A 72089-nucleotide genomic window follows, 5' to 3' on the forward strand; every position below is an offset into this window, starting at 1 on the left:
CTTCAGAAAAATTTGATGATGGGTATACAGTTCTTCTCCCTGGGAAGAACAAACCTTGTATATACCCACAAACAAAGTTTTACATGGAATTTAAGGAGGCTTACTTTAGAACTGGCCACAAATAGTGGGTGTAGATAAGATCCCTTGTTTTAAAAGAAGATCTATTCTAAAAGTTAACTTTGAAAAAGATAATGTTAGCTACCTATCAAAATAGGGTACACTGGCTCTGGCCACCATTTCATCTGGAATAAACTTCAGGAAGAAGTTGGAGCCACCAAGCAATTGCAAGCTGGGTAGACACAGCGATAAGTAGCTCAGGGTTGACATAAGATACAAGAAGATATGGTTTGCTAGACAATTGTCCCTGCTCAGGAAATACAAACCCAGGAGTGCCTGCTTTGGAGAAAATATCCCAATCTGGATCAGGCAGGGAGGACAAAAGAAAAGGCAGAAAGAATACCTAGGAAATTAGCAAAAAGGGAAGAGATAACATGAGACAAGTGGGGCTGGGTAGTCAGTGTCCTAGAAGCCAGATCCAGGTATCAGGGTGGATGAAGAGATATAAGAGGAAAAGGGGTCAAGGAGAGAAAATCCAAAGGGTGGAGACAGAGGGAGTGGGTGCAGCCCTTGGCAACAGCCCTAGGAAACAAATGGAGCCCTAATTGAATGTAGGCATGTAAAATGAGTGGCCCGAACAGAGTCTACCCTCACTAGGTACCAGACTCCGGAAAGGACAACTAATTAAAAACAGCCAAGCCAAACAAAACAAGAATATCAGAAGGAGTGTTTGTTTCTGGCCAAATTTACACATTGATTATTGATTTATATTTTGTATTTTTTTTAGAGATTGGGGAAGAAATACAAGAATAAAGAGACATGAGCAAAGCTTTGTGAATCAGAAAAATAATACCTCAGTTGTGATGCCCACTGAGTCTGACAAAGTTGGAGAAATTAGTTAAATATCGGCACTATTACAAGGATAAATATAAAAGTCTGAATTCCAAGACAAAACTAGAAAATGTGAAATATAGATGAGGAAGTTTCTGGTTTACATCAGGCAGTAGGTACATTACCGAGAAAACAAAAGGGTATTTAGCAAACACCTATCAGGACAAGGGATCTGGGCAAAGGAGTCTTGCTCTTGCCAGAGGTTCCAGAATGCAAGATAAAAGGCAAACAACTTTGCAAACTTCTTTTTCTTTACCCCCTACCCTCAAATCCAGGGACGAAAATGTTAATGTCTCTCTGCTAACCTTATAATTGCACTGTCAGTGAAACTTATAAAGAGGTCCGTTTTTCCTTGAGGTGCATGCTATTCTGTTTTTATTTTGTCTTCCTCTTCACATTATTGTTAAATAGTTGATTCTATGACTTGCCATTAAATTCAACAATTATATACTGTGCAGTCACCATGTACCAGACACTACTAAGTACTTTCAAGGGAGAGCTGGGTAATATATCAATACACTCCATTCACTCATTCACTTAACATGTATATTTTTTTGAGTACTTGCTCTATGTCAGGTACTGTTCTAAATATTAGATATTGGAGTGACAGCAGAGAGTAAAGCAGTCTCTAATCTCATGGACTTTATAGTCTAGGGACATAAGTGTGCAATTGAATGGCCTGATCAGGCAACTATACAAGTAAATATAACACAATGGAGACGATAAGTAGCAAAAAAAGGTACAAGCAGGGGGCTATGCCATTTTGAAAGAAGAGGTAACAATTGGCTGGGAGTGAAGAAAGTTTGGGGAGTGGGATACTGTCCATTGGCTCTGAAAAATTCACAGGAGAAAGAAGTGGGGTAAAGAGTCTGCAGGCATGAATCAAGGACAGGAGTTATGAAAGCATGGGCTACAAATGGGTGACACTGGAGAGGCAGATTTGGTTAGCACCTTGGCACAGGTTGGGAAGAACTACAAGACAGGCTTGCAAAGGGCAGGGGATGGCAAATCATGGAAGCCCTTGAATGACTTTTGAGAAGTGAGGTAGCAAGACTGTAAGAGTTTGTGAGATAGACTGAAAAATAAAAGAGAGAATGTAGGGCAAAAGGGAGATGTTTTGTCAAACTTTGCTTTGGCCAGAGCTCATTCCTTAGTGAGACTCCGTGGTTGGAACATATTGATTATTTCTTTGAGTGAATGGCCATTGGTCTTTGCAGAGCTAAATGCAGTTTTGATATGTGGCTGAATAGCTTATTTAACTTACATATAAGTATTTTAACAAGCATTCAAACACCATTATAGTCATCATTTCTTTTAATAATAGACTCATTTACATGAGTAAGAGAATCTAAACATTTGTTATTACTCACCAGAGACCCCAACGAATTGAAGAGTGTGACCCCAGAACCTAGTCCTACAGGAGAATATTTGAGGGGGAGGAGTTGGATGACTATCCTGCAGACATCCACACCCCATCTAATGCCCGATGCTCATGAGTGGGGAACTCAGAAGTGATCGAGTTTGTCCACCTCATGGCTTTCTGATTTTGGGGGGCCTGATATTTACATCTCTTTCTGACTTCAGTCTCCATTTTGTTTGCATTCCTGTGTAGGTGCTCCTTCTTTTGGGGATAGGTCTATGATTAGAAACACATTGGGATCATCTCTGGCTCTACCTCTATGACAGAGCCACTTTTACTTTTGGTCCCCAGGCTCCACAAACCTGGACTTAGGGACAGGAGGGGTGGGGCTTGGCTGTCTGTGACCTGAATGATTCCTAGCCCCTGTTTGCCCAAGGAGAGACTTCCAGAAAATTAGGTGCTCTGCCTGGTTATCTGAAAAGCAAACAATTATAAAGGGGATATGAAAGGAGATATCTGTTCCTCAGGGCCCTTGCTCCTTTAATCTACAGCTTAAAGTTGATGAGCCCCAAAAGGCATTGTTGGGGAAAATGCGTGTAGGTGGAGCCTTTGAAGTCCACAGATCGGAGTTCAAATTTTAACTCTGCACTGATAGTAGTGGTTACTGCAGAGCCGGGATTTGTCCTTGTTTCCTGAGAGTCATTCTACCAACTGCATGTCCTCATCTGTAAAGTTAGTTAACAATGGCTGCTTCTAACTCACAGGTAGTGACAGGAAGCAAACGAAGTCAGGACAATGAAGGTAATCAAGTGTCTTACTGACACTTTACAGTTACATTTTCCTTTAACATGCTGCAACTCATAATCCTTTGTTTTCTCTCCTGGTAATCTCTGCAACATTTTCATTGGAGAATCCACACTGGATTTTAAGATCCCTTCTGGATGCTAATTTGATTGCTCTGTAAAGCTTCTCACAAACTCCCTGGATCTCAAAACAAAAGGTTTGACTTTTAGTTCTTCCACACTTCCACCACCTCCTTAGAGACAAAGCTTGCCATTTCATTAGTCCCTGAAAGTTATTCTTTCATTTTTAACTTTATTGAGAAATAATTGACAAATATAACTACATGTATTTAAAGTGTAAAATGTGATAATTTGATATACATTTACATGAAATGTATACACATATACATTTGATCTTGGTAGAATGATTACCAAGATCAAAATAATGAACACTCCTATCACCTCACATAGTCAACACAAGTAACTCTTTTTTGTGTGTGTGGTGTGAATATTTATCTATTCTTAGAAAAATTCATATATACAATATTGTATTATTAATTATAGCCATCACACTGTACATTATATCCTTCAAACTTATTCTTACAATTGAAAATTTGTACCCTTTGACCTACGTTACCCCATTTTTCCTTTCTCCAGCTTCTGGAAACCATTATTCTATTCTCTGTTTCTATGAAATTGTCTTTCTTTTCTGTTTTTTGGGTTTTTTTTTATGATTCCAAATTTAAGTGATACTGAACAGCATTTGTCTTTGTCTGGCCTTCCCTTAATATAATGCCCTCCAGATTTATCCATGTTGTTGCAAATGGCAGGATTTTTTCTTCTTTATGGCTGAATAATATTTTTGTGTGTGCATATGTATACATGCATGCACATTTCTTATTGATTTATAAGTCAAATGACACTTTTATAAGTCAAGGTTGTTTCCATATTTTGACTATTGTGAATAATGTTACAAGGAATGTAGGTGTGCAGATATCTCTTCAAGATACTGATTCCAATCACTTGAATATATCCACAGGTGTAGGATTGCTGGATCATGTGGTAGTTCAATTTTTAATTATCTAAGTAATCACCAGGATCAACCAATTTACATTCCCATCAAGAGTGTATAAGTCACAGGTGGCAAACACAAGGCCTGCAGGCCGAATCAGGACCTCCACCTTGTTTTATCCAGCCCAGCACCTTGTTTCTACCCAGAAGCAGCGCTGAGCTCTTGCTTAGCTGTTAAGACGTAGTTACGTTTATACAGTCCTAAAATTACATTTGGCCCTTTCGAGGCAATCTCCAGGCTGATGTGGCCCCTGGTGAAAATGAGTTTGACACCCCCGATAAGTGTTCCCTTTTTTCCACATCATAACCTATTTGTTACCTCTTGTGTTTTTGACAATAGTTATCCTAATAAGTATGAGATGGTATCTTATTATAGTTTTAATTTGCATTTCCCTGATGATTAATGATCTTGAGCACCTTTTCAGACACCTATTGGCCATTTATATGTCTTCTTTGCAAAAAAGTCTATTTGGGCCCTTTGCCCGTTGTTTAATTGGGTTATTCACCTTTTTACTGTTGAGGTGTGTGAGTTCTTTACATATTAGTGAATATTTTCTGCCATTCTGTGAGTCACCTTTTAAATTTATTGTTTCCTTCACTATGCAGAAGCTTTTTAGCTTGATGTAGTCCCACTTGTTTATTTTAGCTTTTTCTGTCTATGTTTTTGGTGCCTCATTCAAGAAATTATTGCCAAGATTAATGTTAAAGATCTCTTCCCCTGTGCTTTCTTCTAGAACTTTTACAGTATCAGGTCTTCATTTTAAGTCTTTAATCTGAATAGCCAAAGCAATCCTGAGAAATAAGAACAAAGCTGGAGGCATTATACAACTTGACTTCAAACTGTATCACCAAAACCATAGTAACCAAACAGCATGGTGCTGGCAAAGAAACAGGCACATAGACATATGAAACAGAACAGAGGGCTCAGACTTAATATATATTCATTCAACTAATTTTTGACAAGGGGTCCAAGAACACACAATGGGAAAAGGATAGTCTCTTCAATTAATGGTGTTGGGAAAATTGCAAAATTCACACGCAAAATATTGAAAGACTTTCTTTTAATGTATTTTCCTCATTCAGTCAATAACTACTGAATACGTGCTCTGTGCATTTCTTTTTCAGAGTACTGACAGTAATGGAGATATTCTCTGAGCCTTGGGTGGCCTGATAGCTCCCAAAGCCCATCTACTTCAGTTTCCCTTTGCCAATTTGCATTGAGCCCTGTAAGGACTGAAATATGTCTTTCCTCTTTCATCGTTTTAGTGCCTAAGCTCATCCATATTTCATCTTCTCTCAGAAAAAAATTACCTGTTTAGTTCTGAACTTTGACCCAGATAGTTGGGAACCTACAAGTCCAGGGTTTGAGAAAAATAATAAGATAATATAGAAAAAGGCCTGAATTAGTGCTTGGCTCATCATAGAAAGGTATTCTCATTGTCTTAGGAGTTTCAGGGCTGGTCAAATGGTCCTTTGTGGAGAAAATCACCCTGAAGTGAAAGTTGACGGAAGAGAACAAACCATAGAGTGAAAGCAAAACATAGAATATCAGAAAAGTCAATCAGAGGTGAGATTTTGAAGAGGTAAAATGAGGCCGGCTTGATGGGTGGCCAAAAGATGGTGAAAGACCAACCACATGATTTTGGGTTTGGATGAAGACCTAACTGGATTGTTTTTCAATCCAATCTTATAATTCTGATCTGTTTTTTTTGGCTTTGTAAACTTTTCCTCAACCCTCCACTGTTAATATAGAACTCCTCTGGAACTGAGAAGTTGAAAGGGTGAACTCATTGATTTTGTACCAGGACCATTTTTCAGGATCCAATGTTTACAATTCTTACCTTAGTAGTTGAGGTCACGGGCATGCCAGCCCACAAAGACCTGTTCATGTGCCATGTTTGCCTTGGAACCAGTAGAAATAACACAGTAAAGGGAAAATATTTAGAAGTAGTTACAGAAAAGTGATAACTTTGATTACATAAACTTGCCTCTCCACCCCCAGTGGTATCTGGATTTTGATTAACTATCCAGAGTCCTTTATTATGGCAATAATTGAAAGATCCAGGAATATATAAACCAGACTTAGAAAATCAGTGGGACATAGCAAATTCTATTATGCATGCAGTCGCATGGGGTCTGAGGGAGAGGCAGTATGAAAAACCTGGTAAGTATACTTTCTGGTTTCAAGTGCAGGTGGTTATGTTTTCAGAGCCAAATTTGTCCGGGAGCAATTCTTTCCCCACTGTGGACTCTTCAAATTAAACCCAAACAGAATTTCCAAATATTAATTTGACACATAACCTCTCTGCTGGCAAGCCTCTGTTTTGGAACATCTACCTGAATGATGGGTACTTCCCCAAAGAACTAACAACTAATTCCTTAAAAAATAATAAATCTTGCTTGGCTGGCATAGCTCAGTGGATTGAGCGTGGGCCTGCGAACCAGAGTATCGAGGTTTGATTCCGAGTCAGGGCACATGCCTGGGTTACAGGCCAGTTCCCAGCAGGGGATGCATGAGAGGCAACCATATATTGATATTTGTCTTCCACTCTTTCTCCTTCCCTTCCCCTCTCTCAAAAAATAAATAAATAAAATATTAAAAAAATAAATCTTTAGGGGTTGAGTAGATATTCATATTTTAGGGTCCTCTCTTCATCGATTTATCTTATTTAAAAATTGTCAGGAAAGGAAAGTTTCAGATGTATTTAATATATGGCCCTAACTCTCAGAATAGTTTAGTAAAATGTTATCTGCATCTCATGCATCTCCTTGCTTAATCTCATTGCATTATGATTATTGTACGTAGGGTAGTTATTTTTCTTTTCCTTTGAAGATGAAGCTAACTTTTATGGTGTCCGGCATGTGGAACATTGCATAGGGTATTGTGGGGACGGGGGAGCAGGAGGTTGCCAGTCAATTTTTGCTTACGTTGTAAATGCACTTGAGCTGAGTGACCCTCAAGTGGGGAAAGGCTCACAGTCACACTTCCATAGCCTAGCCCATTCCTTCCCTGCTAATTCTCTTTCACTTACTACTCTCTGATGCCTGAAATTCTTTCAACCCCTAGGCAAGGCAGGCCACCCCAAGAGAAAATGATTCACTGAAAATGCCTCAAGAACGAGTAACATTTGAGTAAAATCTATTTCAAAATGAAGTGTGAATAAGCGGTGCCAGGTCCTTTATTCTCAGGCAAAGTGGGGAAGAAAAGGAAAGGAAAGCTGGAGGATAGCAGGCACCAGAGGGGGCAGAGAGGGGTCCCCAGTGGTTGGAAGAGAGGAAGGTACAGAAAGGGAAGACTGAGAACTTGAATTATCACTTATTTTACAATTTGGCTTAAGATGGTCCTGCTCTGTGTGTAGGTAAAGTGGTTGGTAAATTGCCTAATATTCAGCCCAGTGATTTTGACAGTAGATACAGAGGGGGAAGAAAGTTCTTGAGTGAACAATAAAGCTTTGCCTTCTGAGTAGCCAGCACACTCCATATCAACCACACCAAAGAGTCCTCCAATGCACAGTGGGGCTCCCGAGGTACAAGAATCTGTGAAGTCATTTTAAGAAGGCTCTACCTCTGGCAGCCCTTGGAGTCCCAGACTCTGGACTCATCTGAGACTAAGGAAGCCAGGGTGCACTGATGTTTGTTTCCATTTCAGACTGTGTCTTCCCTTCTTGTGATCTTCCTAACTCCATCTCTGGCCCTGATGGTGAGTGAGGGTGGAGGGATCCAACCTGTGTGGTCGTTTAGCAGGAATATTTCATAAGTGGCAATCCAGGGTGACTTTTCTCAAGTTCTTGTGAGTGTCCCTTTAAACCTGTAAGATATGGGCAAAGCAGAAACTGGACTTTCAACTCTTCTCCTTGTTGCTTGGTTTTCTCCAGAACACCAGTGACAGCCATCCTTTAGATGGATCTATTGGGACCCAGAGCATCCCTGTCAGTGCCTTCCGAGGTATGGTCAACATCCAGGACAACAATGTTTTGAGTGAATGGGATGGAATCTTCAACTACAAGAATGTAAGCTGTGGAACACATTCATTACAATGCCAAAGGCAGCCTCGTCTGCTCCAAAAGTTAGCCTTATGCTTTGCCAGAGAGAAGAGGACACAGTCTACATCTCCCTTCCCTAGGTTTAGGCTCTTAATGGGAATACCTATTTCTAGGCAAGGGACTAGCTTTCCTGCAGTCGTATTGTTACCGAACCAGAGGTCCAAGGGAGGGGCAATACAATATTTGGCCCACCTAGGGATGCCCAAAACTGCTATACAACAGGGGCCCCTCCCAAAAACAAAATACTAAAATCTACTGGGCCCTTCTGTCTGCCGCCAATTGGAAAGACATCTCTCAATGCCAGAGATTTGTGAAAAGGAAACAAAATGTTTATTTAATGCTATTCAGGCCTAATGCCTCCACTAAAATATCAAAGCCCTTTAGGGTGTACACCTACACCCACACAGCGCTCCCTTCTCCCACTGTCCCAACTCCGGGTACCGTAAATCAGGAAAAGAGCAGACGTCTGTGTTGCAGACCGCTGGCACCGTCAGCTGTGTCACTGTGCAGGATCTCGAATTAATCCAAAGTACTGTGGTACCCTCTCATGGTCCACTGGCAAGAGTCCTTTGTACCCAGTTCCAGTCAAAGTCTCTCTTACTTTCCAGGCCACTCGGCCAAAGAGAGCATCCCAAAGCCGCGTGGGCCTCTTCTACCAAAGCTGCAGGGGTTCTCACTCCACCAAAAGCATGTGGCTTTCTTCTTCACCTGGCTGCAGGGATCTCCATTTTGGCAAGGCTGCATGGTTTTCCCTTTCACCTGGGCAGTTATTCCCTCATGTCCTGGAGCCCATCTTTTCCAAGCTCTCACGCAGGCCCTTCTCACTCACTCCGGAGTGCAGCCCCTCCTTTTTCCCTGGCTCAAAACTTGGCCACAGCTATTTAAAATATCTATGAAAACAGTTAAAGGTTATAGATATGTTAAATAACCATTCTAGAGGTTAGCTGCAAAACTGTTGCTATGCAAAACAGCTCTCAATGGCCCTGCTCCATTCGTTTCTTCCCCCTGGGGGGAGGTGTGAGGACATCTTATATGTCTCTCCAATATTCCTATACACTTTGAATTCTGGACACCATTCCAAATCTTTTTTTGCCCCCCCCCCCTTGGCTGCACCCTGTATCAGTATGACTTTTTTTGAGCCAGCAACTGTAGGAGGAACTTCTGTAGTTAGGGATCCCACATCCATTTGTGTTCCTGGGAGGCACTGACTTCACATGCCTCCTGTAGGTCTCTGAAATAAGGGAGTGATGAAAAGAACCCCATTTCGTATATCTGGTATGTATTATAAATGTTCTTTTGTCTTGAGCTCAAATTTTAACTAGTTTATTTACAAAGAAGAATGATTTACTTTCACTTTTAGAAATCTTGCCTTAACCTGCCTACCTGTGTCTTTAGATAGTTAGACCTAACAGGAAGATGCAGGACTGGGGAGCCATCACCTATGCCCTTGGCTTGGTTCTCTGATAGAAAAGCTCTTTAACCACAGAGGCATTGATACAGGGTGCAGCCAAGGGAGGGGCCCCAGAAAAGAATTTGGGATGAGGTCCAGAGTTCAGGGTGTCCAGGAAATATTAAGATGTCCTCACTGCCCCCTCCCCCCGGGGGAAAAGACAAATAGAGCCAGGGCCATTGAGAGCTGTTTTGCATAGCAACAGTTTTGCAGCTAACCTCTAGAATGGCCATTTAACATATCTATAACCTTTAACTGGTTTCATAGATATGTTAAATGGCTGTGGCCAAGTTTTAGCCAGGGAGAAGGGAGTGGCTTGAACCCAAGATATAACTAGGGGCTGCACCCCTGAGTGAGAGGTGCCAGTACCTGTGTGAGAGCTTGGAAAAGATTGGCCATGAGGGGATAACAGCCCAGGTGAGGAGAGCCATGCGGTGTGGGGCAGAGTGAGGACCCCTGCAGTCATGTAGGGGAGAGCCACGCGGTTTCAGCAGAGTGAGGACCCCTGCAGTCACGTAGGGGAGAGCTATGTGGTTTTCGCAGAGTGCGGACTCCCTCTTTCCCAGGTGAAAGGGAAAACCACGCAGCTTTGCCGGAATAGAGATCCCTGCAGCCAGGTGAAGAAGAAAGCCACATGCTTTTGGTGGAGTGAGAAACCCTGCAGCTTTGGTAGAAGAGGCCCACACAGCTTTAGGGTGCTCCTTTGGCCGCGTAGCCTGGAAAGCAGGAGAGACTTTGACTGGAACTGGGTACAAAGAACTCTTGTCAGTGGACCATGAGAGGGTACCACAGTACTTTGGATTAACTCGAGATCCTGCACAGTGACACAGCTGACCGTGCCAGCGGCCTGAAACACAGACGTGTGCTCTTTTCCTGATTTACGGTACCCAGAGTTGGGACAGTGGGAGAAGGGAGCGCTGTATGGGTGTAGGTGTATACCCTAAAGAACTTTGATATTTTAATGGAGGTGTTAGGCCTGAATAGCATTAAATAAACATTTTGTTTCCTTTTCACAAATCTCTGGCATTGAGAGATGTCTTTCCAACTGGCAGCGGACAGAAGAGCCCAGATATTAGTATTCTGTTCTTGAGAGGGGCCCCTTGGACCTCTTGTTCGGTAACAGCATCACTCAACCTTGCCTTTGCTTTCTCATCTGCAAGAGAGCATCTGAAAGAACTCTAGGATTAAATGAAATAGGAGCCCACTTTGACCCAGAAGACCCTCTGACATCCAGCCACTGATGATTAGAAGCCCCTCCATCTGCCTCCACAATGGGTATCTCGGGACAGACACCTCAAATTCAGGCTTTGCGTCTGCTCCCACTTGCATCTACTATCGAGCTTTCTTCCTCAAACACATCCTCCCTCACTCTGCACCGAACATGCTCCTGACTTCCTCAAGGGGACATTCCTGAATCTTTCTATGTAGCATGCAGTTTAGTGATTTCCAACTCTGTTTTAATCCATAGAAACTTTTTCTCAAATAAGAAATTCCATAGAATTCCATTCTATAGAACAAAAGAAGTCGGAACTGCACTGGTGAGAGGAGGGGATGCAGGTTAGGTGCCCTTGAGCTCAGTCAGACAGAGCTGGAGAACCACTTCTCCCATCCAAAGCTGAAGGAGGCTAAATGACAGTCTCAGGGCCAAGTGGAGGGACAGTTGGTGGCAGACACAGATCTAGAATCTGAGTCTAGAGGGTATGGCCCAAAGACCCCAATCTGTATGGATATTCAGAGAACATTGTTTTTTAAGTATTTTTAATTGATTATGCTATTATAATTTTCCCAGTTTTCCCTTTAATCTACCTGGCACTGCCACCCCCCCATGGTCTCCTATGCCCTGGAGGACATCAGAGAGTAAATGAAAGAGAATTAGCAGGTGTAGGGGCGACTTTCCTCGCAACCCCCCCCCCCCCCCCCCGTGTGCCACGGATGGAGAGTAATCATGACAGAGATATGTGATCTGCTTAGGAAGGAGAAGTGGCCATTTTCCCAGAGGAAAAAGGCTGTGGGCAGTGGCCAGTTTCTCAGGGGAAAAAGGCCTCAACCCCCCACTTCCGGGGCCTTTAATTGGGTTGTAATACACAGGAATACAGGGCGGCAAGGATCAAACAGTAGATAACATTTCAAAGAAATCTGAGGGCTTACTATGAGTCAGAGTCTGTCAGGAACAGACTCTTCCTGCTTGAATCCTTAACATATGAATGAAAACACTCTTAGCAGAGCAGATTCCACAGGTTTATCAGGAAGTCTTTGTGATGCCAGATTTTTCCCCAGGACACGCTCTAGCTGCACCTCTCCCCAGCAGGTATTCAGGTTTAAGAGGATTAGAGCCAGGAAGCACTTCTCCCAGAGAACATGGGGGGCTATGTCAAAGCCGGGATGGGGGGGTGCGGGGGGTGGGGGGTTGTTAGAGTCCCTTGCTCTTTGTTGCAGCCCCCTGAGTCCTTCCAAGAAGGCCTCCCAAGTGACAGAGTCTGGTTTAGGTTGCCCCCCACTGTGAGGGGTCTCACCCATCATTGACTTCTAACCAAGCTTTGGGGGCAGGGAGAAGAAACTGAGGCAGTGTTTGCTACCAGAGACAAGCTTTGTCTCCTTTGGCTCGCATTCCAGAGGTCATCCCTTGCCCTTAGCTACAAGGGGTAGAGATACAATTCCTAGAACCAGGCAGAGCCGTCTGCAACAAGCAGGGAAGGAATTGATACAGGGTGCAGCCAAGGGGGGCGGCCCCCCAAAAAAAGATTTGGAATGGTGTCCAGAATTCAAAGTGTATTAGGAATATTGGAGAGACATATAGGATGTCCTCACTCCCCCGCCCCCAGGGGGAAGGGATGAATAGAGCCAAGGCCATTGAGAGCTATTTTGCATAGCAACAGTTTTGCAGCTAACCTCTGGAATGATTATTTAACATATCTATAACCTTTAACTGGTTTCATAGATATGTTAAATAGCAGTGGCCAAGTTTGGAGCCAGGGAGAAGGGCTTGGACTCAGGAGGGAACGAGGGGCTGCGCTCCGGAGTGAGAGCTTGAAAAAGACTGGCTTTGAGACATGAAGGATCCCGGTTTGACCAGAGGGAGGGGGAGCCACGCGGTTTCAGCAGAGTGAGGACCCCCTCTTGGTGAGGTGAAAAAGGGAGCCACGTGGTTTTGGCAGAGTGCGGACCCCCTCTTTCCCAGGTGAAAGGGAAAAACCACGCAGCTTTGCCAGAATGGAGATCCCTGCAGCCAGATGAAGAAAAAAGACACGTGCTTTTGGTGGCGTGCAAACCCCTGCAGCTTTGGTAGAAGAGGCCCACGCGGCTTTGGGGTGCCCCCTTTGGCTGCGGGGCCTGAAAAGCAAGAGACTTTGACTGGGACTGGGTACAAAGGACTCTTGTCAGTGGACCATGAGAGGGTACCACAGTACTTTGGATTAACTCGAGATCCTGCACAGTGACACAGCTGACGGTGCCAGCGGCCTGAAACACAGACGTGTGCTCTTTTCATGATTTATGGTACCCGGAGTTGGGACAGTGGGAGAAGGGAGCGCTGTGTGGGTGTAGGTGTACAACCTAAAGGACTTTGATATTTTAATGGAGGCATTAGGCCTGAATAGCATTAAATAAACATTTTGTTTCCTTTTCACAAATCTCTGGCATTGAGAGATGTCTTTCCAATTGGCAGTGGACAGAAGAGTCCAGTAGATATTAGTATTTTGTTTTTGGGAGGGGCCCCTGTTGTATAGCAGTTTTGGGCATCCCTAGGTGGGCCAAATATTGTGTTGCCCCTCCCTCGGACCTCTTGTTCGGTAACAGAATGAGCTAGGCTATGGAAGTGTGACTGTGAGCCTTTCCCCACTTGAGGGTCACTCAGCTCAAGTGCATTTACAACGTAAGCAAAAATTGACTGGCAACCTCCTGCTCCCCCATCCCCACAATACCCTATGCAATGTTCCATATGCCAGACACCATTAATTCATTCCACCCACCCTTAGTTCATGTCCATGAGTTGTACATGTAAGTTTTTTGAGTTCTCAGAGAACATTCTGTAACTGGCAGGATTTGTTCACAAGCAGAAGTGTCTAAGCTTATCCTCTCATCATCATGACAACCCTGTGTGGGGGGTGGGGGAGGTCTGTGGTTTCTTCTTTACAGATGGGGCGGTTGAGGGTCATGAAGGCAGCTGAGGACCATGACAGCTGCTAAAGGCTAGAATAGGACTCCAAGGTCAGCTTTGCAGCCGGGCCTGGCTCCAGTGCCACCAGTCCATGAGTGGTGGGTAGAGTGCCCGTTAGGGATTTCTTCCCTAGCTGTCGGCAGCTACTGTGCCATGGGCCCTTGGAAGCAGGAGGATCTCTGTGCATTGCCAGTCCTGCTGCTGCTTGCTCTGATGCCAGGGCACTCTCCTGGGGTGCTCTATGTCACAGTTTAAAGACAGCTATGTGCCAGCATTGATGTCGAGTAGGAGCCACTGACACCAAATGAATGAATGACATGGTTCTGCTGCACTGCTTTAAGGCCCTCTTCGTGGCTAAGCTGTATAGCAAGATGGTTTGTGTCTTGGCCAAGATGGACCAAGCTGCCTTTCTATCTTTGGATGACATTAAGAAGGCCCTGGACCACCAGGTAAGTGAGACCAGCTTACTGTGGTCCCCTCCTAGTCTGCTGTTTTCCGACTCCACATCCTGACCTGCTAGGACAATTGTGAGGGGGACACAATTGTGCACACACAGGGGGACCCTACTTCCTACTTGTGCTTAATGCCCATGAAATCCTACCATCATGCAAAGGACCCCAAGTCCTGTCCATGGCCCATTTAAGTCAAATGATAATTAGGTGAATAACAATTCCATGTGATGACATAATTTTATATATTCCAAAAGGGTGTGAGCTATATATTAGTAAATATGAATTGTTGACTACAGCTATTAGTGTGAACTAATGGAGCGTTCACATTCCCCTGCCTTCGCTCCGCCCCTGCATGCCCCTCCCCCAACCACACACATACACATCGTCTTTAGATGAAAATAAGCCCAGGTATGCTGAAACTCTTTCCTTCAGCCTCTTAAATGACAAGGGTAGTGAAATAAATTTAAAATCAGCATGAAGCTCTTGCCAAGTCATTGAAACATGTTGTGACTTTCTTTAGTAGCCCACCCAGATCAGCGGAGCAACTTTAATGTCCGTGGCAGAAGAGGCACTGAATTTGGGGGGAAATGCACTTTGGGTCACATAAAGAGAGTGGTCAAAAGTATTTCATTCATCTGATTTATAACAAGCAACAAATCATTTTAAAACTATTCTAGATTATCATCACAGATGAGAAAATTATTGGCGATTGGCAAGTTGAAAAATAAGTGTTAAAGGAGCACAAACCCAGTCTCTCTCTCTCTCTCTCTCTCTCTCACACACACACACACACACACACACACACACACACACACACACACACACACACACACAGGCTCCCTCGCAGATTTTTCTGGAGTAATGCTGTCACCTTGTGGCCAGAGAGAATATTGCAACTAGAGACAAAAGGGCAAGTTTGGGTTTACAGCTATTTGTGTAAAATGAATCACGCTTTAGCACGCGTTTACTCGTGTGCTAAGATACGTTTCTTGTCCCTTCTTCCTTGCTGCACCACTTCTATATGCTGTCTCACCACTTCCAAATGCCACCTCTTCCAGGCTTTGAAGCATTACCCGCCTGCTCGCGGCCTCACCTACACTGTCCTCCTTACCCAGCTGGATCAAGAACTTAGCACAGTACAGTATAGCCATCAAGGACATGTGACGAGAGGTCCCTACCTAGTTTGCCCAGCAGCAAAAAGAAGGCGTGTTAATAAGTAGAAACCCAAGACCAAAGGTGCAATACAATTTTTGGGTCATGGCAAATTCTAATGACAATTTTGGGGCCTATTCCTTTTTGTTTTTGCTACTGGGTATAAAAATAATGTGGCCTGGGATATATTTCCCCTTGTGGCAGAGGTGGTCTCCTAGCATTGGGGGTCACTGAGAACAGGGAGCAGAGGTAACCTAGCTTTACCTGACAGCTGAGGACAGCCATGTCAAACGTGTCATTTGACAGCTGGTGGATACTGTCACCAGACCCAAAGCTTCCTCACCTCCTGCCCAAGCAGCACAGTGCCTGGTGTCCCACTATTACAGGTCCATTGCTTTTCTCAGGCTTCCCAGAGGCTGGAAAGCAGGCCCTTAATAGTTATAGACTGCACTGGGGAAGGGACATCTCAGCACTCAGCAAGGGACACCCCTGCAAGGGATATGGTGGGGATCAGTGGTGGCCAGCTTGGAAAGCTACCAGATAAGATTTCCAAACGACCTGCTTTTCTGGATATAGTTAGTAATCTCTTCCCATTAGGCTATTGCCAGTCACTTACATCTTAGGATAAATTAACCCCATGAACAAGACTTCTTAACAGGGGGACCCAGCAGGAAAAGGAGGAGAACTTGAGGGGCTGGGGGTTAAGAAGGATGATTGAAGGTCAGTAAAAGAAGTAGAAAGAGGGATGTGGGGCCAGCTGTTGCAGCACAGGGGAGACCTCCCTTTAATCCCACGGTCTCTTGCTAGCAGAGCTCTTCTGAGCACCACACCTGATGTAGCTGCAAGTTGTAATATGAGGCCTGTCTAGAAAGTGTCCAGCCACGTACTGCGAAAAATAGAGACATTTATTGAAGAAGGTACAAAATACAAGAAAAACTATACGTAGGACATTGATGCCTCAGTCCCCTTTGAAGTAGGCACCTTGGGGCCTCACATAGTTCTCCCAACCACCATCACCTGTCCCATCGTATTTTCCTAAATCTCACTGAAGGTCTGAAATCTCTTCCCTCTCAAAGGTAATTTTAGTTTTGGGAAAAGGCAGGTTCCAGGGTGCCAAATCTGGGCTATAGGGGGCTGAGTCACCTGGGTGATTTGATGTTTGGACAAAAACCTCTGCATAGGACATGATGCATGAGTGGGCACTTATCTGATGAAGCTGCCAATCCCCAGTTGCCCATAGCTGTGGTCTTCTTAATCATCCAAATAGTTTCCGCAAAGGAATGTTCGAGCTTAATGCAAAATCTGATGCAGATCCATTGCTCTACTTGCTCAGTCATTTTGAATGCGACAGCCACACAGTACACACGCTCACTCAATGGTGTCTACTGACCCCCTTGACTAGTACAGTAAAGTCGTCATTGTTCACACATGTGCTTTCCAGTCCACTCTCCTTGGCTGCCAGGTTACATTGATGTCTCACAAACTATTCTTGTTATATTAACAATGGCTGGACTTTTTCTGGACAGACCTAGTATATCCACTCTACTTTGGGGTCATAAAGTGATTAAGTAATTATTTTGTGAAATGCTTCTTTTTCTTCTTAAAGGTACTGCACTGGCAATTGACCCTGATTCGAGTTTTGAAGTCCAGCTTCTGTCCTTTATGGGGCTTCTCCATCTGCAGCGAGATTCCTGGGCTCTGAACTTCCAAGTCAGCCACATAAAGAATGGACCAGCCTAGTGGGGTGACTGGCCTCAAACCAGCATGTAGGGCCTCAGTGCTCCCCCTCTGCCAATAAAAAACTCTTCATTTCCACCTTCTTCCTTTGGTCCCAAGATCCAGCTTTGTAATCTGGAAAATTGGGTACGATTTCTCCTTCTGGGTTAGAACAATGAACTTTCTTGCCTCACTGCTCTAGCAGATGATAGTCTAGCCCTCGCTGCCCTCACTGTCCTCCCCCAAGTGACTGAGTTGCTGGCGTTCCCATCCATGTGCCGTCCACAAAATGCACACCTGCACCGTGGGAAGGAGGGGGTGCTTCTCCTTTACTGTCTCATTTCTAAAAGCCTCTCTCTGGGGTGTCCTTTAAAAATTTTCTTGAGAATTTTGACAATAAATAACAAAAAGACACTAGTCACAGCATAGACAAACTGTCAGGTATGAGGCCACATCTCTGTCTCCTGCAAATCAATGCTGAGATTCCATGAAAGCCTATTCACCATGACCCAGCTTTCAGAGAGAGCAAATCCGAGAGAGATTTAACGCTCTCTCAGACCTCCCTTTAGAATTGATCTACCACCCCCCCAGTGGTAATTTATAGGCATTTCTCTGTTTTAAATAAATAAGGAATCCCGGTGTCTTAGCATTGGTTCTTTAACTGGCCACTACTGTAGCTGGGAGGGACAGAGACAGCTCTACCCACACCACACAGAACATCCTGGCTCCCCTTCCCTTAGAAATGGGAATAAACAGAGGAAGGAATGGAGATACAGATGTAGATGTCCACAGAGGTTATGTTGGAGTTCGGAGCACTTTAAATTGGGTGGAACTGGGATGGGGTTGGGAGCAGGGAGTGCTGTTGAGTGCGTTTGCGTGGAGTGGGAGAATTATGGGCCATCTCAGCACCAGTCCACAGGAGGTGGAGCTGAGCACCAGCTCTGTGAAGTCATGATGTGCTGTGGCTACCTACAGCCATTAATGGAAAGGCAATTGCAGGGGAAGGCCCAAGATAAACCTCTGGGCTCAGCTAGTGTATGGTTGGGTAGGCCAGAGGCTTGGAACCCACGGATTTGGTCCCATGTGGCTTGTGGAGGTTAAGGAAAGTGGGGATATAGGACAGGCCAAGCCTTAGTCCACCCGAGTCCCTGAGAGGACCACAGAGCAGTGTCTAGCCTAAAGGCCTGGTCCTGTGAGTACCCAGAGTTAAGTCACCATAGCTGTCTGTTCACCCGAACCTATATATACCTTGATCCTGATGGCCAGCCTCTACCTTCATTCCAGCTCCAGAAACCTGTCCCTGTCTTATCCCATGTGCCTGAGTCCCTGTTACAGTTCCCCAGGCCCCTGCTCCCGAGCCCTCTGTGATGGTGTGAGGACTGGCCTACTGATTGCTCTTATGCCAATTCCCCCATCCCCTCCCCAGACATCTGAGCTTAAGCTCCTCCCCAAATTCCCGACACCTTCAGGCCCCTCCTGACTATTGTACATACCTGTTACCTCTGGAAGGTTTCAGGGAGAAACCCTGAATGTACCCATCACGTCTGTCTCCATATGGTACCATCCTGGCAGAGACCCAGCTAGCTAGACTGGACCTCTCTCAGAAACTGAGGGTTCAAGGCCTGCTGTGCTGTGCAGCATCACTCTTGGCTCTCATTAACTGGGCTATAATAGCTCTGTCCTGGCAGTCTTCTAGACCTTATAGGCAGATTTTGTTCCTTCAGGTTACAAGTTCAGTTGTTATTTTATAAAGAATCTTCTACCCTGGCAAGTGTAGCTCAGTGAACTGAATGCAGCCTCTAAACCAAAGGGTTACCAGTTTAATTCCCAGTCAGAGCACATGCCTGGATTGCAGGCCAGGTTTCTAGTAGGGGGCACGCAAGAGGCAACTACACACTGATGTTTCTCTCCCTCTCTTTCTCCCTCCCTTCCCCTCTCTCTAAAAGTAAATAAAATCTTTTAAAAAGTCTTCTGTGCATATACTGGGACTTAGGTCTTTTAGGAGTCAGAATTAGGAGGGCAAATTTCAAAAATTCCGTGGATTGGTTGGCTTATAAACAACAAACACTTATTTCTCATAGTTCTGGAGGCTAGAAAGTCCGGATGAAGGTACCAGCAGGTTCTGTGTCTGGTGAGAGCTCTCTGTCTGGTTCATAGATGGCCACCTTCTCGCTGTGTCCCTGCTCATGGTGGAAGTTACAGGGAACTTTCTAGGGACTTGGAAGGGAGATGCAAACACTGGGTCTATAGAACTACCCACTGATGACCATTGTTAATGTCTAATCCAGCATTCAGTAAGATTTACATATTTGAATATCAGTTCAGTGCCATAATCTTGACCCAAACATAGCCCAGGTCTCTCAGGGCTACCAGCCTTCTGTTTACAATATGGTCACCCTAATATTAATAACAGACGATGCCCTTCACCTGTGATTGAAGAGCCCAACCTCTTGCTAAGCCCATTGGACTAATTTTTAAGTTTCCCCCAGAGTGCCTAAGAGGTGGCTAAGAATTTGACCTTCGATATTCCAAAAAGGACCTTTTCTCTCTTCTTTTTTCCTCTTCTGGGCAGCTGCTGTCATTGAACCCCTGCCAAAACAGCCAGCGCTGCCTCTTCCAATGGGAAGAAGGGGACTGGGCGCCCACAGCTGAGCTGTCTTCACCACCACCAGCTTCCCCTCAGACGCCGCCATCATGGCCACTGACTGCGGAGCTTCCAGGGCTCATAGGAGCACAGATGTCTGGACTCAGTGCAGAAATGGGGAGTGTGTCACTCCCACGCTTTGGTGTCAATCATTCACACTGTGGCCACGCATGCCCTGTTTTCTTAGAGAAACTGTGGTGACACAAAGGCTTTTGTCTTTTGTACCTTCTGCTGTTTCTATTCACAGTCCCCATCCCCACCCTGAGGCCTCAATCGTGAGCCCACTGGGACCTGACCTGGGCGGTGCTCTTCCCAGCCAGGATTTGGTGCTGGGTTAAGACAGTGCATCAGATTTCCTGAGCTTTGCCCTTATCTTCCTGCAAACACATACTCTGAGGGATCACCAGAAGGCCTTTGTCATATCTAAATCCCAGCAGGGAACCACACAAAACCTCACCTCCAAGAAACGGCTGAGATTCCTGCAAAACTTCCACTCTAGCTCAGGAGGTCCTTCTCAGAGAGAGGATATCCAACACAGAGGTCAAGTTCCCTGGTCTCCTAGCTCAGAGAATAACTTTCCACTGTCAGGCTTCCCTTTGGGAGGAAAATCATGATCCCTTCCCTAGTCCCTTCCACCCCAGCTGTTAGTGCTCCTAACTGTCCCCACCTCTCCTGCTGCTCTGCACAGCCTCAGGGAAGAGCTCGCTGGCCCTGAGCCCCAGGTCTGTGGGTGTCCCCAGCTGAATCACAGCCCAGGGCAGTACTCCAGCTCATTGTCTGTTCTCTAGCTCCCTGCAAACCTCTGTCCTACATTTCTCAAAGATCAGGAGCTCAGCCCTTTATCCTGCCTGGAATGAACTGCTGTCTGCCTAGGGTGGAAAATTAAACCCACAGTTGACCTGTATCTCGGCAATTCTTTCTACAGAACCTTTTTATCGGCCTGTGTCAGTTGTGGTGATACTTGTACCCAAGCTGTCCCCGATAGCCCTCTCCCTCACCCAGGCTGTCCCCCCAGGCCTGCTCCTTGAACAGAATTGTCACTGTCCATGAGCCTACATCCCCACAGCACTGGGCCCTCTGGCCTGTCCCCAAACCCTGTGCAAGTGGAACGTGAGCCTCTCAGGGCTGCTGTAGACTCCTACAGCAATGGCCAACTAGTGGTGTTTCCTGAGACTACCACTCGGACCTGCTCCTCCGCCTGCTGCTCAGGGTGACACTGGTGCTGAGCAGGGTTAACTGACTTAAAGGAGAGAGTAAAACTTAAAGTTTCATTTTAACAATGGGACTATCATTGTAAAAATTAATGAGGATAACACATCTCTGAGCAGTAGATTGAAAAGGGGGGTGCCAATCATAACACCCCTTCTTCCCACCTCCAGCCCCACCGCCACCAGTCCTGGCCACAGGAATAAGACTATGCCTCCAAATGATTCGATTAGGGTCCTTTCCCAGAAGTTTTTAAATTTGAAATTCAAACAAGAGCAGTCTCTTTCTTCCCAAGGATGACCATGGAGTAATGGGGACCTCAGTGCTGACAGTGGTATTGGATTCTGCCCTCATGGAGAAAGCCAGTGTAAGATGCTGAGGCTGACAAGGAGAAAGAAAAGTTGAGACAGAGGGAAAAAGAGTCTGGCCACCTTAAAATACCTAGTTCCAGCCACCCAAGATAAGAATATTCCTCCGTCTATGGTAAGCTAAGACAATAAATTCTACCCCTGTTAGACTAGGGTTTCATCACTAGCAAATACGCAGTTCCCAGCTAATACGTGCTACCATTCATTTGGCAGTTTATTATACTCTGTTTTACTATTATTATAAATGTTTTTAAGCAAATGTCTCCCTTCCCCAACAAGAAAATCACTTTCTTGACTATGGCAGTTTTGCCTTGGACCCCTTCCTCTGGTGAACCCATCCTGTGCCTGAACTGTATTCAGTAACAGTTATAAAGCAGTACACGGTTAGGAATAGGAACAGTTAATGACAGGTAGAAGTTCTTGTTAAAGTACTTCTTTTTTTTTTCCTGAACTTGCACCCAGATGACCAGTCAACAGGAGAACTACCTATATAATCAGGAAATTCTCTCATATTATGCATTTTCTCTGAAATAGTGAAATTGCTTCCCTTCTATTTATGGGCTTAGAATTTCCAATTAGGTTCTCACTTCTGCTAAGATTTTCAATAAGGTTCATCTTTTTCTGGGTGATGGGTGTTCTAACAACCTCCTCTCCTCGCTCTGGGACAAAGTACATCATGAGAGTGTTTATTAAGGTCGAGTCTGCTGCTCTGATGAGCTAAAAGTCATGTAAGTGGTCCTCAAAACTGGATGCTTTGTTGGAGGGGATAGTTTCTTTCACCTCAGCAGCCAAGCCCCTGCACCGCCCTGGTTGCCCCGGTGTGTTGGCAGACAAATGGGCCTCTTGTCAGTGAGCAGCAGCAAAGATGGAGACTCCTATCCACAGACTAGCCTGCATGTGACCCAACTGTATTATCTGGAAATTTTCACACTGTAGGTACTCCACTTGAAATCCCAACAATTTCTTTCCTTCTACGTATTAACATAAACAATGCTTGATACCCCTTTGCTGTTTACAAAAAAGCAAACACTCATATATCTGTGAATGTAGTATTTATGTTTTACTACTGATTCTCAAAATTAGTTGGGACATTGGGAAAGAATTTAATTTGGCTGCTGAGTAGAAACCAAAGGACGTGTTTCTTTGAAAAGATGCAATCAGTGGGCTGATGCTTAAACACGAATATCCGCACAGATGGAAATCCCAAAGATGCCCAGAATCCCAGCCTTTGCACAGCCTTGAGCACCAATGTCATCTGAAAAGGGGACATTTTTGAAGAAAGAGCATTAAGAAATACATTATTAGAATGCAGCAAACTAATGCCTCTTGTCAATGTCTTGACTAGAGGCTGTACATGTAATTTCATGTCACCCAAGATTTTAGCTATACTTGTGTAGCAAAGGAAAATAATATACTAACTTAAATAGAGTAACAACTCCAAGAAGTGATGTCTGGCTCAATTCAATTGATGTTATGCATTAATGCCACACCTATGTGTCTTTACTCATAAATACTAACGACCTTACAAAAAGAAAAATGTCTTAACTAGAAGTTTTTCTGAGAAGTGCAAATATATTGAAGCTAATTTTTTACTTTATCCACCTTCCACTACTCTGGGGAATTTTTGTTGCTGTTGTTGTATTCAGCATCTGTGGCCCAGCCTTTCTTTCCCTCTGGCCTTTCTTCTGTATTTAGAGACTTTGTGTAAAAATACCAGTAGTGACTGCAGTGACATGTGTTACCTGAACAACTCAGGGCTTTTATTCCCTGCCAGGGCCCTTTGCCTGCTTTTTCTTGGACCAACTTGATCCAGAATTCTGAGAATATTACTTTTCTGAGAGATAATTGACAAATATATCTGTATATATTTTAAGTACACACCATGATGATTTGATATTCATACACAAGGTAGAAAGATCACAAGATCAAGACGACACAGCCATCACGTCACATAGTTAACACAGGTAACTCTGCTTTCATGTGTGGTGAGAATGCTTATGATTCTTCTCAGCAACTGGCAAGCATACAATATCATGTTATTAACTGCAGTCACTGTGCACACCATGTACAGTACATTAGAGAATCCAATAGCCTTTCCTTCACACCCAGGAATCTACTTTTATTCCATCCTCTGTGTTAACAGGTCAGCTTTTCCACCAGACTATGTGTTCCTTGTGGGCTGGGCTTTCTCCACTTCTGTATCTCTCCTAACATTTAGCACAATGTCCATACATGGTTGGGATTTAATTCCTAAATTAAGTGAAACTGAGTCATGTTTTTTAAATTTATTTGTGTTTCACATAACACCTGGAAGAGTGTCAGGCACATTAGAGCTTTCAGAAAATATGTAATGAAGGAATGATTAATTAATACTCACGTGTCTTTTCAATCACTTCTCCCTTATACAAGGGGACATTTCTGCAGAGCTGCTCGATGGGTGACCCAAACACAAGCCATTTCAAATCTGTGATCAGAGACTGCAGTGGGTTGTACTTGACCCAGGTATATTTGTTGGATAACATGGTGTTCAGAGTCTAGATCAGTATAATAGAGATTAGGTAGAGATAAATTGACATAATCTGGTGTACCTCATTCTAAATGGCGACTTTTTCAGATTATTAAATAGAAGGTCAGGGGTCTCTAGGTATCACCTCTTTCTGACCACTTGGTCTTCAGAGAAGCCTTGCTATTACTAACATTATTTTGCTGGTGGTAACAGTGAAACTGAAGAGAGTGATTGCTGTGCCCAAGGTGGCACAAATGGAAAGCTATGGAGGGAGAAACACACCCCAGATTTCTAGCTTCATGCAGCATTTGTTTATTTTGGTTGTACTATATTGTTTCTTTGCACCTTGCATCATTGGATATTATAACTCCACTTCTTTTTTTGCCGTCTGCTATTTCTTAGAGCCTTGCTCTGAGGAAAGAAGTTGGGTAGCCCTTTCCACAGAAACACTGAAATTTATGAAAAGTTCTTGTATTTGAGGTTGTATGGTAGAAATCAAGCTAAGAGATGTACTCCAGCAACAAAAACAATAAATGTGAAAATACTAGTAAGTGGAGAGTAGTAAGGTATAGTATGATCCCTTTATCCTCTTCATTTTTCCATAGTCACCCATAATCCCTGGCTCAAGAATGGGAAGTATCTACCTGCATCTCATAGATGTATCGTCTGAGTTGGTCCAGGGCAGGGATAGATTTGTGGTCCATCTTCAGGATGTAGCACGCCCTTCGGGAGAACATCCTGGATGCGATGTAGTCCTGAGACAGCAAGAGCACAGTTATTGCCCCTCCCAACTCCCTGGGTTCTGAACTTGGTGAGAGTGACATATGAACCATGAGAAAGCCTTGAGCATGCACAGTGAGTACATGTGACTCCTCTTCAATCTGCAGTCAGTCCTGTCCACTTGACTTCTTTGACATAGTATTTTCACTTTTTTGCTTGTCATCTCTGTCTCTGAAATTGTGAGAACCCAAGATTTGTGCCCCACTTTTCATGTCTTGCAAGGGTCTGTAGTTTGTGATCTGAAGGACTGAGAAGCAGAGCTCTCTGGCTCTTTCTATTTATTTTGTCCAGCCTCTTCCTGGATTTGGAGAACATACAGTATTCTTTAGAACTATGCTTCCCAATATATTAGTTATTAGTCACATATAGCTCTTTAAATTTAAAATCAAAATCAATATAATTTAAAATGTACTTTCTCTGTCACATTTTTTAAGGACTCAATAGCCACAAGTGGCTAGCTGCTTCCCTATTGGAAAAATGCAGATGTTGAACATTTCCATCACCACAGAAAGTTCCACTGGATACTGTTGCTTTGGAAACTGTCCTTATCATACCTGCACCTACCTTCACCCCCCACACATACATGCTTCATATGTTCTTCCCTCCTCTGCCACCTTTTCTCTACCTCTGAAATAAGCTGTCTGGTTAGAGATGGGTTGGAAAAGTTGGAATTGGAAGAGCAGTTTGGGATGAGTACCATGGAGTCAGAAGGAACCTGAGGCCATCTAATCCTCAGCTAGGGCGGAACTCTTCAGAGTTTCAAATAATGATACACTCTGTAAGACATAAACCCTTCTACTTCCTATTTTTTCACTTCTCACAAATTGCCAGTTCCTAAAATTCAAAAATAGACAGGCCAAGTGTGACGATAGTGGAAGAGGCTTAAACCAAATCCTCACCACTCCATTTTTTAAGATACTTTTAGGATTTCTTTGGCAACTGCCTAGAAACAATTTCAGTACAATTTCCTATTAAACTGTATTTTCTCAAAGACCCCACACTCTCAAATGTGGAACTCCCTATACCAGTGGGGAGGAAGCACGTGAGGACATTTCCACAAGAAAAGGAGGAAAGCATATTCAGATGCCCAGGGAAGTGAATGATAACCCTCCCATATCCACTGGGCACAGCTAAAAGCAAACTCATAATGTTAGTGGAATAAACAGAAAACAAACAGAGGAAGACATGGATAAAGGACAGAATAAGTTTTCTGAGTAGGTTTCTGAGACTGTTAATAACAGCAACTAAAACTTGGAAATAGTTTGGTGTTTTTAATTAACATACTCGCCTTCTTACAGAAGAAGCATGATTTATTGTGTAGCCTATGTACCTACTTAAATGTGTATAGTTGTTCTGGATTTCTGGCAATTTGGAACTTTCTCATAATTGGTCTTTTTTGTATAATATTTTGTTTTAGAAGCCCTAATTCATTTTTACTTATCTGACAAATATTTTTGAGAATCTGTGTTCCAGGCATTGCTTTGGGCTTTGCTCATTCTTTCTGAGGCTGTAGTGAGACAATAGCATCACACTTCCAATTTCCACCTGAAAAGGTCAAGTAAACATGTGTTCCTGTCATGTTTTTTTCTTAGAAATGATTTTTGCTTGTTTGTTAATCAATAGGTTGATTATTTAAAAGGAAAAGCAGAAGTAAGGACATTCTGATGGAATTGCAGGACACATTTTTAAATCAAATGTGTCCAAAATGTCTGCCCCTCTGCCCTTCAGAAACCCAGTCTTGAAGAATACAAAAATTCCCTTGTTGCTTACATGTTTATAGTCAAAAACCGTGGTAGAGGAGCACCGTCCTGCATGGATGTTAACGATGGCGACATTTTTTTCACTGTCAATTGTCACTGTCTCTTGAATATTCCCACCATTGTTGTTTGGGCTGATGATGTTATATACCTAGATTGACAACAAAGACAATGGTTTTTCCACAAATCCCATGCATTTGAAAGGATCCGTCCCAGCAAAATAAAGCCTTCCACCTTCTACGAACAAGAAATTAAAGCCTAAAACATCTCTTCTGAGTTCCCAGACCAAAAACACATGTTAAAATAAGAATGTAAAACTCTTCCTCATAGCTGACTATATATTATATAGGAGAAGCAATGACATCACAGGAGAAATGAGATTGGCCATATTTTAAAGCAACTGTTTACATTTTTTAAGGTATTATAGTTGGAAAGAAATAATCGATCTTGTTGTTTCCATTATTTGTTATTTCTCGGATTCTATCCCAAATAATATGGACTTTCTACTGTCCTTCAATTATCTTGTTTCTTCCTTTTCCTTTCCCAACATCTCCAAGCTATAAAGTTCATAATGAATCAACTCACCTCAAATCCATAAGATTGTGTTCCAAAGGTGGCTAGCACCACCAGAAATAACACCTGAAAAACAGATCAGTCACTTTCATCCCTTATAATGTAATCATTGAAGATAGAGGAATGAGGGAACACTGAGCAGAACAAGCATAAACATCTCAGAAAACACACACCCAGAGACACTGGTGTGTGGTTATGGACCATCAACAGTCCATTTCCAAAGTATAAAGTACACACACATTCACTCATTTAACAGGTATTTTTTGAGTTCATGATTTGCCAGACACAAGGTTCTACCTCTGTCACCCAATCCCCAGCCCTTTCCAACATCAAAAACTTTTATGTATCATGTGTGTTCTCCTGCCAGGAAGAAGTTGGGGCAGATGAGCAGTGAGAAGTGACTGATTTGACTGTGGGAATACCCTGGTGTGATTCATTCTGGTTTCGAACTGCAAGAGGTTGATTTGTGTCTTCTGGTAAAAAGAGTGGGGGAGGGTGGTGGTAAAACAGTAAATCCACTAAAAGTGGATTTATGGGCAATAGAATGGATTTCTAAGGGAAACTATGAAAATAAGATGCTTTGGACATGATTAACTTTTGAGGTTGACATCAAGGGAAATCTCCTTGTTCTCCTACAACCCATGCCTTAATCAGACAAATGTTAGGCGCCTCAGCAGGCCATGGAACTGATACTGAGGCAGTTCTGACATTTTACTGTACTCGTGTGTAAAAGTGAAGTGCAATATTCTTATCCTGGCTTTATACAGTCTCTTCTGACATCACAGTGACCTGTACCATTATTGAAAACTGCAGCTGGAGGGGGTCTTCTGGAAGGCAGGTATTTTTGAGAACAGTCAGTGGGACTTTTCTATAGCACTTTTTATATTGCCAAAAACACTGCTCTCCTGATGACTGGGGGCAGTGTCTAGCAAAGACCTGTGTGCAGATATCCCACCTGCTCACTTGCATAGGGTCACGTCTTCTTTGACTTTAGGTGGCTCCGGTAGCCTCTGACACTTCCATGCTATTCTTTTTTTTTTTTTTAAACTTTTTTATATTGTTGTTCAAATACAGTTGTCTCCATTTCCCCACTACCACTCCCTCCCACCCTCATGCTATTCTGTTAGTGGATTTAATACAGGGGTGTGAACAGGTAGATGGAGGACTGACTACCTTAGTGATATTATTAGAGAGAGCTAAGGAAGTAGCCCCAAATAACCACCCATCCAACACTGAGATTAATATTACACAGTCATAGGTTTGTGACTCAGGTTAGGTCTCCTCTTGGAAAATCAAGAGACTCCTGGAAGAAGAAACTCTTTAAACTTACAGTCTTTAGCACCTTATGGGGAGGTACTTATCATTCTGCTTTCTCACTCAGCTTCTATAAGGAATAGAGACTGGGGGAAGGAGTTCTGATATAGATCAGAACATAGTCCAATTGCCCGTGGAGCACTGCGGTGAGGAGCTTTGGGAAAGAGTGGGATCGGGGCTGCGGTCAGCTGGAGGAGTAGGAGTGGTCATGACAGAGATGCTTTGTCATGATTTCTCCTGTAAGTGGGGCCTATGCTGGGTAAATTTCAAGGTTAAATTCCAAATTCACTGGCTTGGGAAAATCACATTCTTCTATGCCTCAGTCTTCTCATCTGTAAAATTGGGTAGTACTACTTAGCTCTTAGAGTTGTTGAAGTGAATCGATGAAATTATTCATGTGAAATGTTTAGCATAAGGCCTAGTATACATTTAGGAAATGATTGCTGCTATTATTACTATTCTTAATATTACTGATATTATTATTTTTAAATTACTACTTCTCTTTTAGACAGTAAATGCAGTTATTCTAAAATAATTACTTTCCCTCTAAAACTCATAATAAAAATTATTATTAAATATCTTCCAAATTAAAATTCTCTGGATATTTCCAAAAAAATTTTTTTAGTAAACACCTCAATAAGTAGACAATAGACAAATAAATATTCAACTTAATATGCAACACTATTCCTGACAAAGATATCATTAATTCAATCACAGAAGCTCAGAAGCATGTACAGTGTTTGTCTAAGAACCCTGAAATCCAGGACATATTGGGTATGAACATTCTTTGCAGGTAGCCACCATAAGAGCATAAAGAAACATAAGCAAATACTCACAAGGATTTTCATTTTGTCTGAAGGGAAATGGTGCTGGAGCAAGTAAGGCTGCCTGGAGCAGCTTCTACCCTTTATATTGGCTTTAAAGTGTGGAAATCTCTTTCCAACCTGATCATTTTGGAGAAACCTGTGTCATATCTGACACACCCCAGCAAACTCCTTTATCAGGATTGCGACCCAACCACATAACTTAATATCAATGACGTCCATTAGTCAGTAATGAAATTCACCGCTTGGTTACTCTGTAAACGTTCCCTGCTTATCTGCTCTCTGTTGCACTTGAGAGTTCAATTTCCACCCTTTAAAAACATTGCAAGATGTTTGTTTTCCACAAACTTGTCACAGACATATAAGGGCATATTCTTAATATTGCCCTCTGATGGTAAAGTCCTCTCCTCAGACCTGAGGTGGGCCCCACTCAGTGTCTTTTTGTCCCTGCTTGCTGGATTCCTCCATCTAAGGAATAGACATGAGACTGGAGGCAAGGACAGTGGTTGAGGGGAGCCTGTTTCGAGAACAAACAACCTTTTACTTTATTTCTCCTCCCTTTTAGAGTTTGTTCCAATTTCCAGAAATTCATGAGAAACAGGGCTCAGAGATTTCTCTACCCAATTTCCAGGGTTAACCAAATTTTTACATTAAGCATTGCCCAAAACACAGTGAAAACTGTGATTTATAGATCTCTTAGTTATCTTGAGGTGTATTGAAAAATTCTCAGATTCAAAAAATAAAGAGAATAAAGTTTAATTTGTTTCATTTTTATAATGCTACAGTCAAAAAAATCTAGCTAGTGGAAGGTGGGATAATGAACTCAGAAGGTGGAGAAATACAAAAACAAACAAGAAATTACAAAGGTGTTACATACTGTGAAGCACTACAGTAGGTGAAGAAGTAGCATGTGTGACATCCTTAATCTACAACTACACTGACTTTGGGGCAATTTGGGGATTTCCTGGTTCACTGGGATTCTGCTCTGCAGGCTGTTTAGCTGGGGTAGATGTAAAATGTGATTTTTTTTCTTAAGCTTTCTGAGATAGCAGCAGCAAGAAGGATTACAGTTTTGTGGTGTGTCTGTCACTTTGCTCCCGTATCTGGCTCCAAAATGCCCCCAAAGCAAGCTGGTTCCCACTCCTGTAGACATGAGGGCAGACAGAGGTACTACCTCTTACCCTCTACTTAGTCTCCTGCCTGTCCACAGGGGTTCTGAGTTCATAGGCTTCCTAATGATAATAGTTAGCATTTATGAAGTACTTGATATGTTCTAGCACTTATGAAAATCCAAAGTAAAAATTGTATTGGCCATATCAATTGATGACAAGCAAAAACATATTTACATTCTTCATTGTTTCTTTTGTTATATAAATAACCACTCCTTTAGTGACCCTAAATTCACATCCTAAGGCCATAACATAACCTATCCTCTGCTCTCTCACTCTCCCAAATTTCCTCTTTGATATGGTGCAGTCAATCTATAAATTCATTACCATGTTGTCTTTTCTTTTTCTTCCTTCCTTCCTTCCTTCCTTCCTTCCTTCCTTCCTTCCTTCCTTCCTTCCTTCCTTCCTTCCTTCCTTCCTTCCTTCCTTTCTTTCTTTCTTTCTTTCTTTCTTTCTTTCTTTCTTTCTTTCTTTCTTTCTTTCTTTCTTTCTTTCTTTCTTTCTTTCTTCTTTCTTTTTTTTGCCATACCCAAGAAAAGGCTCAAAACTGCTGTTAGGGAAGAAAAAAGATTCATCTAAATAGTCCTGGAATGACGGTATACTTATTTGGGCAAGCTAATGTAGATCTTATCATAAAAAAATAATTCCCAATTTAAAAAAAAAAACATGTAAGCAATGTGTTGGGGGAATAAATGGTGATGGAAACAAATAAAATGAAATAAAAAATTTAAAAAGGAAGCAAATAAGAAAAACACTGCAAGAAAATACAAGTAAACTTTGATCTAATTTTGGCAACACAAGAGATTTTTTTCCAAGCCTAAAAGTATTAGAATAAATAATAAAAATAAAGATATATAAGCCTAATTGCATAAAATATAAGAAGATAATTGGTCTTTAAAAGCAAAAATTAAAGGCAAATTTAAAACTCAAGAAAATACTTTTAACATGTGAGAAACAAAGGTAATATTCTGTTTCCTTAAAAATAAATGGCATTCTTTGGTTTTGTTTTTTAAAAGATTTTATTTATTTATTTTTAGAGAGAGGGGAAGGGAGAGAGAAATAAAGGGGGAGAAACATTAATGTATGAGAGATACATGAATTGGTTGCCTCTTACAGAACCCCAGCTGGGGACCTGGCCTATAACCTAGGCATGTGCCCTGACTAGGAATTGAACCTGGGACCTTGCAGGTTGCAGGCTGGTGCTCAGTCCACAAGTCACACCAGTGAGGGCAGCATTCTTTATTTTTATTATTAATAAACTGTCAAGGGCTTATTAGAAATCTTCAAAGAATAATATTTTCAATTTACAAAATGTTTTTATGAAATCACAGGAAAATAATGAAGAAATACAATTTTTTTTTAACGGCCAAAGAATCTAATTAGAGGAAGAGGAAGCACTAACAAGAGTTGGTGAAGAGCTGAAGCTCCAGAAACATCCCCTTTGAATTTCAACTTCTCTAATTTCTTATGTGGAAAGAAAGGATAGCAAAGTGCCTGCTCAAAACATCTTTGTGGATTGGGAAGATGGGGACAGAGTAGGATGGAGCAGATTGCACTTCCCCCTACACGTGGGAGAAAAACCTGGCCGATCTATGGAGGAACAGAGCAAACAGCCAACAGTACCCCAGCATACATGAAAATAAGAGATCAGAAATTGTAGCAGACACTGAAAAACCAGACAGTAAGGAGACAGCTGCAGAACAATAAGGTCCCATGGACCACTGCAGAGACAGGGGCAGTGACAGCCTCGGTCCTGCACCCACCACCTGGCACTGGGTCTACCACAGACTCCTTGGAAGCAGCGGGCCTGCCACAGAGTCCTTGGGAGAGAGCCAGGTCAACTGTTCCCTCCCTCCCCAGCCAAGCAGGGTTTGAGCAGCACCAGGAGAGACCGGGTTGCTTAAAGTTGCAGAGAGGAGAATAAGGACAAAGAGGCAAACACACAATGGCTATGATCATCCGTAGAGTCTGTGGTCACTGACTTGGGAGAGTTGAGAGTCTCTGACCCCAATAGTCACTGGTCTGGCTGGAGAATTGAGCTATACTGAGTGGCAGGCTTGAGTAGGAGGAATTTCTCAAAAAGTAAAACTGTTTGGGGGATTCTCCTACTATAGCAGCACACCACCTAGTCAGGTGAAAGGCCCTGCCTTCCCCCTTAGCACTGGGAAGGGTTCCTGCCCAAGCCCTCAAAACCCAGGGGGCCTGGCAGGGCACACATGCCTGCACCCCACCCCATGGTGATGACCCCTGAGGAAAGAGTGCTCTAAAGAAGACCTGGATCCCCCATGCGGGGCACTGGGGAGACATGCCAGACTAGCTCTTGGGAGAGTGCACGCAAGACTGGCTGAGTACACACTGGGGAGGGAGAAAAGCCACACCAATCACCCCTCAACTTGCTGCAGACGGCAAGACCAGAAAAACTGGTTTTGCCAGTTTGAAACCAACGAGAGGTGTTTCTTCTTTTTTAAGTAATCTTTTATTTTTTAAACTTTACTACTGTTTTATCTTTCAATACCTTTTTCCTCTCTTCCCTTCTTTTTTGTTTTATTCCTTCTTCCTTATTTCCAAACTTATCTCTTCTTCCTCCCTTCTCCTGCCTTTTTTTTTTTTACCCACAAGGGAGACAAAAAACTTGGAACTGTGAAAGGACCAGAGTTGAACCCAAAGAGGGGGCATCCCAACAGTAGAGACAGAGAGACAAATTTTACTTTGCTATAGAAGAGAAACTACAAGTTACTGCATATTTGTATTATTATTTTTTCCATTATTCTTACATCTTTTATTTTAATAGTATCTTTGTATCCCTCTTCTTTCTGTAAAATCTTCTTTGCCTTGGCTGCTTATATTGTATCATTTGACAGGTTTCCCCCGTTCTCTCTTCCACAGTGCATTGCTAATTTACTATCCTTCATGTCACTTGTGTTCATTTGGGACATTACTCAAAGTTCTGTACCCCCTATTCATGTTATCTAGATCATATAGATTCCGTCACATGATTGTTGATCTAATATTATTGTAAATAATAGCAGTTCCATACAATTGTAAATACTTCACAACACCCCTCCCGGATCTTAGCCCACTGCACAGTTTCCTGAACTTTATTACTGTAGTGGTTAACTCTATTCTCTCTCACACTACACCTATTTACTATCCTTAACTCTCACCTTACCTCATAATATAACCTCCCACAACCTCAATGCTTTCTAGATCCAACTCACAAGCCTTCCCTCCCCAACGAGAGTCTTATCTTTTTTCCACCCTTTCTTAAAAGTGGCTAGTTGGGTTGAAGATTATGGTTAACACTATACACAGCCAAAGGATCTCCTATCTCTTCTCTACTGGTGTTACTGTAAATATCATAGAATACTCTCCTGCTGTCATAAACCATTTTGCCTTCTCCTCCAACTGATCACACAAAAAAGAGTAGGTGGAAGAGGTGAACACCAGGATACTCACTGGAAGAGGAAACCCAACAACAAAGGAACCACCAACAGACAACAACAGAAGAAGGTGAAGGAAGGAGGGGAAACCACACAAACCTCAATCCAAGACCTATCTGGAAATACAATTAAATAGTGGAGAAACTAACCAGTACAAACAACTAAACAAGAGCAAAAGAGAATCCTCAAAACCTTGTACACACAGAAGAACTAGCTTCAACACAACCTGCCCTCACCAGCACAACAAATTACAACAGGTGGTGAACAGAGGGACCATTAATTAACCAGCTAGTGGGAAGGACCCACAAAAGAAAGACCTCCCAAACAACCAAAACCCAAAGACAAACAAAGAGCCAACTTAAAGGACAGCCCAAGACCAGTGAGCTTGGGAGATCAAGAAGACTACATCACTGAATCTCACAGGTATTCTACCACAGAAGTTCACACCATAAACCCAGGAAGCCAGAACAAATGAATTTAAGAAGCTGAAGCTAACAAGAAGAGTCTCACAAACAATGGGAAGACAAAGAAACAATCAATCCCCAAATGAAAGGAAAGGAGGAAGCCTCAGAAAGAATGCTAGATGAAATAGAGGCAAGTCAGCTATCAGATACTAAACTCAAAGCTTATCAGGTTATGAGGAAGTTCAAAGAGCTAACAATGAGCTACCAGAAACTACAGGGGAACTACAATGAACTCACTGAAAACTATATCAACATGAAAAAAGAAATAGAAACTATCAGCAAGGGCCAAGAGGAAATGAAGAATACAATTTCTGAACTGGAGAACGCAATGGAGGGAATCAAAAGCAGGATCAATGAAACAGAAGATTGGATCAGCGAGTTGGAGGACAAAGTAGAAAAAAAAACAGAAAGAGCAAGAAAGGGAAAAGAGGCTCAGAAAGGATGAAGAGGGATTAAGGGAAATGCAACCCAATATGAGATGGAATAATATCTGAATAATAGGGATACCAGAAGGAGAAGAAGAAGAGCAAGGGATAGAAAACCTATTTGAAAAAGTAATGATGGAGAACTTCCCTAATCTGATGAGAGAAAAAGTCACACAAATCTAGGAAACACAGAGAGTCACAATCAAGAGGAACCCAAAGAGGCCCACTTCAAGACACATAAAAATTCCAAGACAAAGAGAGAATCTTAAAGGCAGCAAGGGAGAAACAAAGTAACACACAAGAGAGCCCCAATAAGGTTAGTAGCTGCTGACTTCTCAATGCAAATGATCCAAGCAAGAAGAGGATGGCAAGAAATATTCCAAGTAATGAGAACCAGAGGCCTGCAACCAAGGCTACTTTACCCAGCAAGGCTCTCAATCAAGATAGAAGGCCAAATAAAGAGCTTCCAAGGCAAAAGAAGTCTAAAAGAATACACCTGCACCAAAACAGCTCTGCAAGAGATGCTAAAGGGACTGCTCTAAGGAAAGGAAGGAAAAAAGAGAGACAGAGAGGAACACAGGTACAAAAATGGCAATGGATAAGTACCTATCATTAATAACCTTAAATGTAAATGGATTAAATGCTCCAACCAAAAGACATAGAATACCTGAATGGATAAGAAAGCATGACCCACACATATGCTGCCTACAAGAGACCCACCTCAGGACAGAAGACCTACACAGACTAAAAGTGAAGGGCTGGAAACAAATTTTCCAAGCTAACAGAAAAAAAAAAAGCCAGGGTAGCAATACTCATATCAGACAAAATAGATTTTAAAAAAAGGGCCATAAAGAGAGACCCAGAAGGTCACTTTGTAATACTCAAGGGAAGAATCTACCAAAAAGACATAAACATTGTAAACATATATGCACCCAATATAGGAGTACCCAAATATATAAAGAAAATTTTAGAGGACTTCAAGAAAGATATTGACAGCAACACAATTATAGTAGGGGATTTTAACACCCCACTGTCAAATATGGTCAGATCTTCCAAACAAAATATCAACAAAGATATTGTGGCATTAAACAATGCCCTAGATAAAATGGACTTAACTGATATATATAAAGCCCTTCATCCCAAAGAAGCTAAATACACATTCTTTTCAAATGCACATGGAACATTTTCAAAGATAGACCGCATGATAGGACACAAAACAAGCCTCAACAAATTTAAGAAAATTGAAATCATACCAAGCATTTTTTCTGACCACAAGGGACTAAAACTGGAAACCAACCTCAAAGGAAAAAACCCCAAACACTCAAAATCATGGAGATTGAATAGCGTGCTATTAAACAATGAATGGGTCAAGAATAAAATTAGGGAAGAAATAAAAACTTTCTGGAAACAAATGAAAATGAACTCATGACAAAACAAAACTTATGGGACACAGTGAAGGCAGTCCTGAAAGGGAAGTTCATAGCAATACAGGACTACCTAAGAAAGATAGAAACATTTCAAACAAACAACCTAACTCTATGCCTATAAGAACTCAAGGAACAACAAACATTTCAAACAAACAACCTAACTCTATGCCTATAAGAACTCAAGGAACAACAACAAAGACAGCTCAGAGCAAGTAGAAGGAAGGAAATAACCAAGATCAGAGCAGAATTAAATGACATAGAGACTAAAAGCACAATTCTAAAAATCAATGAATCCAGGAGCTGGTTTTTTGAAAAGATAAACAAAATCAATAAGTTTTTAAGCAGGCTCATCAAGAAAAGAAGAGAGAGACCTAAATAACACAATCAGATATTAAAGAGGAGAGATTACAACTGACACCACTGAAATACAAAGCATTGTAAGAAATTACTATAAAAACTGTAGGCCAAGAAATTTGAAAACCTAGGTGAAATGGACAAATTTCTAGAAAAATACAATCTTCCAATACTCAATGAAAAAGAAGCAGAAAGCCTGAACAGACCAACAATAACAGCAGATGAAATTGAAGCAGTAATCAAAAAACTCCTGGCACACAAAAGCCCTGGACCAGATGGTTTCACCGGAGAAGTCTACAAAGCATTTAAGGAAGAGCTAACCCCTGTCCTTCACAGACTATTCCAAAAAATCCAAAATGATGAAAGACTCCCAAACTCTCTTTATGAAGCCAGCATCATTCTAATCCCAAAACCAGATAAAGACACAACAAAGAAAGAAAACTTCAGGCCAATATCACTGATGAACATACATGCTAAAATCCTCAACTAAATATTGGCAAACTGCACCCAATAATACATTTAAAACATCATACACCGTGACCAAGTGGGATTCATCCCAGTGATGCCAGGATGGTTCAATATTCACAAATCAGTAAGTGTAATACATCACATAAACAAAAGCAAAGACAAAAATTACATGATCATATCAATAGATGCGGAAAAAGGTTTTGATAAGGTACAGCACCCATTTATGATAAAAACACTCAGCAAAGTGAGAATAGAGGAAGCATTCCTCAATATAATAAAGGCCATATATGAGAGACATACAGCCAACATCATACTAAATGGGCAAAAACTAAAATCTTTCCCACTAAGATCAGGAACAAAACGAGGTTGTCCACTTTCACCACTTCTATTCCATATAGTATTGTAACTTTTAGCTACAGTGATCAAACAAGAAAAGGAAATAAAATCCATCCATATTGAAAAGGAGGAAACAAAACTGTCACTGTTTGCAGATGACATGATAGTGTACATGGAAAATCCTATAGACTCTACCCCAAAACTGCTCAACCTAATAAATGAATTTGGCAAAACAGCGAGATACAAAGTCAATATCCAGAAATAAAAGGCATTTTTGTATACCGACAAAGAAACAGCAAAAGCAGAAATCAAGACAAAAATCCTATTCGATATAGCAAAAAGAAAACTAAAATACCTAGGAATAAACCTAACCAAGGAGGTAAAAGACCTGTATGCAGAAAACTACACAGCACTGAAGAAAGAAATCAAAGAAGACACACAAAAAAAATGGAAACATATACCATGTTCATGGTTTGGAAGAACATCATCAACATGTCCATACTACCCAAATCAATTTACAGATTCAGTGCAATACCTATTAAAGTACCAATGGCATATTTCACAAACATAGAACAAACACTTCAAAAATTTATATGCTGCAGCAATTTTGAGAAAGAAGAACAAAGTAGGAGGGATCATGACACCTGATACCAAACTGTATTACAAGGCCACTGTAATCAAAACAGCCTGGTACTGGCATAAAAACAGACACATAGACCAATGGAACAGAACAGAGAGCCCAGAAATGAACCCAAGTCTCTATGGTCAATTAATATTTGATAAAGAGGGAAGCGACATAAAACAAAGTAAAAATAGCCTCTTCAACAAATGGTGTTGGGAGAACTGGACAGCTACGTGCAAAAAAATGAAACTTGAGCACCGACTTACACCATACACCACAATAAATTAAAGGATAAGAGACTTAAATATAAGCTATGACACCATTAAAGTCATAGAAGAGAACATTGACAGAAAAATCTTAGATATTTCACACAGCAACATTTTTACTGATAACATCCCCTAGAGCAAGGGACATAAAGGAAAGAATAAACAAATGGGATCTCATCAAAATAAAAAGCTTCTGCATGGCTGAAGAAAACAGTATTAAAATAAAAAGAGAACCAACTGTATGGGAAAATATATTTGCCAATGATGCCTCAGACAAGGGTTTAATCTCCAAAATATACAAAGAACTTACACAACTTCACTCTAAGAAGACAAGCAACCCAATTAAAAAGTGGGCAAAGAACTTGAACAGATATTTCTCCAAGAAGGACATACAGAAGATCTAGAGACACATGAAAAGATGCTTAATATTGCTAGCTACCAGAGAGATGCAATTTAAAACCCAATGAGATGCCACTTTACACTAGTCAGAATGGCCATCATAAACAAAGCAATAAACAACAAGTGTTGGAGAGGTTGTGGGAAAAGGGGACCCTAGTGCACTGTTGGTGGGATTGCAGACTGGTAGAAACACTGTGGAAAACAGTATGGAACATTCTCAGAAAACTAAAAATGGATCTGCCTTTTGACCCAGCAATTCCACTGCTAGGATTATATCCTAAGAACCCTGAAACACCAATCCAAAAGAACCTATGCACCCCAATGTTCATAGCAGCACAATTTATAATAGCCAAGTGTTGAAAGCAACCTAGATGGCCCAACAGTAAATGAAGGGATTCAAAAACTATGGTACATTTACACAATGGAATTCTGTGCAGGAGAAAGAAAGAATGAGTTCCTACCCTTTGTGACAGCATGGATGGAACTGGAAAGCATTATGCTGAGTGAAATAAGCCAGGTGGTGAAAGACAAATACCATATGATCTCATATGCAAATTAAAAGCACTACACACATATTAGAATGGCTAAAGATAACAAACAATCAAACAAAACTGAAAATGCCAAGAGCTGTGAAAGATCTGAATCAACTGGAACAATCTGACTTTGCTGGTAGGGATTCAAGGAGCTACAACTAGTTTGTAAAACAGTTTGGCAATTTTTAATAAAGTTACTATCTGACCCAAAAACCTACTCCTAGGGAAATAAAATATATGCATACATTACAACCTGTATACAAACATTTATAGTGGCTTTATTTGAAGTCACGAAAAACAGAAAACAAAGCCAAAATGCCTTTGAACTGGTGAAAGACCAGATAAACTGTGGTACATTTATATAATGAAATACTACTTAACAAGAAGAAACTACCAGCCTCCTGATGCACAGCACAAATGAATCTCAGATGCATTACAGTAAGTGAAAGCAGCCAGAATCAAAAGACTGCCTGCTATATGATTCCATTTACATGGCACTTGGAAGTATAAAACTAAAAGGACAGGAAATACATGAGTGATTGGGGGGGTTGGAATGAGGGGTAGGGATTCCTGTAAAAGGGCATGAGAGACCTTTTAGAGGATGATGACAGTGTTCTGCATTGAGTTTGCTGGTGGTTGTAAGACTGCATGTGTTTTCAAAACTCAAAGAACTGTAGAGTGATAAGGATAAACTTTAGTGTTTCTAAATTATATTACAATAAATCTGATTAGGAAAACAATGATTATTAAATGTAAAAATAGGTAAAATTTAAAAACAAATTGAAAATTGATGGAAATATTATATAAGACACCTACTTTAAATACAAAGACAGAGAGGTTAAAAGTAAAGGTGTGTAGATAAAAAAGCAGTGATACATTTACATAATGGAATTCTACATGGCTGTAAAAAAAAGAAGGAACTCTTACCCTTTGTGACAGCATGGGTAGACCTGGAGATTATTATCCTAAGTGAAATAAGCCAATCAGAGAAAGACAAGTACCATATGATTTCACTCATGTGAGAAATCTAATGAACAAAATAAATGGGCAAACAAAATAAAACCAGAGGCATGGATACATGGAACAGACTGACAGATCTCAGAGGGGACAGGTTTGGGGGAAACTGAAAGAGGTTAGCCAAAGAACATATATGCACATATGCATAGCCCACAGAATATAGACAACAATGTGGTGAAGGCTAATGCGGGATAGGGGCTGGGCAAAAGGGGAAAATGAAGGACATCTGTAATAGTGTCAACATTAAAATTTTTTTCATGAAAAAAGTAAAAGTGTGAAGAAATATGTCATCTAACAGTAAATTATTTTTTTAAAAGCTGGAGTACCTATATTAATTTCAATCAAAGCAGATTTTAAAACAAGAAAAATTACAAGGATAAAGAGAGGCATCACATCATAATAAAGGGGTCAGTTCTCCAGGAAATATAACGATCCCTCACATACATGCACCTAACAACAGAGTGTCATAAAATATGCAGCAAAAAATAATAGAACCACAATGAGAAATAGAAAGACCTCCTATTCTAGCTGGAGATTTCAATACCTCTGTTCAGTAGTTGATAGATCAAGTAGACATAAAATCTGTAAGAATATAGTTGAACTAAATCAATTTGATCTGACACATAGAATACTTCATGCAGCAACAGCAGAATATGGAACAACCTCATATGGAGGAAGAAAACTGGGACTTAAATCAATGGAGAGGACCAGAAGGAAGAAAGAAACATTCAATTAGAACAGAATGAAGAAACAAGAATTTAAAAAAAAAATGAGGAGGGGCTTAGGAACCTCCAGGACATCTTTAAACATTTCAACATCGGAATTATAGGGGTACCAGAAGGTGAAGAGGAAGAGCAACAAGTGGAAAAGTTATTTAAACAAATAATGAAGGAGAACTTCCTCAATCTGGCAAAGGCAAAAGTCTTCCAGGAAGTCCAGGAAGCTCAGAGAGTCCCAAAGAAGTTGGACCCAAGGAGGAACACACCAAGGCACATCATCATTACATTAGCCAAGATTAAAATGAAGGAGAGAATCCTAGAAGCAGCAAGAGATAAGGGGACAGTCACCTACAAAGGAGTTCCCATCAGACTGTCAGTTGATTTCTGAAAAGAGACCTTACAGGCAAGAAGGGGCTGGAAAGAAGTATTCCCAGTCATGAAAGGCAAGGACCTACATCCAAGATTGCTCTATCCAGCAAAGCTTTCATTTAGAATGGAAGGGCAGATAAAATGCTTCTCAGATAAGGTCAGGTTCAAGGAGTTCATCATCACCAAGCCCTTATTACATGAAATGTTAAAGAGACTTATTTAAGAAAAAGAAGATTAAAAAACATGTATAGTAAAATGATAGCAAACTCACAATTACCAACGACCACACCTAAAATGAAAACAAAGGAAACAAATAGAACAGGAACAGAACCACAGAAATGGAGATCACATGGAGGGTTAGCAACAGGAGAGTGAGAGGGGAAGAGAGGGGGAAAAGGTACAGAGTATGAGTAGCACAGATGGTAGGTAGAAAATAGGGGGAGGGCAAGAATAGTATGGGAAATGTAAAAACTAAAGAACTTATGACACATGGACATGAACTAAAGGGGGGAATGTAAGTGGGAGAGTGTGTGCAGGGTGGAGGGGAATGAAGTGAGGGAAATGAAACAACTGTAATAGCATAAGCAATAAAATATATTTTAAAAATAAATTAAAAAAAGAAAAAATATTTCTAACATATGCATTTGCAAAGCAATGTCTGTTTTTCCATCACGTAGGGCAGCTCAAGTATTTAGAGCAGAGAAGGTCTCCCAGAAATAATGGGCAGGGTGATGAAAGAAGACAATCAAGGATAGATTCCAACACCAACACAGAGGGGACAGATGGAAGAAGAGAGCCAAGCATTGTCTGGCTGGTAGAAAAAGCAGAGGATGTAAAAATGTGTGTTACAGAAGTTAAGCAAGGAGTGAATTTGAAAAAGATGAGACTATCAGAGTCAAAAAGTAGAGTCAGTTCATATACTGAAAAGATACCAGCATATCAGATGTTGCAGGGTTAGGTTCTTTGCCTCTGAGTCCCAGCACCACCCTTTATCCTTGGACATGAAGCCAAACTGCAGTGGGTTGACCTACGACTGGGAGGTGAAGAAGTGGAATCAGAAAATCTACATAATTCTTTAAGAGATGTAGAGGGAAGGGGAGATATAGGCTCTCTGTGTGAAGAAAATAGAGTTAAGGGAAGGTTTTTACGTTTGTGTTTTGTTTTTGTTTTAGCTTGGAGAAGATTTTCCCATACAAACCAAAAAGAAGTAGCAAACCAACAGGAAGATATGGAAGTCTGAGGAAAGGACAGCCATCTGATGGAGGAAGGTGAGCCTTAGGGGTGGAGATGCTAGGCTTGGACTCGGTTAAGAGCACATTCTTCCAAGATGAGAGATGAGGAAGAACAGGTGAAGAGAGAGATTGGGAGATGAAGGATGACACCTCTAGAAGCCTGAATGATGCCTTCTGTTTTCCCAGTGTAGCAGCAATTAGGTTAAGGTAGGGCTGACATTAAGGACTTGGCTAGACTGGCAAACATTTTGAACAGTGGCCAAAAGGAAGAGGGGAAAACCTTGCTACAGATGAGGAAAACTGAATTCCATTGATACTATTAATGGTCCAAGAAAGATTACTATTTAGTTTAAATTCTTTTATTTTTTACTTTCCATTCAAAAATAGAGAGGAAATTGTATAGCCTCATCTAGATTTTAGGAAAGTGAACAAAATCAATAGCATCTATTTTGTACCTGAATTTCAGTTGAGACCATCCTTGACTGAGCACCAATCATGTGGCAGTAACTACAGTAGACTAGAAGCAAGGAATATGAGCTCTGTCGCAAAAGACTCATAGCCTAATAGATATACAAGATGCCCATCACACATCGTCTGTATAATTTCAACCTATTTTAAGGTGAGTCATGAAATTTTACACGGTAAATGCTATCTACATTTCTTAAATATACATACTTGTTTAATGTCTCCTTTAATGCATGCCTTATATTTCTTTGTGAAGAAACCAAATCAAATTTAAAAGTGTGTTCATTAGAAAAAAAATCAAATGATTGCTTTTTTAGAGAAACTCCCACAGCCACCAACTAAAATATTAATTTACTGGGAGGAGCTCAAGGGTATTGGAACACACCACACAGGTGTGAGAAAGAGCAAAGGGCCTCAGACATGCAAGGACATACCTGAGCACAAAGGCCAGGGAGAAAGGAAAGTTTCAAATGGCCATTGCTGAGGATTAAATCCATATAACATCTCAAGCTCAATGTGCAGCAAACTGCAGGTTCCTGATAAGTGAAATAATTTTAACTCAATTTGTCTCTATCTAATTGTGATTAAAAGAGTTATTTTGGAACATAAAGGTGAATCTGAGGATGTTAAGAATGTTATAAGCTGGTCTCCTCACAGCCACTGAACCCCAGTTCACATCACAACCCTGGATCTCCTGGGTTGGAGTGGCCTAATCCTTCACCCCTATACATGTATGTCCAGGTTGTCCCATAGGGTTCAACCAAATGTCTATTTTCTGCATGAAGCCTTCATAACTATTCCAACTTGAAGAGCTCAAACTCCTCTGAATATTTTGTCTCTATTATTCATTTGGAGAAGCTGCAAGGCATAAGCGAAGGAACACAGGCTTCAGATTACATAAGAACATTCCATTCTCACCTGCTGTGTGACCTTGGACAGCAAAGCCTCTCAGAACTTTGCCTTTTTCTTACCTTGCTTTGGTATATCCATAATATGTGTGTGTCTTGCAAAGCCCAGTGCGAAATTAAAATAGAAGACCCCTTGTTCAAAAAGCAGAAAAAAAGCTTGTTCCTTTCTTCCAGAGTTTCTCTCTTTCTCTCAGCTTATGATGGCATGTTTGATTTGCTGTTTAATATCATACTCCCTTGGGCATGAGGATATTGGTAAGGTAAATACAGATCTTCAAAGGCACCTCACTCTGTGACGCAGCGTGTAGGTGTATGTGTTAAGGTTTGACCCTTCCTGCACCTGCACCCAGGCCCCACCAGCGGAGGCAGAGGGTCTATCTAGGGAGGTGGGGGAGAGGCAGGGGGTGGGATCACATGTGAGCCACTGCTCCAAGTCCTCAGTGCATGCTCTATTGTCTCATCAGACTTCAGTTACAAGACAAATATTCAAAAATAAAATTGTTAAGAATTTCAAAATGGCACCTGTAAAGCATTAAACTCAAGTACAAGGCTGTCTTCTGAGCATAAGCCCTATGTAGCTATACTGGTCATGTGTCCATGAAGCCAGCCCTGTCTCTCATATAGATTTCAGGATCTTGGAGTATGAGCACTGGTTGTTTTACATTGTTGAATTTTCTGCAGCACTTGTGCTTAACTGGGGCATTGCATTTGCTGGAGCATGCTGACTTGCTCTTAATTGTAAAACAAACCTGGGAGCTCAAAATTCCCTAAGGACTCTCTGAGAATCCAATATCCTCCTCTGAGAATTCTGTCCTTTCCAGGCCCGATTGCCATGGGTGAAGAAGCATACCTTAAGTATGAGTGCTTTTACACCACTTTCTCTAACTTGTTTAACAATGAACACTGCACGAGGAATAAGTGATCTTATTTCTGAATTAGCTATGAGATAATTATAAAGTTACTTTGTGATTTGTTACTTATATGGACACATTTTCTCCAAATCCTTTTCAGAATGAGAGTCCTGACCTAGGTTCGATTGTTCAACATTCTGTTTATCTCTACTTTCACATATTTTATATAAATGAAGTCATTACTCAAGAGACCTTCTTTTAACAAGATTTTTCCAGTTTAGTTGCCTCTAGGAGGATCCAAAAGGTTTGGCAAATGCAATTGGACAAACATACAAGCAGCAACAGAAAGGCCTTGTGTACATTTTGGAAGGCGATGGTCCTGGAGGAGACAAAGGGAGAGGGCTCTGTCATGCCACAGGAAAGAGCGTCCTCCACTTGGCTGTTATTTGAGAAGAACTGCTCTCCTATACAAAAACAATTATGTAATAAGCATGGATTTTTCTGGGATTAGGGACTTTTTAGCAGTAGTTATTAAAATGTTAATTTACATGTTCCATTGCTCTGTTTCTGCATGTGTCATTCCTGGCCACAGATGTATATGGAAGATTTGACAGAAGCACACCCCTGCCACAGGCCGGGGGAGCTGTAGCACCAGGATCCATAACTGGAGTCTTAGCTGCAGGCTGGTAAACAAGACCTTATGGGGACAAAATTTCCCCTGAGGTGACAGTGTGTTCACACCTCACAGTGAACCACCTGACTTGAGACCATCCCAAGGACCTTCAGACTGCTGGCTAGGGTGCTCTGGGAAACAAGAATCAAGGCAAAGGGACTGAGGCAGAATCTCCGCTTGAAGGGGCTTCTATGTTCAAGCAAGTAGAGTATGAGGTCAAGTGGGCTAGAGGCCAGCTGAGTCCTGAATGTCAGAAATAAGGCAAGAATTAAAGGAAGGACAAAATTACTAAGGGCTTCATAGGTGACTGCAAAGTCAGCCCACAAACATGTCTATGCAGGAGAGGGAATCTTGAATAAAGGTATTTAAAGATGCTAGCATACCCTGCAAATGCACATTCCCTTCCACTCAGAAGAAAGTCTGATTTCTGTGGAAAGCACTAGGGGTCCTCCATCTCTAAGTGTGAGCACATTATATGTGAACTGTACCCCTGTTTGTTCCACATAAAGGGAGTTCCTGCCCAATTCAACATGACAGGGTGTGGGCTACAGTGAAGTGTGAGGTGTGTGCACTGTAAGATAGATAAAATGATGATAAAGGCTTGGTTCTTGCCATTGCCCCACATCAAGTTCTATGGGAAAGGCAGGCCTTATTTACTCTTGAGCTGGTTTGCCCCACACTAACCATTGGGCCCTGGGGCCACACCATCTTCGGGGACTCCCTTGGTGAGTCCTTATAGCCAGTGTAGGCCAGTACCTCTCCCATGGCTCCAAAACTCAGAAATAAATAAAGAAAATGCATTTGTTATTCTCTAGCTTAAGCATCTCATTTATGCAATTACTATACTAAAAACAGGCTTACCTGTTTGACCATCCACCTTACCCCCACCCCCTCCACACACACACTCACAAACACACATTCATACATATACCACACAAAGTACAGAGGGGCCACTGGAATGACAGTATTGTATACAGAAGGAACTTTTTTCCTCTTTGATCCATAAGAAACCTAAAGCCTAGAGGATAAAAAGAGCTCACTGAAAGAAGAAAGCAGAACAGAATCTGAGTCTCCTGGCTTCTAGCTCCAATCAGGAGCTCCCCAAATGGGTTTTCAAATTCAGGGTGCATCCTCAGAGGTAGCACGTGTCCCCCAGGGATGTTAATATGTGTTAGAAAAAAATTAACATAAGAAAAAGGAAAAACAACTGAGATCTATGGTCACTTAAGTTTGGGAGGATCTGAATGAAGCAACTGATGTAGATTGCTCCCCTAAGGATTTCTTAGCGCATTTAACACGTGAATGTGAATTGTCAATCTGTAAGAGAGGGATTGTTAGATCCTGCAGTCTGTCTCTCTTTCCATTTGTTTGTCATGGAACATTTCACAGGCCCACTGTAGAAAATGTCAACTTCAAGTCCTTGGTAAGGTGTGATATGCATGAAGTGCACTAGGCACTGGGCACATGTGCTAAAATGACTACCAGTGGCTGAAGGAAAGTCACCATGCTGTCTACTCTTTGACTTTGCAGTGAAGTGAAAGTTCCTAAAGCAGATAAGGCCTCTTCCCATATGTCTGCCTTCTGCCCCGGGCTTATCACTCTTTCGCAATTAACAAGTGCACTGGAAAGAAATTTGTGGACACATTAAACACATAAAACCTTACCGCCCATACCAACATTTTGAAAGAGGTGTTGGCAGTGAATCAAGCTTTACAACTCTGTAATCGTGTGCTGTGATTAGAATTCATGAATAAAAAGATAATCAAGGGCTCAAGAAGGTTTCCAAAGGGGAAATTTATAGTGGTTAATGAAATAAAGTTTCCCTTTTCAGTAATTTGCTTTACTAGTTTAAACTTGCAGGAAAGATAGGGGTGAAAAAAAACCTTAAACTCACCGCCTGAGCATTTATGTGTTCACCTGTGACAGTTGCTACTCTCTGCTTCTGATGAAAACTTTTTTTATTATTTTAATATAATAAAATGTTATGTTATATTTTTCAGAAATGTTAATGTTATTTCTGAAAAGTAAATTATCTAGAAGTAAATAAAGGGACATAGATTTCTTGCATAGCTCCAGGGGGAAAAAGTTTCCCTAGGATATAGAGAAGACTGGTAGAAAGCAGTGGTATTGAACTGGCCTTGAAAAATGAATAGCAGTTTACCAATTGAAGAAAAGTAAGGCTTTGGTGCTCCCAGGTGAGAGAATGGCACATGTGAAGGCACAGGGCCATGAACATCCCGAATACTCCCCGAATGATAGGAACTCTGACAGTTTGGATGTAGGTACATGGCAGAGGATGACAGATACAGCTTGGGAGGCTTTGGGAACTTTATTATAAAGGACTCTAATGACATTCCAATGAGTTTGAAATGTATCTCATGGGCTGCCAATGAAAGATGCTAAGCATGGTAGACTTGCGTGTTAAAATATAAAAGATGGTGACCAGAGTGATTAATTACCTAACTGTTGTAAAAGTCTAGGAGAGTGGAGCTTTGGGCAAAGACAGACTTGAAAGGCATTTCTTTCTCTTTCTTTCCATCTTTCTATGTCTGATCTTACTTGTTTGTTACTCTCAGAAAAATCTCATTTCTGACCGGACTCAGACTTAGAGGTAGGAGCTCTCAGTAAGGACAGCCTTTGTTTCTTGGCAATCAGTTCCTGACTTTTTCTTTGGCCTCCTTTGTTCTCTTGGCCAGGAGTTTAAGATATTCTGTGGCCTCTTTCTTATTTATTTTTTAGCATGCTGTTTCTTCTGAAAATACACTGACATTTGTGTTGCAGAACACGTGGAGTAACAAGACACTGAATCTTGGGTGCTTGGTCCTAGGTTTCTCACCTTCTTGGTTTTGGGGCTCTCTCACCACATGCTGGTGGACACCATCTTCTTTAGAGAGGCTGAAAAGCTTGCAGATTCTCTAGCTCTTTTGGGCCCCAGGGGACGAGGCACAGTAGTATCAGTGAGACCAGGAATATCTTTCTTCCTTTTTTTTACAATGACCAATTTGAGAACACTGAGATTGGCATCCACAATGCAACCTCAAACAGATTTGTGCTTTTTCTCACCACTCCTCCCCAGTTTCTAACAGTAATGCCCCTTCCTCAACAGCAGGCAGACACAGCTATGGGTCATGACATACTGCTTTCCTGGGAAAACCTTGTTTGTTTTTCCCATCACTGATCCAAACCATATAACTCTTCCATTCTTTACCCAGATCATCAGCAGCAACTTCTTGTCCTTATGCTTCTCATAAAAGGTACAAAGTTTGTATTCATTGTCTATTCCAATGAGCTCCAGGCAGCCAGTGGCTGGGAAACCGATGTTCAACTTCATGCTGAAGCAGCCTACCACCTCTGAGGTACCACAAAAAAAAAAGCAAGAGATATTCTTAAGACGAAATGACAAGGCTGAGTAACTAACTGGATGCGGTGGCCAGAAGAATGGGCTGAAGACAGCCCCCAGGATGTCTAACCAGATGTATGGTACTATCATTGAGAGAGCTCAGGACTGCAGAAAAGGGCATAGGCTGGTGGAGGCAGCTAATAGAACATGGTTAGCCTAAGCAACACCATTACTATGAGCTCAGGTAAAGGTAAGAAGGTGAAGTCATTGCCACATTCTTACAGGAGCTGCTACCTGGAAGGCCCAGTGTGGCCAATTTCTCGTTTGTGGTCTTGTTTGATTTTAGGGATTATTTCTTCTCTGAACCTGAGTAATATCAATATATAAAATATCCACACCCACACTTCAGTTGGACCAAAAGTTATCATAAGTCATATTGAGCTTATTGTGATATCTTCAACTTCAACAAATGATGAGTCAGGTTAATTCCATGTCCAACTGCCTAACTAACCAGGCAGATAGTCCAAGGCTTCTTGGTATAATGGATTGTGATATAGATGTGGGAAATGAAGGAAGATAAGTCTTTGACTCCACCTGGTCACACCTGGTTTGAGTAAAACCAGTCGAGTACAAATATGAGAAGGCTTCTTGTCTGAGTCCATGCCTGCCTACCCTCTTCACTCCTTTGCTTTGGTGAAGCCAAGATGAGGTTCACAGTGAGTAGAATTTTCCTTTTGAATTTACTACATTATAACAAGAGACTGTCAACATGTTGAGCTAAGGGCATCTGCTTCTTATGGAAATATCACCATAATGGAAAATTTTGGTTTAAAAAAGTCTCTTTTTATTTTCATGGAATTGTGACCTTTACAAACATCTCTGTAGAAAAGGATAGTTATACTGGGATCAGACAGCTGTCTGAGCACTTTATACCATGCTATCTTTAATAAAATTACTTTCCAGATCTCCTGATTTAAGTCTGCGCAGAGAGCACTGTCCCTAATCCCTAGAAAGTGTCTGATTCTCCCCCACATCATAAAATTTTCTTTTTACCAAAACTTCTGAGTATGTTCAGGCAAGATAAAAACGCTATGATTAAAACAAATGAGTGAGAGACTTATAGTCACATTCTCTTCTGTCAAATGCATCTCCAAGTAAGAACAGTTTGCCTTGGACCCTGTCCATAGTGATTTATTCATGAAAACACCTGAAGCATAAAGCTGGTGCAGCATCTCACCTGTGGTTCCAGATAAAAGGCTAAGGAAGTAGCAGGTAGATCACAAAATTCTGCCAAAGTAACTGGTATCTTGTGTCTCTTATAACATCATGTATAGGGCTACAATCAGATGAGTATTTTCATGTTTGAACATAAAGTACTAAATATGAAATTTTAAAAATACTAAATTTTATTACTACTAAATACTAAACACTAAATTTTATTACTAAATACTAAAATTTATTACTGCAGACTCTGCTTCATAATTGAGTATAAAATTGTTATGTAGAAGCAAGTTCCAAAAACAACAAAGTTAAAAATAAGGTCAGGTCTGGATCTCCCCTAGTTCTACCATTAACAAAAGTTATGCCTCAGCCAATACGAACTTGGTCAAGTCACTTAAGAAGTGACTTTTGAAGCTCAATTTCCTCATTTGTGAAAGGACATCATTGTACTAGTCATCTCTAAAATTTCTTTCACCACTTGACTTATTTTTTTTTAGACTAATTTTTACTTCCTTCTTAGGCTATCAGGAAAAAAATTAAGCAAAAAAAAAAACCTACCTTGAATTACCAGTGCATTTCTCAAAACATTTTGTCCCAGGTGAGGGAAAGGAGAGCAGGTACTCAGCACCAGACACCCTGCACAAAGCTCTGTGTTCTGATGAGTAACATAGTGCACCCAGTGACGAATGACTGAACCAGATACCCTGGGACAGTTATCGACTTCCCCCCTGCTATCCACACTTGACAGACAGCCAGGCACTCAATCCTTTGCTTCTCAGCACCAGTATTTGACCTGCTTCCTAATCTATTGCTTCTAAAAATAAAAATTAAAAAGACCTCTTCTGCTGTTAGGAAGTCTATGAAAAGAGTAAAGCATTCATATCAAAAAGGAAAATTAACTTAAATCATTTTTAGATGTGATTCTCAGAACTTATAACCATTTTCACATCATGTATGTTATTCCCTTTCAAATTTATTTCTCAATATATTAACACTTTATTATATTTTTCACAAGGCCTACGTTAAACATTCTAAAACTATATATCATAACATAATTACTGTTAACGTACAGTTCTACATTATCATTAAAACTTTCTATGATTAAAACTATACAAGGTCAAAGAACAGAGAGACCGCTGTGCAGAATGGTAAAATTAGTAAAGATTTTCCGCAAGCGTGGATAGAGAAAGAAGGAAGAGGACATTGTTTTGCCATGTGACTGGAAACCAATGTTACAATATTTGTGATTTCAGATCGTCTTTGCTGGACTTCTTGGTGTCCTCCTGGCTCCCGCCTTTGCTGACTATGTAAGTCTCACATTTTAAAGTGTGCTACCAAAATGTATTTGCAAAGAAATGTGGTATTAAACTTTTATCAAATTCTTATGCATTTCAGAATATCAACGTCAGCGATAACAACAACAGTGGTGGAAGTGGGCAGCAGTCAGTGAGTGTCAACAATGAGCATAACGTGGCCAATGTTGACAACAACAATGGATGGGACTCCTGGCATATGCTCTGGGATTACAAAGCTGTAGGTAGCTAACATGCAATTTCCACTATTTACAAATATAGGACTTCTTTTTTAACTAAAAATGTCTATTAATCATAAACATTAAAAATAAACTCTAGCCCTGGCTGGAGTGGCTCAGTGGATTGAGTGCCAGCCTGTGAACCAAAGAGTCGCTGGTTCGATTCCCAGTCTAGGGCACCTGCCTGGGTTGTGGGCCAGGTCACCAGTAGAGGGTGCACAAGAGGCAACCACGCACTGGTGTTTCCCTCCCTCTCTTTCTCCTTCTCTTCCTTTCTCCCAAATAAATAAATAAATAAATAAATTAAATCATTAAAAAATAAAAATAAACTCTAACTGTACATAAGCATAGTTATAAGTAAAAGTGCTCATTTTATTCACCCAGTTTCACCACCCAGATATAGCTGCTGTTAGTAAGCTTTTCCACAATCAGTTAAAATTCAAACCAATGAGTAGTAATGAGGACCCACTAGGTTCAAGGGATTTCTGGTGCTATATGACAAGTATGAACATTCTTTTGCTTTGCCTGCAAGATACTTTCTGTAATGCTGAAAGACTATCGCAACAATAATACTGCTGCCCAAACATAGCCTTTCTCATTCTATCTTCAATTTCCTTTTAAAAAGAAGGAAACTGACATTTCACCTACAATTCAAAGGGACCAAAGGAAATGCAAATGTGATTGGTAAGGGGAGCAAGAAACACTTGGCTCTGGTTAAAAGACCCAAGTGTGCAATTATCAGCTCTGCAGTTAACAAACTCCATACTTTAAAAAGCCAACTCTTTATTGTTTTAGTTTTATCACCTGATCAATTAGAAAATGAATTCCTATCTCATCTGGCTCCCTGAAATGTAAAAATCAAAGGAGATTAAAATGTGGTAGTATTTTAGTTTATTTCAGTAAAACAGACATATGTAAGTGACTTGTACCATGCCAGAACCTGAAGATAAAGCAGCAAATTTTAGACACTCAGTTTTTGCCCTGAAAGAGTTTGCAGTTTATCCCTAGAAACATTAGTGATGAATATAATTGCAAAACAGGGCCAGATCCTCCACTCTTATCCCACCACGATCTCAGAGTTCCATTTCTTCTGCTGGTGAAACTGATTTCTGATGAGAAAAGCTCCTTGAAGAACCTGCTCCTCACTGTCTACCACCTTCCTAACAGGGCTTTGCTGCAATCAGAGTCTTTCGCAAGAAGGCATGCATTGTGCACAGAATGAACAAGGATGCCTTGCCCTCTCTTCAAGCCCTTGATGCCATGGTCAAGGAAAAGAAGGTAAAAATAAGTCTTTTATTTTTGTTCAGAGCAGATCTTATGACTTTCAGTAAATAATGAGGTCACAATCATTCCCTCTTGACCACAGTAGTATGCAACACAAGAGGAAGTGGAGTGGGTAGTGTCTGAGGAGAAGCAGCTGGCACCCCACTCAAATGCTGTGGTTCACACCTGCCCCTCACTGATAAATGGCTACCTTTCATTGACCAGGCAGAGAAAATAAGTTAACTGCGTTCTCAGAAGCTGGTTATCATATACCTCAATCCAAGAAATATAAGAGGACCAAGCAAGACCCAAACTTCAGAATAAATTTAGCCTCAGATTTGTGCTTTTATGAGAAGGTGAGGTTTCAAACCAGCTAAATCGCTTGGGACACTTAGAAATTCTGAGTTATATATGGTTGCAATTGATTTTTATTCATTTTAATGTGGAAAAATTATAGCCAAGCAATTCTGCCCGCGTGTCTTGCATACAACCCTCAATTCAACAAACCACTGGACTTAGCATTCATTCTCCCTCTTTCTTTTTTCCCTGTCTCCTCCATACTCAGCTTCAGGGTGAAGGACCAAGGGGACCACCTCCCGAAGGCCTGATGTACTCCATCAACCCCAATAAAGTCAACAACCTGGAACAGTTTGGAAAATCCATTGTTGGCATGTGCAAAGGGGTTCCAACATACATGGCAGAAGAAATTCGAGGTCAGTAGCCTTCCCACTGTGCACTTCAAACGGGTACCAGTGGAATCATTGGATTACTCTCAGATGTGTCCACAGAGAACACCAACTACTCAGAGATGATAATCAAGGCCAGTACTTACATAGCACTTAAACTCTGCCATGCACTGTTCTACATGATTTAAGTGTGCTAATTCATTTGCTCCTGGAAGAGGAAATTGAGTTACAGATAGAGGACACAAAACTCTTGCCCGGGTCAGTCCTAACCATTTTGGCTCTAGATTCTGTGCTCTTAAGCCTTCTGAAATACACTTTTCAAGGCAAAACTAGAGAATATTTAAGATATATTCAAAGAAATACATTAGTGACTAAATGAAAGGCCAATACCAATAGAATCTATTGATTTTTTTTATTGCTCAAATAATCCCTTAGTTTCTGGACATCCAAAGAATAACTCACAAAATCAAAGTATCCACCTAGGAATGAAACCTAACAGCAACTTTCCAGATCTTTGAAATCAACTGATTTAATTTTGATAGCTAGCTAGCTAGATCTTGAAATTGTCACAGAGCTAGTTTAAAAACTGTGTGACATCCCCTTCTCCCCACCCCCTACCCACAGCCTCATATTCCCCCAAATGTCCTTGAAAAGACATTAATATTGTTTTTTCTCTTTCTTTTTATCAGGGGCAAGCCTATTTTTTTACTCAAGCAAGTGTTTCAACGTTAATGTGCTCTGGATTGTGAACATTTCCTTATGTGGAAGTACAGAGGAAAACTGAAAAAGAAGTTGCCATGAATTTAGTCATAAAATATTCTATGATGAAAAATGTGGGTTCTAATGTTTTCTATCATCTCATTCTGAAATATTTTCTTTTAGTTATGTCTGGTTTCTTGAAGTTTCAATAAAGCTATTTAGCACTGGATTTAATTTAACCTAAAATTTCTTGTAATTTCCATTTGATCAAAAGTGCAACGTGGTGGTAGCAAGTTGTCGAAGTGTATTGGACCCAGTATTCAGGAACTGACCCTTATAAAGAACTCCTTTAGATGCTTCAGATACTACTAACCACAGCTCTGGGAATGGTTCCAACACCATCTGACTGCTCTGGAGACTGTTCTATAGTTAATGTGCACAGTAGTGTTTCAGATCAGTAAGGGTAGAAATTTACTCCCAGTAGCTTAAGCCAGAAAGGGGGGTTTATGGAAAAGATATTGAAGCTTCTAAAATAATCTGAGAGTAAGAAAAGCAGCTGGTATCAAGGAGATGGGAGCAAGGAACCGCATTGACACCAAGACCCAAGTCTCCTCTCTCCCTGAAGCCATATGTTAGCTCTGCTCTGCTCCCTTCTAAATTCTGCCTTCCCCTTCTTTCCCCTGCTTGTACTCATGGCAGAAGATGGCTGAACAAAAATGTTAGCCTCATCTTGCATGTTGACATATCTTTCCAGTACAAGAAATAATGTCTAATACTTTTGAATCTCAATTCCAATTTTCTTTGACCCTGTTTGGTTCAAGAATTCATGACCTTCACACTTTTGTGGCCAGGGAAGTGAAATCAAACAAACAGTCCCCATACAGCAATGGTCTTTCCAGTGAAAGAGAAAGATTTCAGAGAAAATACAGACTCCAAATGTTATATATGACAATAAGAAACTACAGGTAATTTTTAAAAATTGCTCCCATACATTTTCTTTCCTGGATGTCATAAAGGATATCTAATCCATTCCTACACCTTCAGATGGGATATTCCTATATATCCCTATCAAACAAAGACACTGATTTCCACCATTTGAAATGTTAATATTAACCATCCTAATTGGGAGGAAATTATAATAATTTTCTTTAGCCTGAGGCAATTTCATTGCTGTTCACTTGAAATGTACTACCAGTGTAGAACTTCCAAATATCCTGAAGCTATGAGATGTGGAGACCTGTCAAAACCCCTCAAAGATCAAAATCTTAGATAGTACCCTGCTGTGAGTAAAAAAGAACTAGAACTGTGACCCACAAACTGGATATAGTGTAATGTGGCTGATTTTGGAAACTGGTGAATCCCATGTTTCGTATAAGAAATATCTAATCAAAATTTCAGGATAAGAAATTAAATTCACCAGGAAGATACAAAAATTCTATATTATACATATCTATCAAAATATGTGAAGAAAAACTTGTAAGAATTTCAAGAGAATTAACAATCTCACTAGACTAAGGATTCTTAACATGCATCTTTCAACAAGTTGTAGACAAAACAGTTCAGAATATAAAAATTTTTAAACACAATTAACAAGGTTATTTTAATGGGTATATATAGAGAAAACAATGGAGAATACATATTCTTCTTAAGCATATATGGGATATTTATGAATATCATCACATGTTGAGGGATAAATAAGATCTCAAAAAATTTCAAATGATTGGTATCATAAAGAATAGATTTTTCTGATTTCAATTAAAGACAATAAATATTCTCCCCCAAATAAATCAAAATACTTCCATTCGTTTTGAAGTTGGACATCATATTTTAAATAACATGGGTCAAAGAAAAATTCATGATGAAAAGTAGAATATTTTTTCAACACAGCATTAATGAAAACACTTCATATCAAAATTTGTGAGTAGCAGTTATAGCAATTCATAGTCTTAAATGTCCATTTTATAAAAGGAGAAAGTGTACAAACTGAGTCAAGCATTGAATTCTAAAAGTAAGGAAGGAAGCATAAAATGTTCAAAATAAAGAGGAAGAAAGAAATAATATGGACCATATCAGAAGTTAATAATAGCCCTGGCTGGTGTAGCTCAGTGGATTGAGCGCAGGCCTGCGAACCACCGATCGCAGTTCGATTCCCAGTCAGGGCACATGCCTGGGTTGCAGGCCGGTTCCCTGCAGGCCACTTCCCAGCAGGGGACACACAAAAGGCAACCAAACATTGATCTTTCTCTCCCTCTCTCCTTTCCCCCTTCCCCTCTAAAGATAAATAAATAAAATCTTAAAATAAATAAATAAATAAATACCTGTAACATTATAAAAAAAAGAAGTTAATAATATAGAAAACAAATACACAATAGCAATGCTCAACAAGTTCAAAAATTGGTTCTTTGGAAAAGCAAAAAATTGACAAATTTTAGGTTAAATTGACAATAAATAAAAAGAGATAAATCAAAAGCAATCCTAGGAATAAAAAAAGAGTAGTAAAATATAGATGATATATTAAAGTGTCAATAAAATGGTTTTACAAACAGCTTTATGTCAATAAATTTGAAAGCTTAGGTAAATTGAATTCCTAAAAAGTAACTTACTAGATTGTACTCCAAAAGAAATACAAAGATTTAATAATTCTATAACCAGTAAAATAATTAGTTCAGAAGTTAAACAATTTCATGCAAGAAAATTGTACACCAAGACAATTTTTACACTGAGATTCAAAAAATACTGAATTTCTACATTATTCTAATCTCATAAAGCTATCAAGTGTATAGGAGAGAAAAAAGGAGTTCCCTCTAAGTCATTTCATAAGAATATTATTAACCTGATTCCAAAGCTTGGCAGGGATTGTATGACAAAGGAAAAGTACAAGGCAATCTCTGTCATGAATGTGGATACAGGGAGATCCAAGATGGCAGCAGAGTAGGTGTGAGCTACACGAACCACCTCCTAGGACCAAACTGGAATTACAACTAAAGAAAATTCACACTGAATAACCAATTTAATATTATCTGGAGAAAAGCCTTAAAACCAAGAACTTGTGGGGAGAAACCATACCACCTCAATGAGACAGGTAGGAAGTGCAAAGGTGCAAGAGGGCTGGCTGGGCTCACACAAGCAGCAGCTGAAGTTCTGGAGGAATATTTCAGTAGCCAGGGGAGAGTTGTCCCTAAGAAGTGTGAGGTCAAAACCCCAAGTTGGGTCCCCAGCTTACAGCACCACAACCAGGAAAGCAACCCAAATAACATCTGGCTGTGAAAAGCAATATAGTTTTTGTCACCAGGGTAGATGGCTAGAGATGCAAAGAGCCTCTTGAAGGGCCAACACACAAAATTTCATTTGTAGCCAAAATTTGTAAAATTTCTTACCCTGAGGTTTACCAGAGAGAGGGCAAAGTAGACTAGAACCACGTGAAAAGTCTGGAGTTGGTGGCTCTGGGAAAAAGCTGAGGGGTCAGCTGCTAGGATGCTGTGCTGAGTCAGTCCCCATTCTTGCAGAAGCCATCTTTCTCAGGCAGATCACTCCCATCCATGCAGCATCGACCTGGGGGAAAGCAATAGCCCCACTCACAAGAATCCCCCTCACGTCACCCTGTGGAACTGAAGCCCGGCTGCTAAGGAGTACACCTGGAGGCACTGTCAGTGATTAAGACTAACAGAAAGCCTGCAGGCAGAAGCACATCTCTGGGAGCCTTGAGAATTTAGCTGACCATTCCCTAGGCCCTGTTCTGATAAAAGCTGGCCTTGGTGAGAAGCTTGGCTCATTCTCCATACACCAAGGCCCAGCAGAGAGAGCCACAAGATGTGACTTGTTGACACCTCCACAGAGGTTGCCCATGGCTAGGCACAGACAGTGTCTGACATAGTACTATACCAGAGTTTTTGCAGATCTACCTAAATTATGGAAACAATCAAAAAGAGGCATATTAACTGAGAAGACAAAGAAATAGACCCTAATGAAAGAACAAAAGAATTCTCCAGAAGAAGAGCTAAGTGAAATGGAGGCAAGGAATCTAACAGATATAAAGTAATAATTACAAGGATGACTAACAGTATGAAAAAAGACAGAGATACCATAAAAATAACCAGTCACAAATTAAGAATACAATATCTGAAATAAATAATACCCTGTAAGGAATAAATAGTAGCTTTGATGAAGCAGAGAATCACATCAGTGATTTGGAAGACAAGCTAGAAAAAAATAAAAAAGAACCAAGCAGAGCAGAAAAAAATTAAAAATAAGGAGAGTTTAAGAAACATTTGGGACAATATGTGCATAACATCATCCACATCATGGAAATACCAATAGAAGAGTATGAATAAAGGATCAAGAAACTATTTGAAGAAATAATGACCAAAACTTTCTAATCTGGTGAAATTAAAACACATAAGCCAGAAAGCAAAGAGAGTCCCAAATAAGATGGACCCAAAGAGGCCCACACCAAGATACATCATAATTCAAATGGTAAAGTTTAAAGACAAAAAAAAATTAAAAGCCACAAGAGAAAAGCAGTTACTTATCTACAAGGGAGCTCGCATTAGACTTTCATCTGATTTCTCAACAGAAACATTTTTGGCCAGAAGAGATAAGCATGAAATATTCAAGGTGATGAAAAGCAAGGACCTACAATCAAGGCTACATCACCCAGCAAGAGTATCGTTTAAAATCGAAGAATAAATAAAGAGCTTCCAAGATAAGAAAAAGCTAAAAGGGACTTGTTACCACCAAGCCAATATTACTACAAATGTTGAAGGGCTTCCTAGAAAAAGAAAGAAGAAGAAGAACAATAACAACAATAATGATAATGACAATAATAGCAACAACAGAGAAAATTAGTAAAAAAATAAAATGGCAATAAATATGTATCTATCAATAAATACTTTAAATGTAAATGGTTTAAATGTTCCAATCAAAAGACATAGGGTAGCTGAATTGGTAAGAAAACCAGACCCATATATAAGCTGTCTCCAAAAGACCCATCTCAGAAAGAAATATATACACAGAATAAAAGGAAAGGACTGGAAAAAGATATTTCATGCAAATGGAAAGGAAAAAAACTGGGGTAGCAATACTTATATCTAACAAAATTGACTTTAAAACTAAAGCTATAGAAAGAGACAAGAAGGGCACTACATCACGATAAAGGGAGCAATCCAGCAAGAGGATATAACCCTAGTAAATATTTATGCACCCAACATAGGAGCACCTAAATATGTAAAGCAAATCTTGATGAACATAAAGGGAGAAACTGACAGAAATATAATCATAGTAAGGGCTTTTTAACTCCCCATTGATTTCAATGGATAACTCTTCCAGACAGAAAATTGGCAAGGAGACAGCAGCCTTAAATGACACACTAGATCAAATGTATTTAATTGATATTTTCAGAATATTTCATCCCAGAGCAGCAGAATATACATTTTTTTCATGTACACATGAAACATTGTCTAGAATAGACCACATATTAGGGCACTAAACAAGTTTCAATAAATTTAAGAAGATTTAAATCAAATCAAGCATCTTCTGTGACTAAAATACTATGAAACTGGAAATCAATTACAAGAAGAAAATCACACAGAAGAAAATACACAAAGACATGGAAGCCAAAAAACATGTTATTAAACAATTAATAGGTCAACAATAAGATCAAGGATGAAATCAAAAGATACCTTGAAACAAATAAAAATGAGAACGCAACAATCCAAAATTTGTGGAACACAGGAAAAGCAGTTCTAAGAGGGAAATTTATAGCATCGCAAGCCTATTTAAAAAACAAGAAAAAGCTCTAATAAACAATCTAACTTTACACTTAAAGAGATTTGAAAAAGAAGAACAAAGCCCAAGAGGAGTAGAGGGGAGGGAATAATAAAGATCAGAGCAGAAATAAATGAAATATAGTCTGAAAAAAAATACAAAAGATCAATGAATTCAAGAGCTGGTTCTCTGAAAAGATAAACAAGTATGAAAAACCTTTAACAAGACTCATTAATTTAAAAAAAGGGAGAAGACCAAGATAAATAAAATCAGAAGTAAAAGAAAAGAAATAACAGTGACACCAAAAAAAACACAAACAAGTGTAAGAAAATCACATGAAAAGCTATACGCCAACAAACTGGACAACCTGGATAAAATGGATAAATTCCTAGAAACATACAATCTTCCAAAACTAAATGCAGAAAAATCAGAGAATCGAATACACAGATTATACCTAGTGAAATTGAAGCGGTAATCAAAAAACTTCCAAGAAACAAAAAAGCCTTGACTGGATGCCTTCAGAGGTGAATTTTACCAAACATTCTTAAAAGGACTAACTCTCTCCTTCTCAAACTATTCCAAAAAATTCAAAACTAGGGAAGGCTCCCAAGCATATTATATGAGGCCAACATTATCCTATTTCCAAAACCATATAAAGACACTACAAATAAAGAAAATCGTATCCGATATCCCCGATGGACAAAGATGCTAAAAAACCTCAATAAAATATTAGCAAACTGAATACAGCAATACATCAAAAAGATCATACAACATGATCAAGCAGGATTTATTCTAGGGATACAAAGTTGATACAAAATTCACAAATCAGTAAATGTGATACACCACATAAACAAAATGAAGGATAAAACCACATAATAATATCAATAAATGCAAAAAAGCACTTGATAAAATCCAGCGCCCATTTATGATTAAAACTCTCAAAAAAGTGGGAATAGAGGGAACATACTTAAACATAAATAAAGCCATATATGACAAACTCCTAGCATCACACCCAATGGGCGAAAACTATAGTCATTAATAAATCAATAGACAAGTGCTGGTGAGGATGTGGAGAAAGAGGAACACTTTTGTACTGTTGGTGGGAATCAGATTGGTGTGGCCACTGTGGAAAATAGTATGGGGTTACTGCGAGAAAATCAAACATGGAACTGCCTATGTCCCAGCAATTCCATTTCTGAGAATTTATGTTGAAGAAACCCAAAACGCTAATTTGAAAGAATATAAACACGCTTATGTTCATTGCAGTGTTGTTTACAACCGCCAAGATTTGGAAGTAGCCCAAGTGTCCACCGGTAGATGAATGGATAAAACAACTATAATGCATTTATACGATGAAATACTGTATATATTTTTTAAAAGCTGTGAAAAAGAAGAAAAATTTACCTTCTGTGACAGTATAGATGGACCTGGAGAACATTAGGCTAAGTGAAATAAGCCAGTCAGAGAAAGACAAATACCATGTGATTTCACTCACGTGTGGAATCTAATGAACAAACTGAACTAACAAGAAAAATAGAGACAGACTCATAGATAGAGAGCAGCTGACAGCTCTGGGGTACAGGTGGGGAGTATTGGGGAATAAAGCAAAAAGAAAAAGAATTCATAGACCTGGACAAGTGTGATGTTTAAAGGGGACTGGGGGTGGGTGGAGGTGGAAGAGGGTATAAGAGTAATAAATAGCAATGGAAAAAATACAATAAAAAGAAAAAATAGATACACAATGTTTTTAAAGATTTTATTTATTTATTTTTCAGCAAGAGGGGAAGGGAAGGTGAAAGAGAGGGAGAGAAACATCAATGAGTGGTTGCTTCTTGCAAGCCCCCAACTGGGGATTCTACCCACAGCCCAGGCATGTGCCCTGACTGGGAATTGAACTGGTGACACTTTGGTTCCTAGGCCAGCGCTCAATCCACTGAGCCACACCAGCCAGGACCAAAATGTTTAATAAAATGACAGTAAATCAACTGAGCAAAGTCTAGAAAAGACAATATAGCATGACTGTGTTGGATTTTTCCTAGCAAGTTTCCTAGCCAGTTTGTTTGACATGAGGAAATTAAATATGTATTTGCCACATTAAAAGATCCAAAGACAGCAATCCTATGATGTATCTTAATAGTAGCAAAATTATATAATATAATGGAATATTAATTCATAGTAAACAAGTAATTGTTAGAAAATTTGGAATTAAAAGAAACTTTATTAAACTAAGATTTTTTTAAAGTCTATTGTAAACATTATGTAAAACAATGAAAGTATCTTGTTAAAACAAGAAACAAGACAAAATACCTGCATCCTAACATCTAGAAACATCACACTGAAAGTTAGTAAGCAAGAAAAATAAGTATTAAATACAAAGACAAGAAAGAAAGAAAGAAACTATTATTATGCCCAGATAACATGGCATTCTGTCTACAAAAACACACACATTTGTAGATAAGTTGTGGAAGTCAGAGCATTACAAAAGGTTCATGCATAGAAAAATAACTATCAAATATTGAGATGTGAATTGCATTTCAACAGCAAACATACAGAAGCTTTAAATTTTTATTTTGTCTTCCTTTTTAAAAATTTTTATTGCTTTTATTGTGGTGACATTGGTTAATAAAATTGTATAGGTTTTAAATGTACAATTCTATAATACATCATACGTATATTGTATTGTGTTCACTACCTAAAGTCAAGTCTCCTGTCATCATCATTTATCCCCTCTTATCCTCTTTTACCTCCCCACACCCGTCTTTCCCTCTGCTAATCACCATATTGTTGTCTGTATCTGTGAGGGTTTTTTTCTTAATTCCCTCACCTTTTTTAATTACCCTCTCTCCCCACTTCCCTCTGACAGCTGTCAGTCTGCTCTCTGTATCTGAGTCCATTTCTATTTTTTTTGCTAGTTTATTTAGTTAATTAGATTCTACGGATAAGTGAAATCATATGGTATTTTTTTCTCTGACAGCATATTTATGGGTCTTCTTATCCATTGAGCTACCCTATGTCTTTTGATGGGAGCATTTAAGACATTTACATTTAAAGTGATTGTTGATAGGTAGGTATTTATTGCCATTTTATTCTTTCTAACTTCTTCAGGAAGGGGCTAGCTGATCTTCCATGATGGAGAAGTGCTGGTCAGGTTCATGGGAAAATGGGGGTAATGACCCCCACCCAAAGCCACACAACTCAGTCACTGATACCCACTAACTCTGCCTTTACCTCTATACCCTAGCCCAGGCAGCTGACTCCTCAGCAGGGCATGAGCTCTACAGGGTGTGGTGACAGGGAGTCCAGAAGATATGGCTATTGTATTTCCCCAGGCTGATGTCATAAGGAGGGGAAAAAGATGGCTTTGGCAGTATGGGAGAGGAACTCAGCACAGAGATCCTGGCAGCTGTCTCTTCAGCTCTCTCCCCAGAGCCACAAACCCCAGAGTGTCTTCACCCAACTCTATTCTGCTTCATCCTCTTTCCACTAGAGACAAGGGTAAGTGGCTGCAAATGAGATTTTATGAATTTGCCCTTTAAGAGGGTGCCTGTCTATAGCAGACTCCTGTCTCTTCCTGGCAGACAGAGTCCCCACTGATATTCACAGCCAGATATTATGTGGACGCCTCTTTCTGGATCTGGTGCTCTGACCTGGAGACTTCCACATGGTGTTGATACTCCACGCTCCTCAGGGGGAACCTTTGCCGCTGGGATATCCCTCCAGTATCTCAGCAATAGCCCTTGGAAACAGGGCCAGGCCTTTTTTCATCTCTAGCCTTCCTACCAGTCTTGATGTGGCTTCTTCTGTACATTCTTGGTTATAAGACTTACGTTCAGATAATCTTCAGCTGGTTATTCAGGTTGACTGTTCTATATTTTAGTAATAATTCCAGTTTGGTCCTGGGGGAAGGTGAGTGCATGTCCTACCTACTCTGCCACCATCTTGGATTCTAATTTTTAAAATAGTATTTATAATAGCAGCAAAATATATCATACACTTAGAAAAAAATATTTAACTTATTTAACAATATTTCTTAAGCATCTGCTACATGTATAGCACTATTCCCCCACTTGAAATTCATCAGCAACTAAAAACGCAAAGCTCTTTAGCTCATGTAGCTAGCATTTTAGTTAGAGAAGGGAGAAATAAATGATAACTATAGTCAACACAAAAATAAACAAACATAAATAGCAGGATATTTGGTAAGATAGTTGTATAATGTACTATTAAAGAGTGGGATAGAAAGTGATAAATCCTAAGGGAAAAATGCAGAGCACAGTAAGGGGAATCAAGAAATCCAGGGGTGAGAGGCAGTTTGTAATTTTTAACAGGTATTTAAGATAGCCATCATTGGAAAGGTGACATTTGAACTAAGATTGAAGGAGATAAAGTAGTTAACCACGCCAACATTTCTGGGAGGACAACATTATGGAAAAAAGAAATTGCTGGTGCTATCACCTAAGACAGAAGTATGTGGGGCATATTAAAAATACAGCAAGGAGGTCAATGTTGCAGAAACAGAGTATCAAAATGTAGAGTAGAAGAAGTTGAGAAAAAAGAGTTTAAAGGGAAGCAGATCATGAAGAGCCTTGCAGGCCATGGTTATAACACTGGGTATGATATGATTATGAATAGACTAAGGAGACATTGCAGGAGTTTGAGCCAAGATAGGATATGGTCTTACTAAATAATAAATTAAACAAGACTTTGCTGGGCTTCTATGGAAGTTTTATTGAGAGGTATTCAAGTAGACTAAATAAATACAGATAAACTGTGGCCATGAAGTAGAAGATTCAGTATTAAAGAATTTCAGGTCTCTCTCAATCTTTAGATTAAGTGTAATTCAAAACAAATTTTCCACAGGTCGCGTGTGTATGTATGTGTGTGGGCTACATGACAAGCTAAATTTAAAATATACATGGAAGATCAAGGGGCTAGTTGGGAGACAATTCTCCATAGGTTCTTGATATTTCTTCTCAAATATTTTTGCAGAGATGTTTTTATAACAAGCAGCCTTGGAAGATAGAGATATTGCTCCTCTCTGATAAAAAAGCAGACACATTCATCATCTATTATAAAAGATTTTAATTCTCTAAGCTCAGGGTCCTTTTTGTAATGCAACCCTGTGTGTGTGCAAGCAACCAGCTGGGTCCATACGCAATACCCTTGGGACTTGTGGGCAGGGGACAATAACACAAATGCATGCTCACACTACTTACTGTGCCATGAGTAATGAAGTCTTTTGTCACTTTCCCAGGAGTCCCATGTCTTCTGTCATCATCTGTGAAACTATGACAGGCTAACTTTTTATATTTCAAGTAAGGTGAAATCTCAAACCATTCTTGAAAGAGCCAATAATAGCCAAGTTACTGATGTAGAACAACAAGATGAGTGAATCTGACCCATCAAATTATTAAGAAGACAGGTAATGAAAACAATATAACATGAGTACTGGGATACACAAATACATCAATGGAACAAAACAGAAACCTATGAATAGATCCACATGTATATAGACAACTGAAGTAGAATGTAGGTTGCATTTCAGGTCTATGGGAAAAAGATTAGTTTTTTCAAACATGGTATTGAAACAATTAGGTAGCCATATGCAATAAAAATAAATAAGAAAATAAAGCCAGAACCCTGCTTTACACCATGTTAAAAAATAAATCTCAAGACTATTAAAAACTTAAAAAGGAAAGGAAAAATAAAAAAACCTTAGAAAAGAATATAGAATAATAACTTTATGACTACTAAGGGAAGGAGTTGTTAAGCTTTTTTGAAAAAGCCCTAGATACAAAATAAAACATTGATACATTTCTCTAAATTAAAAATAAGAATGTCTGTTTATCCAGAGTGGTTAGACAAGCCACAAACTAGTAGAGAGATTTACAGCAAAAAAACTGGATAAAGAAATAGTGTAAAAATTATACAAAGAACTCCTATATATCAACAAGAAAAAGATGAATAACTGGAAAATGGATATAAATAGGTTCTTAGCAGAAAAGAAATCCTGAATGTGAATCTAGATGTGAAAAGACCTTAACTTCCTTAATATAAGGAAAATGCAAATTTAACCACAATGAGAGATCATTTCATATCCATCTGATTGGCAATGAAAAGTTAAATATCTTATGCTGGAGAAGATGTAGAATCACAAGATGCAGTCAAGGCAAGCATGAACTGATACAACAGCTTTGGAAAACAATCCAGCATTATCTAATAAGCTAAACATGTGACAGTCCTGCAATCCAGCATTTCCATTTTTTGGTGTGTATCCTAGAGAAATTCTTGCACATGGACATCAGAAACATGTACAAGAATGTTCATAGCAGCAGTGTTTTGGAAAAGCAAAAGAGTACAAATAATCCAAATGTTTGCCAACAGGAGAATAGATAAATAAGCCATAATGTGTTTATTTTGTAGAATACTAAACATTACCAAAAAACCCAAATTAATCAAAGCCACACACAACAACATAGATGACTCTCTGAAAAATAATCTTGCATCCAAAAAGCAAATTGCAGAAGAAAATATATTGTATTTATATAAAGTCTCAAAGCAGGCAAAACTAAACAACACATTTTGTAGAAATACATGCATCTGTGGCAAAACTTGACTAAAAGCAAGGAAATAACACAGAACTTTATATAATTATGTACCCCTGACAAGGGGAAAAACGGTTCATGGGGGGACATGTGGAGGACTTCCAAGGCAGTGGTGAGGCTTTTTCTTTCTCTCTCAGACTAGGTTGAGGGGCGAGGAGTTCATGGATGTGAGCTGTATCATTCGTTTTACACTTTATATTTATGTTTGAATGATCTTTTGCATGTAATACTTAATTGTAATTTTGAAAAGTTAAAAGCACAATAAGTAAGATAATGTGGAGACGATAAGAGGGTAAACCTGTGTGGATGAAAAGAAATAGCTCTTTCATTCCAGCATAAGGTAGAGGCCTCTCATCTGTTGCTCAACTCTGAGGCTGGTGGTTCCAAACATTCAGCCTTTGACCCATGTCCCTAGAAGAGTGGTAAAAGTGAAAATGAGTTCATTCAGCACCAGGATGCCTAGAGGTCTGCAGGGAGAAGCTGCTGTTGGTCCTGGCTCTGCCAGAGCCAAGCCTTGCTCTCCACAAGACTCTAAATCACATCTTGGAAGCCTACTATGCAGCTTCCCATTGGCAGTTTTGTTTGGCTCTGTGGATAACCTGGGTAACTCATGCCAAACCATGGCTCATCCTAGCACCTCAGCCCACCAAGGTCAGGAGGAGATGCAGGGAACACACGGAGCTGGCTGGCAGGGTTATCAGAAGTATTACTGACTTCATACCCCCAGAGGCACCAGAGAGGAGCAGATCATATCCTCTTACAAGTCTGATCTAAGAGAGAGACATTAACAGAAAATACTTTAGATAAGCCCTTGCCCATTATTAGAGTATCTTTCTGGTCTCCTCCCAATTGTACTTGTGACATAACTAAGTAGTTTAAACCAAACCTCCAATTGTTGAATACTTCCAGAACATTTGCTAAAAATTTTAACCAAAAGTAAATTTTTCCGAGATACTTTCATATCAATAGACACATATATCAATTTGTTGAATTTTACACTTCCCAAACAAGTTAGAAATAACCAATTAAGAATATCGAGAACTACAAAACTGCCAAATTCAAACCTAAGTGGAAGTACGACAAACCCTGCCTTTAAGTCACTGCTACTCAGATATTCAAATTAGGCTGAGTCTGTTTTAACCATCTTCTTTCTTAATATTATCTTGATCTATAAAATTCAAATCAGACAACAAGTTATATAGTTTAGTTCCCTGAACTGAGAGCATCATCAATATCACACCTTATTTGCAACTCTGTATTTATGGTATTGATTCATTTATTTAATAAGTCTTATTGAACACCTCCTATGTGACAGACTTTTCTAGGAACTGGAGATAAAGCAGAAAAAAAAAAGCAATTAGCGTCTGTCTTCATGACATTTACAATTAACAAATGAATACACAATATGAGTAATAATAGCAGCTTTTAAGGACAGAACAGAACAACATGAGGGGAGAGGGAGATCCATCAATGGAAGGTGGAGGTGGAGGAGGAGTTGTATTTTACATTAGACAAACAGGTATATAATGAAGAATATTGCTGGCCTCTGTCCCAGGTTGCTGGGAAGCACTCTAAACTCCTGTAATTTCCCAAGCGATATGAAGATCTTTGTTATTCACAGTGGTCTCCTCACCCCTCACTTGATAGTTCATGCTAGTAAGATGACTGGTAAGTGATAACTGGTAAGATGACATGTTAGTAAGATGACTGATAAGATGACGAGCTAATAAGGGTGGGCCCTTAGATAGTTTATGTGAAGGACATGACTCAAGATGGGAGTTAGTCATGCCAAAAAGACCAGCTATGTGATGAGAGGGTTTGAGCTTTGAACCACATGGTATCAGCCTGACCTCAGAGACAGGAAGGAGGCTGGCGACTTAGTGACATTGAAACTTGAAAAGTCTGCATTAGTGCTGCCTGTCACTACCAGACTGATAAGTAGAGACAAGGATTGAATCTTTATGGGCAATTTATTCAAATGCCAGTGACCTGAGAAGATGATGGGTTATGTACCTTTAAAATCATCTTAACATCTCATCTCAAGCCAGCCTTTTTATAAGAAGAAGAAAGGGTAAGTAAGGGGTTTGGATAAAAGATTAATCTGATAAGAGTTTCGGTCCCTAGTGATTTTCCTAGTACTTCTTTATCTGCTGATCAACAATTCTTTATCTGATGTTCTCTCCCGGGGATTTGATGCTCCCACCCTGGAACTCAAGACTCAAATACTATCTCCATCTTTGCAGACTCCCAGGAGCACAAAGTTTGAATTGCTCGTTGACCTCCTGGAGTCACATGGTCATGTTATTCCTGGAATAACAGCTTTTCAGATGCATTAATTACTTAAGCCTATCGACTATAGCAACTGGTTAAAATCTTTAACTCTTGTGTTCCCCTATCAACAAGACCAATGCTTCAATCAATCATGCCTATATAATGAAACCCCAATAAAAACTAGGGTGAGTTTCCCTTGTTAGCAATATTCCACATCAGATGTGCCAGGATGGTCACAATCTTGACTCTGCAGAGAAAGGACAAAGGAAACTTTATGACTGAGACCATATCAAACCTTGTCCTATGTATCTTTCTTTGGCAGGTTCTGATTTTTATCCCATTTCCATAATAAAACTATACTCATAAGTACAGTGCTTTCCTGAGTCATTCTACTAACTTATCAAACCTGAGGGGATAGTGAGAACTCCTAAAATTTGTAGCCAACTGGTCAGAAGTGAAGGTGGCCTGGAGACTCCTGGATTTGCAGCTAGTATCTGAAGGAAAGACAGTCTTATGAAGATAATAATGATAATAATAAGATAACAATGCCTACAAATTTATATCCTGAGCTATAATCAATTTTTAAAAAATATTCTAGGGGTGTTTAAAACAAATGTGTGTCAGCTTCAAAATTCAAAGTGGAATGTAAAGTTATAGAGGTGAATCTTAATCCTTGCTCTGAGTGTGGGTTGACTCAGTGACTTGCTTCTCATAGATAGAATGTGCAAAGGGAAAAACAGTAACTTTACAATGGAGAAACCTGACACATATCACCTTGAGTGGTCAAGATGAACATTATTGGTATTAAAATCATGTACATATCATGTACCCTCTTCTATGATGTGCCCTTCATCTCTCTGATATTCTTCCCCAAAATCTATAACCCCAACAAAATCATGAGGAAACACCAGGTAAACTTAAACGAAATGAAATTTTACAAAATTTCCAATAGTACTCATCAAACCTCTCAAGGTTGTATTAGTACTCAAGGCTGCTACAATAAATTGCCACAAATTCAATGGCTTGAAATAGAAAATATTTATTTTCTCAGTATTTTGGAAGCCAGAAGTCCAAAATTAAAGTGTCAGCAGGGGTCTGCTCCTTCCAGAGGCTGTGGGAAGAATGCTTCCTTGCTTCTTCCAGCCTCTGGTGGCCCCCAGTGTTCCTCCGGTTGTGGCAGCATCGCTGTACTCTCTGCCTGTCTTCATAGGACTGTCTTCCTTATATGTCTTTCTGTCTTGAGTCTTCCTCTCCTTTCTCTTCTCAGGACACTGATCAGATGATCTTCTCCTGAGATCCTTAACTTAATTACGACCCAAAGACCCTGTTTCCAAAATAAGTTCTCAGGTAGCAGCACTTGGGGCTTGGGCATATCTTTGTGGAACACCCAACTCAACTTTCTGTGAGGGGACTGAGAAACTGTCACAGATTGGCAGAGACCAAGAAGATGTGATGACTAGATGCAATGTGGTCTCCTGGACTGGATGGATCCTGCAGCAGAAAGGGGGACAGTAAAGAAAGAAATGGTAAAATCCAAGGAAAATCTGTAGGCTAGTTAATAATATTGTGACAATGTTTGTTTCTGAATGTTACTTAACACTGTCTTCTTAATATTGTCTTAGCACTAATTTCACATTCTGGGTCATTGTGCCTTGGTTGAGATGGCCTTTCATATTATATTAGAGGAAGCTATGTGACAGGTAGGCAGGAACTCTTTGTACTACCTTCACAACTTCTCTATGAATCTAATATATTTTCAAAATAGACATATGAGTCCTGTGCTTTTTCTCACACACATTTATTCACATAATATCATTCACTGGGAGAGCAAGCATGGAATATAAAAGAGAGAGTTTTAATTTGCATAAATATCAAAAGCTAAGTCTTCAATGAATATCCTCCATTTGTTCTCATTGTATCAAAAGCTAGAGCTTCAGCGTACAGATTTCCAGTCGCTCTATCGTCACACATGCACACACACACTTGCAGAGTTCATCTCTCTGGGACCAACATCCTCCCAGGGCCTTTGGAGTTTTTTGGTTAACTGCACAAGGCAGTTACATCAACAATTCTACTTTTTATGCTCGAGCTCTATAAATGGGCCCTGTCTCTCCAGCTGTTAATCTCTTCAGTGGAAATTACTCAAGAAACAATGAAACAGCATAACAACCCCCCTCCCAACCATACACATCCCATGATCAAAACTGTTAGCAAGCTCTAAGAAATCCCTAGGAAACCAATACAGGCAGGTACCTTCCCTCTTAGGTCCCTAGAAACTAGTATCCTTCAACTCCCCACTCCCTGCTCATCAGGGTAGTAGAGGAGCTTGATCACACCTGCCTGTAGTAGCAGTGTAGCAGACAGTGTGAGGTGCTGGACTAAGCAGAGCTCAAAACAAAAATTGGTCTGAGGTAAGTTAATTAACTGCTCAGTCCCCAGGAAAAGAACTTGAAGCTAATAATGCTGCCTGCGTTAGTCAACTATTACAAACAACCACCAAATCTCAGCAACACTCAATAACAGGCATTTCTGTTTCACCATCTGTGGTCAGCTAGCTGGGAATTGCCTGACCTAGGCTGGGCTTGGCTTAACATCTCTGCATTAAGTTATAAATCCAGCTGGCTCTGGTCCGTTCCACATGTCTCATTCTGGGTTCCAGGTAGAAGACACAGAACCTACCTGGAAGAAATTTTTCCCATGGCAGGGGCAAAAACGCCACAGAGCATAGCCAGCCAAAAAGATACCTTGCGAACCCTGTTTGCATCACATCTACAATCATCCCATGGACCAAAGGAAGTCATATAGCTGAACTAAAAGTCAAGGTACAGGAAAGTAATCCCCTTGCGTACTTCGCATGTGAGAGGCACTGAAAAGTTATGTGCAAAAAGCATGGACCCAGGGAAGGGTGAAGAATTGGAGCCAAAAAAATCAATCTGTCACACTATGTGATAGGGTTGCTAAAAGATTAAATATAATAATGTATGCAAAGGTGTTGGTGCATAGTAAGCATTAATAACCATCTACTGTATTCCATTACATACATTCTGGGCTGCCCACTGTCACGCTCTAGCTGAAGTCTACTCAGACTGTGGTAAACTCTTGAAATATGGCCTCCATCAGTTCCTTACCTCACTACATAGGCATGCCTTTCCTGGCATCAAAAAGTAAAGTCTAATTCTCTCCCTTCAGATCTAAGCTGGCCTCAGTGACTTTCCTTGACCAATAGAGAGTAGCAGAAGTGACGTTCAGAGATTTCCAAGGGTCAGACATAAGTACACTTGCCACCACTGCCGAGACCCTTGAAATGCTCAGTCTTGAACTACTCCTTTTGTAAACTGAGTCTCCAAGTTGTAAGAAGCCCAAGTCACATGGGGAGGGCAAATACATGTTATGATTAAAAGCTCCACCTGAGCTCTGAGCTGACAGTCAGCCTCAGCTGCCAGTCATGTGAATGGGCCACCTTGAACATCC

At 40.3% G+C, this 72089-nt stretch overlaps 2 protein-coding genes and 1 pseudogene across 2 annotated transcripts; 2 read left to right on the top strand and 1 right to left on the bottom strand.

Moving 5' to 3' along the window:
* Positions 1 to 6313: 6313 nt before the first annotated feature.
* LOC119038416 (gastrokine-3-like) lies at positions 6314 to 17224 on the top strand (annotated as a pseudogene).
* Positions 17225 to 22383: 5159 nt separating this feature from the next.
* GKN2 (gastrokine 2) lies at positions 22384 to 29181 on the bottom strand. The gene is made up of 6 exons (XM_037130886.2): positions 29115 to 29181; positions 26977 to 27030; positions 26405 to 26542; positions 24499 to 24609; positions 23726 to 23882; positions 22384 to 22603 (listed from the first exon to the last, which is right to left on the bottom strand). Exons 1-6 carry the CDS (start codon positions 29124 to 29126, stop codon positions 22521 to 22523), a joined length of 555 nt encoding a protein of 184 aa, XP_036986781.2. The 5' UTR covers positions 29127 to 29181; the 3' UTR covers positions 22384 to 22520.
* Positions 29182 to 49192: 20011 nt separating this feature from the next.
* On the top strand, positions 49193 to 54218 carry GKN1 (gastrokine 1). The gene is made up of 6 exons (XM_037130908.2): positions 49193 to 49295; positions 51054 to 51107; positions 51196 to 51333; positions 52499 to 52609; positions 53160 to 53307; positions 53970 to 54218. The coding sequence occupies exons 1-6, from the start codon at positions 49284 to 49286 to the stop codon at positions 54062 to 54064; spliced, it is 558 nt and encodes a 185-aa protein (XP_036986803.2). The 5' UTR covers positions 49193 to 49283; the 3' UTR covers positions 54065 to 54218.
* The last annotated feature ends 17871 nt before the right edge of the window (positions 54219 to 72089 follow it).

This window comes from Artibeus jamaicensis, unplaced genomic scaffold (assembly GCF_021234435.1).
Source record: "Artibeus jamaicensis isolate MK-2021 breed Jamaican fruit bat unplaced genomic scaffold, CSHL_Jam_final contig_3174, whole genome shotgun sequence".
NCBI lineage: Eukaryota > Metazoa > Chordata > Mammalia > Chiroptera > Phyllostomidae > Artibeus > Artibeus jamaicensis.

Excerpts from the sequence above, each read along its gene's own strand:
- GKN1 (XM_037130908.2), top strand. Across the intron at positions 51,334-52,498 it reads TGCTCTGGGATTACAAAGCT|GGCTTTGCTGCAATCAGAGT; the intron begins GTAGGTAGCTAA and ends CCTTCCTAACAG. Across the intron at positions 52,610-53,159 it reads CCATGGTCAAGGAAAAGAAG|CTTCAGGGTGAAGGACCAAG; the intron begins GTAAAAATAAGT and ends CTCCATACTCAG.
- GKN2 (XM_037130886.2), bottom strand. Across the intron at positions 24,610-26,404 it reads CGGTTTTTGACTATAAACAT|GACTACATCGCATCCAGGAT; the intron begins GTAAGCAACAAG and ends TTGCTGTCTCAG. Across the intron at positions 22,604-23,725 it reads AGAAGTGATTGAAAAGACAC|ATGACATTGGTGCTCAAGGC; the intron begins GTGAGTATTAAT and ends TCCCCTTTTCAG.